Source organism: Homalodisca vitripennis, chromosome 5 (assembly GCF_021130785.1).
Source record: "Homalodisca vitripennis isolate AUS2020 chromosome 5, UT_GWSS_2.1, whole genome shotgun sequence".
NCBI classification, from domain to species: domain Eukaryota; kingdom Metazoa; phylum Arthropoda; class Insecta; order Hemiptera; family Cicadellidae; genus Homalodisca; species Homalodisca vitripennis.
This window is the reverse complement of record NC_060211.1, coordinates 144,011,066-144,083,154: the sequence shown is the minus strand read 5'-3', so window position 1 is coordinate 144,083,154 and position 72,089 is coordinate 144,011,066. Positions and strand designations below refer to the sequence as shown.

The following is a 72,089-nucleotide window of genomic DNA, read 5'->3' as shown; positions in this document are numbered from 1 at the left end:
CATGCAATCAAATGGACTCCCGCCCACTGCAACCGGTCAAAGCGGCACGGCTGGGCTGGCCGGTCATAGTGGGCGGAGAAAGGCCGGTCGGAGTGGCCCAGACATGCCTGGGCCAGGCCGGTCGCAGTCCTTTAGTCTGCTCGGCTATCGGATCTTCCACATTCTAGCACCGTGGCCTTATAATTAATATTGTGAAAAATAAAAAGTCACATACAATTTAAACTCTTGAAATTCCTTTTAAAAGAACCTTAAAATCTGTATAATTAGCATTTAACACTTTTTCAATGAATACGGATAATCTATACGTAGTTTTATTTAAAAAGTTCTGAGAATGTTCATGGTTTACTGCGCTTGTTCCTAATAATGTATGACCTATATTGCAAGAGAAAGAAAGTTGCGTTAAATAGCGTCCTGTTCATGACTATGCAATCATTCCAGGTTTTAAACACAACAATCATTTCTTGTTTTACCTAACATTGATCCACTTCCCACCTATTTGTGTTATACATATTCATTCTGAGCGTGTATTACTGAATCTGGGTTAGCGGCTCTGTTTAACGCGTTGTGGCGAAATACAGGGTTTCAATGAAGCGTTTTTGTGTCAGAACTGTACATTGAAGAACAGTCGTTATGTAAGATATTTTAAGCAGGCCCAAGTAGGAAAAACTAAAACCACATCACGCCACGGTAAACTCACAGTGTGGGACAGAAAGTTAGCTGTAAAATTCGCTGAGAGGGTGCATTAGTAATTAGATTTGCATAAAATCTTTGTTCAATTCTGCATTTTCCACACTAAGTAAACGAGATTATAGGCAACACCATAGTCATCGTAAGCATTCCTTAGATACGTGAGGAATGCTTAATGGGAAAATATCCTAAGCATGACACAGGTTCCAAATCTTTAAATTGTCGGTTGAGCTAATAGAATTATAAGTCCTATAAATAACTTTTCTGAAGTCATTATATTACTTATCTACCTTCAGGACAATTATTAATTCAATTATAATTGACAATATCTGATGGTTATTTTATTTGTCTATTTATAAATTTTCTACTTTTTACATTAATTACTTTATCCAATCAATTTTAATAATTGTCATTAGTCATACATGATTAACAAGTACTAACTCTAAAAATCTAGTTATCTTAGGCCATTTTACAAGTCGATCTAAAATATTATTTTAAATACGTACAATCCTTCGAGGATAACTATACTATTATATACAAATATGAAAGTGTCTGTATGTATGATCGTTTTTGTGTGTTACTCAATCAAGTAACAGCTACTGGGCCGATTGTATTTAAATTTTAAATAGACATTCTTATAGTCCCTGATTAACATATAGGCCTATTCCTATTTCGAAAATTCCTCTGGGGTATGCCCCACCGGTTTCGAAAACTCCATGTTTGAGGAAGATTGTAAAAAGGTTTGTTAATATTATAATGTGACAACACACTTATATCTTTAAAGGTACCATTCTAAATTTATTTGATGTTTATAGCGTTGAATTAGTACAGACTAGGCTTAAAAGTAACAACAGTTCTTATTAATACTATTTTAGTATTCTCTGCAATCACTGAATACCACAGAGGTTATCCAGATAATAAAATAGAAAGTTATAGTAACAACACATTCTTAAGTGTAAATTTTAGCTAACATTAAGAATGCAGTTCTTGGTCATTAGTGTAAAATCTTTGTTTTTCTAAGTAGATCTTTTAGAAAAATTAACTGTGGGATTAGATATTTCTTAGATCAGAACAAACTACAATGGCCATTGGTATACACTTTATACACTGAAATACAGGCTTCTCAGATCTGTGTACATGTATATATGCTGGATTGTTGCATTACATCATGAGTGGGTCAGCTAAAAAGAACTTTGACTTTAGGATTTATCATGAAGTATTGGAGAGAAATTCGAGTTATTTTGAAGCACTTGAAACTTTTCATTCTCGTACTAGAGGGCCAAAAGTCACCACTCTTAAAAATGAAATCTAAAATCAGAAGATCAAAAGATTGGAATATTTTTCAGCGAGTATCACCAAAATCAGGACTGTTTAGAATGACATTTAAAAGGAATATGTCTACGACGAGCCAGTTTTTTAGGAGTGAATTGCATGAGAAGCTGCGGGAAGGAGGAATGCCCTCCAGTGGACGCCGAGTGTAGATCTTCCAAAACCCAGCGGTGGGGTCTAAGACTAGCCTCCTGAACAAATTTTGAATCATCTACCCCTAATTATAACGGACGGTCTGAGATGGAGAACTTGCAGATGTTCAAATAAATATGTCTATCTCAACTTCTATTACAACTACGAAAACACCTTCAATTCTTATTAACACAATATTGTTTCTTAAAATTGTTTTAAATCGTATTCCGAAAATTCAAGACGTTGCATACACTATTATACCCGTGTTTGCTCTTAAACTGAGTCTATATTAAAGGATTATCCTGTCTGCAACTTAACACAAACATCCTCTGGCTGCTTACCCACGTAGACTGAGAAATGACGGAAAGTAACAAATTACCCGAAAGAGAGTGACTGACATCTGCAATGCTAATGGGGTTGCAACACGGAGAAGAAGGGCAGCAGCAGAGGTAGCGACGGAACTGCTCCTGACCCATATAACAAGAATGGTACAAGGCTGGTATCCCGCCACGTGACGTGTCCCGGAGTATATAGTCGTGTGGGTGGCTGCCTCCTCAGTCTGTACCTGTGTCATAGTGTGCTATCAACATGCGTGTCATGTGTATCAGTGTGGCGTCCGTGTGTCTTCTGGCACTTCTGCAGAGATTTGCCATAGGCGCTTCTGTTACCCGGGACTTGGAGGTTTGTCACATATTTTGTCAAAGTATACAAAACCATGAGAATAAAAAGGGGTATGTGACAACATGGTCATGCCTTTTCGACCTTGTTGGACCTCAATAAAATTGCAGAGTTTATAACGTTTTTTAATAGCATGTTATCAAAAGTTAACAATTCCACTCACACATACATACATCTACTATAAAAATAAAATAATAAGGCACCAATAAGCAACACATCTAGTATGTAAACGTATATATATATAATTAAATATTTATGGCAATAATTAATATTTAATAATTAATTCAATAAAGATATTTCAAAAGTAAACCGTATAAAGCTATAAATGATATAGAAATGAGCAAAAGCACTGTGTAGAATCATTTCAAATAACACCGAATTTTCTGTTTTGTATTTTGTTTTTAGTTACTTGATGCAATATTCCGTAAAGTTATAATGCAATTGATGTTCAATACTTCACATAAAATGTAATATTGTTTGGGTAGAACTTAACATTATAAGAAACTGAAATTCACCACCAAATATGAAATATTGGATATTGTTGTTTAATATTGTTTAGTATAATACAATTTTTAATACGAAACTTATGTCATTAGGAACTAATATACAATTAAGAATCATATTGTAAGTTATATCTTGATTACCATTCCAGATAGGAAATTGGAGATATGTTAGTGAAATGAACAAAGACTTCAAACGTTAGTGGATGGAACAAAGTATAACTTAAGCTAATACTTTAGGATGAATTGATTGAAAATATCCAAAAAATGTCAAAAATTCCTGCTCTCAAACTTGGTATTGTTTCTTGTAAACAAGGCTTTTCAAAGCACTTTATAAAATAATTATATTTGAGACACAAAAGAACATATTAGTTCAATACGTTATTCAGGGATATTTATGTTTCTATTTGATTAACAAAACTGTTAAATTTAATTCCAACACCTTTTTTATACAGGAAGAATGTTTACTTTTTAACTTACCACAAGTAGACGGAGTGAGTGCCTGACTGAAGGAAAGTCCTATACTTCAGACACTAAAACAGGAAACGGTAGTAGTGGTAATTTGTATGAACTATTAGCTTCGCGTCTTCCTCGACACCTGACATTGTTTGTAAACACAGAGGTCACTGGCCCCAGGCCTGTCACACACACGGTTCTGTAGTTCAGTAGTTAAACTAACAGCCTACGTTTAGTGCTCTATTGTCTCAATTAGTCATAAATCATCGGATGTGTTAATGTTGTCTGTAAAATATTTTTCTGCGAAGGACGCATAAAGTTCATGAAATATCAATTGATATTTTAGAACAATGGTCCTGTGGTAAGCTACGTGATTCATTCGGTTAAAAAATTTAGATACTGATTCCTTCTATGCATGAGAATAACCAAGTATGTAACCATTAAATAAAGAATAAAGAATCCAGTAAATGTACGGAAAAATTTTTCATATAATTATTGGAGTTTTAATACGTATTAATTTAAATGCATCGAAACATTTATATGTACCTAAGCTATATTTAATTGTTATACTTCACAGTATAAAGTTACTGTTAATTTACTCAAAAGGCATTCTGATATATAATAAAAACTTTAAGACTACTTTATATTATTAAACATTATTTGTAATAAATTTACTGTGTATATATATATATATATATATATATATATATATACACATAAATATATATACATATTAATGTAATGAAAGTAACTAAAACCCTTTTAAAAATGTTTTTATTACATACACGTGTTTCGGTTTTTAACCGAATTATTATGGAGACTGACCATAACTACACAGATATTGAAAAGAACATGGAAATTTTAGATATCGAAAGGAAAGGAGATAAATTAAACACAACAGAAGAATTAAATATCTATCAAAATTATAATAAAGATCCTCATAACATTTTAAATAGTAATCTGAAAAATAAGACAAATCCAATTTTTGAAAAAATTAAAATATTAAATACAGATTACTAATAAGAAAATTATAACTGTGTCATTTAAATTTAACATATGTTTAAAAGGTCCACATGTGTATATCTAATTGTTTATTATTTATTTTAGAGGTTAATGTACACTGATGATGATGGTTAAAAACCGAAACACGTGTATGTAATAAAAAGTTTTTTAAAAGGGTTTTAGTTACTTTCATTACATTAATATATATAGATAACCCTATAAGTGGAGTTAATAACATAATAATATATACATATATATATATATATATATATATATATCTAACTAGAATATTCTTTGTGAAAAATAGAAATGTTGTTTTAGAAATGAATAAGTTCGTTTTGTGATTTAGATACGATTTATCTCAAAAATTAGAAATGTGTTGGTCAAACAAAATTTGAAGGAAGTTTCGTAAATAAATAAATGCATGTAGTAATAAAAAAATTCAAATAATATTTTAATGAAGGCCGGAAGTGAATTAAACATAATTTGAAGTAGTTTTGAAAATCTGAAACTCTTCTAAGGAATTTAATGTATTTGTCACAACCACCCAAAATCGCTTTGAAACCAACAATTGCTGAGCTAAACGAAAAGTAAATGAGTGCACTGTGAATAAGAAAGACACACCTCACCTTTCATGCCCGCGTACATAGAAGCGTGTCTGCAGAACCAACGCCAGCGATGACATGCTCAACGGCTTCATGCCTGCAAGGATGTAATAAAAAGAATATAATCCGAACTGACAGGATTCTTTTGCAGAAATTCTACTACTTTACTGCAAAGCAGGACACCATGTAGCACATGTAGCAAGTATTGCTGAAAAAAATTAAAAAAACTTGATTATTTAAAATTACAAAGAGAATAGCCTTAATTCATTTGAAATCGACCAAGACAAGACATTTAATAGTCACATAATGTAAAAATAGTATTAGTAAAAATCCTGTCTTAAAGTTATTGAAGTTACCTTAAATGTTATTTTCTGTTCCAGCAGGACGTGCCGAGGGCAAGGAACTCAGCTTCAGAAAGCTTCAGCAATGATACTAAAACTTGCAATTGCGGTAGGTCAGCAATTTAACATATCAATTAGTTGTTGCAGCAAAGTTAAAATGTCACAAGATTCAACCAAGCAGTTTCTTTATATTATTCTAAACAGTCACTTTAAACACTTAGATGACAGGATGTTTAACAGAGAAATGTGAATATATAAATTTGTCACTAATTGTCTCAAACATATTGAGATTGAGATTATAAAATAAGAAGTAAAATTAAAGACAAGACAATAGAATAATTTTCACTATATACGCCAGAAAAGGTATTGTGTCATGCAATATGTGCCTAACCCCTTCACGTCTTGTGTGTGTACAGTGTGTGGCCAGTATGGTCGGGATATGCGGATCGTGGGAGGGACAGAGGCTGACGCACAAGAGTTCCCCTGGATTGTCCTACTCTCCAACAGGGGCAAGTTTTACTGTGGCGGGACTCTCATCACTGCCAAACATGTGTTGACAGCAGCCCACTGCACCCAACAGTGAGTAGAACCTGGAGTTGCATAAAGTGTTTGGAATTTTTATTGTTCAGACTGACTACACATATGTATACTTTTCACAAGCGATTGTTATAAACTCAGGAGTCATCACCTTTAATTTATTTTCTCTGGAAAGCAAAACTATGAAGTTATTCAATCCCCGAATCAAAAGTCAAAATGGCAGCATAAAATCCCGTCATAATCAGAAAATTTATATTTTAGTTGATATAACTCTGAGGTCAAACTCAGTTCCATTCATACTATTAATGAAAAAAATCCTATTTCAGTGTGAAATGAATCTCCCACAACAGCAAAAAAGGCACTATCTACTGTGGATGGAGTCATTAAGAGAGCTGATTTAGTTATTTTTAAGAAGTTCATACTCACTAAGAGACTAAATTTTGAGTCTATTAAGTAGTATGAACGTAATCTGGGTGAGAATAAATATTTTCGATTAATGTTACATTTTTGTAGATAATTATATCAATTTTATAAACATGACTCAACTGGAACATGTAAAATCTTTTTTAAATTAATAAATATTCTTATAAAAACCAATTTGAAATAAAATTTAATTAAATAATAATTATATAGTAACATATAATAAAGTTGAGTAATTAATTAAATACATTATTATCATTCATTAATTAGGTTAAGTAACAAACTATTAATTAAAAATTTGGGGAGGGTACGATAAGCGGACCCGGTTTTTTATATCGAAGAATGTAATCATCGATACCTAATATTCACATCTCAAATCCTAGACTATCAATCGATATAAAAGTATTTATAGTCCGCAATAACAAACATTATGTTTTAAATTAAAATGTGAATTTAATATTAACGGTGATCAAACAAATTATTATAAACGAAATTAGGAAAACTGAAGACGACCATATTTGCTCCTCTCACAGTTAGATTTGTTTCTTTCCCACAAATTTCACATAATGGGGTTTTCAGTACGAGTCCTATATGTTGAAGCCACGAAAAACATTTCTTATCATCTTTCAAAGCAATATCGTGTAGTTTACTAAAATTGACTGCCATTTTAAATAATCAAATGTTACTTATGTAAAATTTAAATATTACCCTACGTGTATTATTTGAAAGTGTTTACAGCTGTTGATATAGATTATTTAAGTTAATTGTTCAAAATAATTAATTAGTATCGATTGATTATATCAATGGTCATGATTAAGTAATATCGTTTGCCAATTTCGATATAAAAAACCGGGTCAGCTTATCGTACTACCCAAAAATTTTAATAATTTGGATAACATTTTTCTTAATGGGAATGACAGAAAATTGATATAAAAACAATTAAATAATGTCAATTATGATTTTGTTACGCCAGGTACTATATTTATTGTTTTAGTATCTTTAAATTAGTATTTTTAGTCTAAGTGCTAACAGTACTAGAAGAATTATAATTCTAAGAAATATTTTGTCTTATTTATTCAGTGAATACGCCAATGTACTTTACTATTATCTAGCTAAAATTCAATACAAACGGATAGTAACGTAATTTACAACTGAGTAATGGATTTAGGCTCGTAATGTACGAGTGTTAAGCGTACTGACCCAATATTCTGAAAGCACAGAATCCCAATATGTCCATGTGTTGCTGCACTAGACGATTGTTAAAACGTTTATTTATTGGAGTTTTATTTTTAAAGGAAAAGAAATACTTTTGTTACCGTTGTTCTAGAGTAAATTTATTTTTAAAATACACACTTTGGGTTTTACTTTAGTGGTATAATTTTGTTTGTATTGGATTTTTGGTCTTAATAAACACCAAACATAAAATTCAGATGCAAATACATATTTAAAGAAACTAAAAACAATTGGAAAACTAAAAAACATCGGTGTCAGAAATTTCTCCCTGCAAAGCGTCTAAATCGATTCAATTCATTCTTGAGTATAAAATAAATAACTGGTTTCCTTGCATATTTGCATCGATGAGTATACATCTTCCTCATATAGCTTAAGTGTACTCAAAGATGGACTCAGCTGTTGTTCCTGATCACTGATCGTGAGAAGATCTAAAAACGGCAGTATTCCAATAACTTAAAACAACTCTCTAATTTCCAGCTCATCATTTTAACTTGAGTTTTCCACATATTTACAGAATGTACGAGTTATAAATTGAAACTATTCCACTAAATAAGGCAAAATTAAAACATAATTTTTGAGTTAGAGTTTTGAAAGTATTAAAAAATATCGATGTCTTGAAAAATTAGCTATGCTATTTGATAAAATGGTATACAATTCGTTATTTAACGCTTTCCCCAAATGGATCTGTAACACCCTGGCACACTAGTTTCTACACATTCTGTCCCTCTCTAGATTTTAGTACAAATATCCCCGCATAGATTCTTAGTTGTTATGAAAACACACTTCATGTTCAAGGATCCGCAAAGAACACGTGACAGTGACGATCGGCGAACACAATCGTAACAACTCGACCGAGAAGCTGCAGACCCGGAAAGTTGTCCGTATGACACCCCACAAGGGGTTCACTATGCTCACCTTCGACAACGACATTGCCATCCTCGAGCTGGATTCTCCTGTGACCTTGTACAAGACCTCGGTACGAACCGCCTGTCTCCCCAACTCAGGTAATTTTCAGTTAAAAAACCAAACTGTTTCTGAAGGATTTTTCTTTTCAACATCATTTTTATCACTATATGACTCTATACCTACATTAAATTGAGTGACAAATAAGAATACTTTTAAGTCTATTGAATTCTTAAAACTAATGCTAGAAATTCAATACTGTATACTTGTTAATATAGCTGCACTTAGACTACCATTATACTCTGTGTGCAAAGTTCAGAACTAACTTTACATCTCTTAGGATGAATTGGATTGTGAAAGCTCTCTATATAAATGCTCGAGTAGTAAATAATAACTTTTGTTGAAGACGGAGTTTATATTGCTTATAGAGAACTAGGAATATTATCTTACGCTGTTGTACTTGCAGGATCGCTCGATCCAAGAACGAATCGCTCAATTAATTTGCAGTGGCCTCAGAATGCATTTGATAATTTATCTCATACTTGGCATAGAGTACATGTAAATTATTAACAGCGACTTAGAAAGTATATATTTATTATATCCTTAAAGACAGATGTGCATTAATACTACTTTAAGCCCATAAATTAAACCAGCCAACTAAATTGTACTTACATCCTTATTGCGTGAATATTTTATAACTCATGACACTTAAAGATCACCGATCGCAATTACGCAATTAGGCTATCGTAGGATCCTGGACATTTCGAATTGTAAGGGACTGTTATTGACTGATTTAGTGAATGTGTTCCATGGAATGGCTTTATTACAGATGACGAAGACTACACGGGCCGGAGTGCCACTGTAGCGGGCTGGGGAAGATTGGCTGAGAGGAAGAAGAAGACCTCAGAGCTTCTGCGCAAGGTTGAAGTTCCCATCCTGTCAGAATCCGAGTGCAAGAGTAAGGGCTACCCTGACAGCAAGATCACCGAAAACATGATCTGCGCTGGCTACACTGATGGCAAGAAAGACGCCTGTCAGGTAAATTGATCTGCTTGTACTACTTGATCAGCCTCAGGATTTCTTGATTATCATAAATTCTTAGAACCCTAAAAAATATGATATGTATGGAGTGGGGGTTGACATGATCGTCACTATTAGATTGAATTGAATATGATTCAGGATTGAAGAGATTACCTTTACCAGTTTAGAACAAATATTGAAATTGAATATTAAACATTAGTTTCTTTTTGAAATGCAGTTCCTTTTTAAACAAAGTTATATGAATTGTATGTATAAATAATATACGAATATGTTACAAACAAAGCATATCATATCACAGTATCTATATATATATAAATGCGAATGTTTGTTTGTATGTTCCGTTATAACTCTGGAACCAATGCACGAAACATCGTGAAATTTTGTACAGTGATTCTACACGTTCCTGGAAGTAACATAGGCATACTTTTAGAGAGGTGGCTGGTCCAGTTTAAATAGTTTATTTAATTAATTTTTTAATTATAAATAGTTGTTGATGTTGAAGTGTTTTTATATTGGATCCGACAGACTGCGCTACGACACGTAATACAAAGCAAACTGATACTTAACAGCTGTTAATACTTTCAGCTGAAGTTCATCAAAGAGGCAGAAACATTTGTTTACATTTAAAATGTAGAAAATTTTTATTATAAAGTGCTTGATCAGTAGTGTAATGCAGGTTGCATAGAAGACGTCATTGCCTAATTTTAAATTCAGATTGCACCAATGATCAATAAACTGTCTAATGCAATGAAAATATTATTAAACGCTATTATGAAAACAACCTCATTGTACAAATCCGTGAATGTTTGCACATAAGGTAATAGAATTTGGTTACATTGAAGGTAAATGAAAAGAGCCGAAAGAAGACACTTTATGATCGAAATTGGGTTTCTTTGATACATTTTCTTGAAGGCACACTCCTAAATAATACTGGAAATATCTTAGACAGAAAATTAATTTTAACAGACCAAATTTGATTCTTTATAACCTAATTAGTTTACCGAGATTCATCCATATACATTAATTGTTCTGAATAACTTATAAACACCTAGCAAAAACCACGAAAGATAGAGGCAGGAATATGGTACATACCTTCATAATGCGCCCAAGAAGCTCACGAAGGAACGTCTATCAATTATCTCAGCAATGTTTAGAATGTGATAGAAAAAGAATAAGTGAATATAGTGTACTGTTTTCAACGGGAAATTGCGTGCGATGCCGCGGGCAACTTTTGCAAAAAATTATTGAAATGCGCAGCGAAGCACGCCGGGTCCGCTAGTTTACTATAAAAATTTCTTAAATGAGGAAGTAATGGGATCAACTGAATAATAAGAATTTTTTGTAAAGTTGTTTTAATGTAATATTAATTAAGCTTACTATACTAAATACACATTTTCCTTTGAATTTCTTGAATGAAATAGCAGTTCAAAATGATAAACCTCTTCACTATGGATTTTGTTTTAAAAATTTCTATAAACTCTTTTTCGAAAAGCAAGTTATATTTGAAACAACTAAAAGTTACACGAAATATAACTTCCAGCATAAGCTCTTAAGCAGAAGATGCTACTATAGCACTAATGCCGTTGCTACTTGAGTTAATGACTAAGCTGCCAAATAGATAGATCCTGTTTAAGAACTCTTGATTTTGTTTCTTGAAAGATGAATTTCATTCCGAACTCACCACACGAAAGTCTTCATCATGAAACATAATTTAAGTAATCATGTACATAGTTATTTTTTAATGTAGGTTGTTTGTTATATAAACAATCCTAACAAATTTACCTACTCCAGAAACTCTGAATACATTCCTAAAATATAGAAAATTTAGTTTATGGTAAAACTACAAAGTTGACTCAGAGGTCGTAAAGTCGCGAGGTCTGTATATTGGAACCAACTTACTTAATTTTCTTATAAGAGTAATTTGTTATTTGTTACAGTAAGATCGATTTCATATTCTACTAATTAACTTTAATAGATTGTGGGATTATTTACTGTCATGATCGTAATGTTAAGTTTTTTAAAGTATATGATGAACTATATTTCAGTTTAGTCAATATATTAATTATGAATATGAGATGTATTGCAGAAATACTCAGAAACACTTAATGCAAATTGCAATGCTTGCCTAAATTTTACTGAAATCAACAAGGACTTGTTTTAACGTTTAATATATCCTTACGTAGTTTCTCTAAGCAATAAATTAATACTAACTAGTAGTGTTTTTAAAATAGAGTTCTGGAATATATCGGTATCTTAGTAATTGCCCAATCAATGGTCACAGGAAGTTGTCGGTCAGCCTCTGATAACATAGTTGATGATTGATTGGAATTTCCAGAGAAAGTCGCGCATTAGAACGGAAGTGAGGTAATTGGTTTGGTTTCGAGAAAAGAAATGCATCCTCGTGATTACTTCAGATACTTAGTAGAAGCTTCTCTCTGTGCGCACATTTCTAGCAATCAAAGACATTTGGATTATCTCGATTGACTTTTTATTCGACAGGTTACAATATATATATATATATATATATATATATATATATATATATATATATATATATATATATATATATATACGTGATATTATGCAAAATGTTACCTAAGTGTATTTAAACGTATTCAGTTGGCTGTGTATTAATAATACTTACGTGTTACAGGGAGACAGTGGCGGTCCTCTGCATGCTATGGACGCTAAGAACGTTACGGAAGTTATAGGTAAGTCTTTTATTTTCTTTTTCTTTTACTGCTTAGCTTGTATTTTTATATATCTACCTTAACGATTAATTTCAGTTATTCCACTGTCTTTCGGCGCCTGCCTTACTCTGGGGTTAAGTATGTCAAGCAGGAACTGTGTGGAATGGTCTCGCCCTTAGAAATACCAAGGTGGTGGTTGAGATCCGATATGATTTAGTATCCTTCTGAACTGAGAGATCATTTTATGAACGTTTGAAAATAATTACTCAAAAATATGAGTAAAAGTGATAAAATGATATTTCGTTTCGTCTATGTAAAATATTTAAAATTAATTGGTTAATCATCACGTAAAAGAGGACTGGTTCGCATCTTTCTTATCATCCAAGGGGTCCTGAATAGTTATCATCTTTGCTTATCATCTAAGAGATCCAAGTTCGGATCCCGGCGTGAGCATAGCATTTACAACGAAAGAAAAAGAATCTTTTATCTGAGCCTACTCCGAAATAATATGATAAATGGTCACTGGGTAGAATCTTAGATAATTCTCCATCCCCCCCCCCTCTGAAGGATACAACGTTTCCTACACGTTCACGTTTCGTGGGGAGTAGTTGTTATGACTAGTCTCTCGACCATCCGAAAGCTCTGAATGGTGTTGGATGACATGGAAAAAAACAGTATCATTGCTCCCCTGATACACCAGTGACCCCTGGAGTACGATATGTTCGTCATAGACTTACAAGACACCTGGTAAAAGTCCTTCTTTACTTTGATATTTTGCAGGAATCGTCTCCTGGGGCAGAGGCTGTGCGCGTCCTAACTTCCCCGGAATATACACGCGGGTAGCCAGGTACATCTCATGGATCGACGAGCGGCTGGGAGGAGAGTGCCGCTGTACTCGCAGACCCGGTAACCGCACCAGGACTCCCCGTGACGACTTGGAGGACGAATCTCAGGACTCCTTCAAGATCCTGTAGACATAAGTGGTCCGAGGTCCTCCGTCGTCTAGTCAATTCCTCGTCCGACCCACCTTGCTCATCCTGTGTTTTCATCTGTATTATATTCACATTCTGTACCGTTATTTGTAGTCGCAGTGTTGCACTAAGTAGCGAATTTGTGAAGTTTGAATATAGAATTGAAATTAATTCTTTACCGTAAGATCAACAACATTATATACATTTTTTAAGTAAACTTACCAGTAGTTATTTGATTATAGTTTTGACTTTTGTTTTCGTTACCATATATATTTAATTTTATAGTCGTAAAAGTGATAGCTTAAGAATCATGTAAATATTTTTAGATCTTAAAATCTACTTGAACATTACGCGTATCAAACCTGTATATATTAGAGCAAAACAATAGTTTTAGCGAAGATCTTTTATTCGTGAAAACATGGTTTTGTCATTACAGTACAGTTTTCTCTGTATATAAATGAGGAATTATAATTATCCACCGAATAATTTACATAGTAATTATTGTGATAATAGGATAGGAACGCAATTATATGCTGTAGTGGTTACACGTATACAGTGTTAACTAATGAGTACGTCCCATGTAAAAGTTGTGATTAGTATTGGGAGACTGCTGCAGACGGAATTCATTAACAGTAGAAAGTATCGATAGAATGTTGAATAATATTAATAGTTTGCTATTGTGCCATTGTTTTAGTGGTTTAAACTTAGATTTACTTTAACTAGTGTTTTAAGTGCATAGTTTTACAGCATTTTTATACTTTATAAAATTAAGGTTTTTTGTTTTTTAAATTTTAAACTTCACAAAACAGATTGATTTTGTTAAATGTACCTGGTTTTAATCAATAAAGTTTTCAGTTAGAATAAATAATATTATTTCATTTTACCTATTAAGGTTTTCTCAGATCCCTCCATGTGTCAGAATTAGCTCATTTTAAAATCCCAGAGCAATAATATAAGTTTCAAATTTTTTACTGGTACGCTTAAGTAGCATTTTACCTTTCCCATTATTTTACTACGATAGCATCATAAGCGTACTAAACATCGCCTACATATTTCATTGTTATGCAGTTTATGCAGTAATGCTTGTAAGAGACACCACCATGTTTGAAGGCTGTTATCTTTACAGTGAATAGAATCTTGTTTTTATCTTCCACTAACGTCATTTTAAAATGTAGCTTCATTTTATAACAAAATATACTGAAAATCGGTCAAAGAACTTAGAGTTTATTATTTTGTTAACAAAACATTGCCACTTCTCATGTTTACTATTCCCTTGGCTATTTTTCAAAAGTAGTGAAAAATACTGTTTGCCAAAGGTTTGTAAGATAAAAATATAGGCTAATTATATTAATTCCCATAAATTACACCGTACAATTGGTGGTTCATCGTTCAAGATGGATAAAACCGATTAAAAATATTTAAAATATGAAACGAGATAATTAAAGTAAAAAAAAAAAACTGGTTTATGCGATTACAAGTACGTCCCATTTCGGTTCTTTATATATGTACAGAAACATTAAAACTAATATAATATTAAAACTATCGTTTTATAATTTTGGTTTCTTTAAACTAATCTAATGTTATTAATTGATATTAAATTAATTTTTAAATTAGTATTGAATTATATTTTAAATAACACAAAAGTAACATTTGGAACAAAAATATAAAGTAATGATTGTATAAAGAATAAGAAAATACATTTTGACTTCGTGCATAGCTGTATCATTCAATACTTTAACCCGTAAAAACAATAATTGATGTCTATTTGTTTCAAAATTTGTATGTTAAAAAAGAAGTTTTTAGATATTAGAACGTATATTATTAACAGCAAACATCATCCTCAAAATCACTTAGTTCATTGCTTGAAAATATACTTATAATCACTGCACTCAGTATGTTATTCTTTTTAGTCTTTAGTTTGGCCTACAAAACAAATCCTAATTTATAAAGATAATCATATTCCTTAATTTTTTATAATCGTAAAAAAGGAAATTCTCTATTATAAATAAAGGAGTTCTGGATTTAAAAAATGTTCTATGCATTATTTGTTTAAAACAAGCAATAAGCAAAAAATATAATGTAAAAATCCTATATATATATATATATATATATATATATAATTTATATATATATATATATTTAAATAACACATATCGGCATAATTTTAATTTGATCGTAGATAACGATATTCTCACAGATATTTTTCCTCAAATAACCAATTCAGATTGTAACCGGGGTATATTACTAGGTTAAACCAAATGATTTAAATAGAAAACGCTTCAAATCCACTTTAAAATTGTTTTTGACCTCTCTGGCAATCGAACCCATGACATCTCGGTTATGGGCCGCAGCCTTACCACCGCACTACGATGAAGGTAATGCGTTGATGTAATATTAACTTCTACTGAATTGTTTAATGTTTGAAAATAAATAATTATTAGATATACCTTGAACCTATCACTGGACAAACGCAGAAGTTTGATCAAATGTTAAAAATAAAAATGACTTTCAAGTAACTGTTTATTTTTTATCGTTGCTAATTTACACTATTAAAGTCGATCGGTTGAATCAATGCGAAAATAAAATAAAAGGTCGATAAAGATGTGCACGTGACCTAAATCGGTCTTAAAGGTTTCTTTTGGTACGTGACTAGTGAATTGTGACAACTGTGATGCTACGCAACAAGTTCATGCTCAAAATAGTAAAAAACTTGAGAACTTAATCTTTTAGTCCCAGTTGTTAATGTAACATCAGAAAGAACTCTTTCATTATTGCATGTCTCTTTTCACAAGACGTAAATAAAAAACAAAATTGTCCATCTTTTAAATTATTATAGATACCACAGTACTTTAAAAGGAAAATCACTATTTTTAACATCAATATTGAAGAAAATACACTTTCTAGGTACAATTTACCCTCTTTAGGCATTTATTTCTTCGGCACCGGATAGGGATACAATGGACATTATACAATGGACAATGTGTTACAAAAACACTTAGCTTGGCAGACGTCTTTTCAATTGAGATATTTAGTATTTAAAATTAATTTTATTTTCAAAAATATATATGAAATGTCTAAATGGCAGACATTTTAAATATTTAAAAGCAAAATGTTCTTAAAACCTGTAGGTTTGACAAAATTCACAAGTGACAAAGATTTTGAACTTTTCGTTGAAAGTAGCAAATTTAATGCTACTTTTTGAATTCAGAAGTAGTTAGGCGGATTATAATTTAGTTTGAAGGAGGTTTCCTTATTAGCAAATTAAGACATAGTAATTAATATAATTAATAAACAACCAAAGTCTTTTAGTTTTGTAAAAATTTTAATAAATTATTAATACAAATAGTATTTTTAGTACTAAGTGGCGTCTTAATAGGACGAACACAATTACTTGCTGCAACTTCAACAGTTTATGAGTTGTGAATTTATGAGTAATCAACGCCAGTACACAGACAGAGTTTATACCCCACTTCGCTAAACGAGATAGTAGAACTACGTTGATGGAAATATGTTCTTTCCTCAGTTTTGTTCCCTAAGTTCTTCAATATTTAGGGTTAAATCATTTTTAAAATGTTGCAGACCACTTCAAAAATCACCCAACACATCAGTATGCTGCACGATAAATGCGACTACAATCGTACTTGACAAGCATAGCAACTCATCGCTAAGCATGGACCCTTATCAGAATATTGATAACGATGAGTACAAAGCACTATCCATCTTAACTATTACGATACCTCTATACTATACTATATTATAAGCCACCCAATATACCATTGCTGTTGATCCTGGTTAGGTATCATAATTATGAATTAGTAATCAGACAGAAATAACTAATGGAAACAAGTCAAAGACCAACACAATCTCGGAATTGGATGTAATTATCTTTATTCGTGGTTCAAAATAGTTTGGTCAAAAAGAACCAGTGAATGTCAAAATTAGTATGGTGAAGAATCTTCGTTATTTCATCTCAAATACTATGATTTGTGACATATACCTTGTGACTGTTGAGTTTTCATATACAATTGAGCAAGTATAATTCCTTTGGTTTTATTGGGTTTTTATCATAATGGTATGATAAGCAAGCGGTCTTCTGTTTATGACTGAGAACTTGAAAGAACTTCGAGATTCCTTCATTATTATACATATTATCTGTCACTCGTAATGATTTATACTGGCTCCTCTTAGAGAGCTGTCTTTAGTATTGAGCGCAATCCATACAAAATGTCATATGTAATCCTTCGTCGCAATTTTAAAAAAATATTGCAAAGCGAGATTAGCGATTGTAAGCGCTTTAGGGTTTAAGTCAAAGACTTTTTACTGCAGCTTAGCGACGGTGCCAGTTTTATAAAAATTTGTTGGAGAGAGTTATTCTCGTAAAAATAAACAGTTCATTGCTTGACGTGACGTCATAGATTGTAGTATAGCACGCCGCAGCCTCGTTTAGCCCGGACCACCCGCGCGCTCGTTCGCACGCGTAGGTTACGCTGTTTACTGGAGCGTTGATGACGAAGAGTACTTTCTTTTTGTGTTCTTTCAAAAGAATTTCTCTCTCCTTTCCAATCGTTCCGTATTATGTTCTTCTGTGTTTTCACTGGGATAATTTGAGTAAATATAACCTCTTAACCTGCTTAAAACAAGAGTTAGCATTTTTGCAGTTTTCTCTTTAACGGATCCAGAATTTCGGTAAAATAATTGCAAAACAAACGTAAAAGTTGTTTTTACAATAGGATATGTGTTTTGGGGGTTCAGGTGATAGATCTTTAAATATAGAGCCAATTTCGGTATTATCTCTTTTAATCAGAATTTAAATTAAATATGGTTAGCTTATGTATAATATGTTTATAACAATTATTCATATACTTATTTATTTATTTCAGGGTAAAGTTTTCATACAAATGACATGAAATAAATAAATGACAAATTTCACAGTTTTTATGTTATAAATGATGTTTATTTATCTGTAAGACCCAAAAAGTCATTGCTATTCCCTGTAGGGGGAAGCGGGTTTACCCCAGCTCCCCTAATAACTGTAACTCTCTGAAAGTGTAAACGTTTACTGAACATTGTTAATGTTGAGTTAATATCCAGTGCACCTACCTCTAAGTGTATCGTCTGAAATCCGACACTTTCACAGACCTGATTCCAGATTCCTGATATCTGTAGTTATGTTCGTCTGAAGAAAACCAAAAAAAGTCGGCGAAGAAGAAGCTCAATATGAACTCTTTGCATCGTTTTGACATCAGAGACACTTAGACTACAAAATACCGAGTATACTGTAAACTGAAATACATATACAATGTATATACTGTATACTACAAAACACAGTATCTATGTAAAGCGTCACCGACTTTTTTGGATGTATTCAGAGTCAGGTCTGTAGCAGTGTCGGATTCCAGACGCTGCACTAAAAAGGTAAACTGGAGCTGAACGCAACATTAACATTGAATCAACCATTCCCACCATAGCTAAGTTCTGTTTGCTTTTGTACAACAATTTTATATTGAAACGTACATTTATTTTATGCAATCTATTAGTCTTAAACACTTAAATACAACCGTACCTAAACATAAATTTAAGTGATAGAACTAAATTTGTTACCTAGTTACTAACGACATTAGTTACTTACGCCCAACTCTTAACAGCTGAGTAATCGCAATAGGCTCATCAGTCCAGCCTGACGCATTGTGATATAATTGAAAGCTCTAGTCTATAATTAATTGTAAGTTACTCTTCACTTATTCAGTCAGCGTCCCTCTTAGTATAAACACAATAATGCGAACGTGACAATAATCTGACGAAATTAAAATGATATATTAATTCAAATGTGTTTATAATCATCTCCTGCTTTGTTAATGTTTAAAAGTTAAAGTGAAACACTACTTAATATTCATAAGGTAATACTAAAAGCTGTAGTTAATAAGCCCATTATATATCATATGTACTTTTTTAATGAGTTAAATATATTTTCAATAGACAACTCTTCAATAAAGACTTGCTGTTCTACATTTACTCGCACAGACGAGAAAGGGAATTATGGAGGCAACTTACAGGTACCAAGAATCTTCAAAGCAATTAGTTTAACTAATTTATATTTTTTGGCCCATATAGTATATTGAGACATCCCAGCAGTGATACGGATCTTGCAAGTTTCAAGACCTCATCACCGCCTGGTTGTTGGGGGGGGGGGGGGGGTCTATTCGGACAAGGCTGACTCGCTGATGTGCTCATTCACTATACGTTTAATCGATGGGTAAATATATACCATAGGTTAGAGCTACTTTATGATTACTTAAAATAAATATACAATTTGTAACTGGACTAAAACTAAACTAACTGATGATACTTAATAGTTAATACATACGAGAATAACCGTAGTAGTAAGGAAAATGTATACGTTTTCAGTTTATTAATTTTAGTTAACCTAAATTATAATGTATATTTCAATATATTTTCAAAATATATTTACTGTTTCTTGATATTTGTTGATGGTTTGATTAAATATTTCTTATACTGTCTTTAGTAGTAATTGTATTAAATTTTTGTACTAAATTATTATTCTTTAATTATTCTTAAAAAATGTAAACTTTCATACTAAAACTAGCATCCGGTTATTGCTCATTCTTTGTTTGAAGGTTATTTTTGACGATGGAAGGATTGTGAAGGAAACAGGATTTGTTCCGGACATTTGCCATCGTTCAGTGAAACAAGAAATCAGTAACACTACGTTTCGAGATCTGTAATCTGATCCTCTTCTTCAGGTAAAGAACTAACCTAATACATAATTACAAACTAGGTTAAAATACTGGCTTTCCTACTATGAAAAGGAGTTTTTAGAGTTAACCCTATAGGCCATAAGGTTTTCAACCTTACATTTATGCAAAAAGGTTAAATGATTAATGTGTTTTGTTAACTTAAGATGCAAGCTCTCAAGGTCTTTGATTTGTTTACTGGTTCCGGGTCCGTACCGAGAATCAATTCTTTGTTTGAAGGTTATTTTTGACGATGGAAGGATTGTGAAGGAAACAGGATTTTTCCGGACATTTGCCATCGTTCAGTGAAACAAGAAATCAGTAACACTACGTTTCGAGATCTGCAATCTGATCTCTTCTTCAGGTAAAGAACATTGTGGGAATATTTTCATAATGAGATACATAGTAAATATATTTGTGTATTAAATTTTACTAGAAATAAATTATTTCTGATGTATCTTGTATACATTTTTAACATTATTGATACTTATTAGAGATGGAACTTTGGGGTATGCACAGCGAGTGTCACTAGTAACAACAATTGTAAAAGTAAATATGCTAGTTATCTCACATTGTACTTTATCGCATAAGAGATAAGGACTACTACATAATATGACGAAGGCTATGTACAATGTTACACACAACATTTTAAATCAATATTTAACCATTATTGAGGTTATTATCTACGTTTTCCAAAATATTCTGTATCCACACTTTACAAAGATGGAGGAAATGCACCCCTCCCCCATCGATGAAATATGAGAGTAAAGTTAATGCTCCCAAACTCAAAAACCAAAACCTTCGTTTTTCATAAATTACTTGTGTTTTGAGGTATGAACTACGTACTTTTTAATATAGTCTGGTATTCTCTACCAAACGGCTTCTTTGAGAGATATTTTCCTACCAGAAGATTAAAATTGGGATTTATTAAAGCAATAAATAGATGGTTAAAAAGCGGATAGTTTCATAAAAAATCCCTTGTATAACTTTTGTTATAATTGCCATGAATGCAAATCACTAATTTTGTTCATCTTTAACATGAATATTTATTTATTTTATTTCCTTTCAACGATCAAAAACCAATTTACATTTATAAACTTATGATGGATGATTAAATAATACTTAAAGAAAAGGGCCAAACCAAACATGCAACTGGACTCTAAATCAAATCTAGGCATAATTAACGTATAATTAATGTAATGGGGAAAAATACTGAAAATGAATAACAAGAGTAAAATACACATGTTGGTTTTATATTACAACAAGAGTATAGGTACCAACAGAGAAAAAAAACTATAAAAACAACAAATGCAAGCAATAAATGTAAATATATAACCAAGTCGTAATTACAAATGTGTAACAAAAGACAAGCAGAAACAATAACAGAGCAACAACACCAGTTGACACAAGAAGAATAATGGGGGAAAAAGTTATCAGACGATATGTAAGTCATGACAGGCTAGTCGTAACTCTCTCTTGAAGGCATCACAGCTCATATTAAAGAAGTCCAGATGTCTGGGGAGGTTGTTTCCCAGGCGTTGGAGACAACAGGTTATAGAAATAATAGAAATAATAATAGAAATAAGGTTACATAGATTATGGTAAAAAAGGTGATAAAACTAGAGGATTTCATAGCTTACTCATATGCATTGTCTCTTTTATCAGATTTAAGAAAAATTTACTAAACTTGGCGATTTAGTAATTATTCCAATAGTCGATTTTCATTATCCTGGAGGTGTTTGGGTGTCATCTAAAAATATTTTCCCTACATCGAGACGCGACGGTCCGACACGTATTTGAGATATTTTATTCTGCCCCGATCAGATCCTTGATACGTGGTTGACATGCGGTTCGTCTACCGACGACTGTAGACGGACTGTACCACGTGACGTCTGACATCGTGTATGTCATGTGTATGTTATAACCAATGTAGGGCCGGTAGCTCAGAGCCGTGTTATTGATGTGATATGGAGCCCACACTGGATGTAATGATAGGTTCTCTACTGTCCACTGCCCTGCCAATACCAGGGTAAAGTGACACCGGCGGCGGTGTAGGTGCGGGGTGGGGTTGATTGAAGTGGGACATCACGGTTAGCTGTCGGGCAGGTAGCTAATTAATTTATCTTCTACTTTCAGTCTGCTCCGATTGATCTGATGATGATCGGTTGTATGTTTCAATACACAGTGTTTTTATAAATGCTGCTGCCGAAGCAGGAAAGAAGCTGAAAGAATCTATCTGGGAAATATGGTGTGACTCTTCGGTAATTTAAGCAGTATGTAATTATTAGATAATCAGATTTTATGAAAAGTCAAACAATTCAATTCACATCCCAGAAGTGAATCCCTATTAAAAAAGATGTCCCAAGTAAATAGGCTATCAGGAATATATTCTCAAACAAAGTAATAATGGGAAAAAAGGTTAAACCTTTTTTTACTAGAATCCCAAGCAATTCTAATTTGTGATTATCAGTGGAAAACAATCCATCCCAGTTCTATCTTTACTACTTCCTAATAATACAATGTTTTATAAGTATGAGCTTATGTTTAATTTGGCTTAGCGAATCAAGGCCAATGAAGTAGGTTGGTTATACTACAACTAAAGTTTATCGACTACATTAAAACTTTTAAGAGTGATCTAAAAGCTTGAGATTAAGACTGAGGTGAACTGAGCACATTTGCAGTAATCTTGTTGAGTATCTGAAAAGCATTTGACAGAGTGCAGCATGAGGGCTTACACTGTTTAAGCTCAGTATGCTCTTTCTCAAGCATTTGTGCACCTCAGTCAGGCATTCCGCACTTTCTTTCTCCTTAATCTTACTATGCCAAGATAACAAAACCATTCAGTACAGTTCAGAAAAAAAGTATTAATGCATTTGTTCTCAGTTCTGTCCCTTGCAGAGCTTTTATCCAACATACATTATACATATCGTATATACCAGTGTTAAAAATTATCAAATACAGTTGAAAACGTGTTATAAGGAACATTTCTTCTCATTTCACCCTTTTCTCATGTTCAAGTTATGGTTCCCGTTAGCCCATTGCCATATCTTTATTTTTTTCAAAGAGGGATTTTAATTATAAAACTATGTAATGGCTATAAGGATAAAATAAAATGAGCTCCAAATGAAATAAAAATTCTTTAAAATAACTGTTTTTTATGAGAGAATAAATTATATGTTTACTTTAAGTTTCCGATGAATAATAGATCATTTCTGAGAACTTCAGTTGTGAATTCTACGGACACACAATATTCGCTTTGTGTAACTATAAATTGAAATTTTTAATGATGCACGTAATTGCGAGTAGTTCTAATAACACTGAATTAACACAGTATAATTAATATTTGTTAGATTTCTTTTCATACATTTCTAGGAAGTTTAGAACGTGAGAGTATAGAAGTTGAATACATAACAAGTTCACAATACACTAAAGATTAAAGTTGGGTAGAACCTACAACAAATGTACTTTGCTGTATCTCAGTGGCAGAGAAGAGGTGGAGCTGAATCAGCAGCAAGTTTAATAAACGTATTAACGCGCATTTATTATCCAGTTTTCTAAATTCATACATGATTTTTCCACTAAAATGACAAAATCAATTTATCACTGTTGGTTCCTTTTCACTTCAACAATAAAGATAGAGGAATATTTTTTGCTTTTCTTACAAAATTCAAATTTAAATTTGTTAATAAAATCATATATTTTGAGCAAAGGTAAGAAGATATTGTCCAATTATGGTTTACAACCCTTGGGTGCGTGCTGCATAAAAAAATCAGCCTATTCAATTTGTTCATTTTAGAACTTGACGCTTATTTCTACATTATCCCCATTTCTGACAACTTCACCGAACATTAACCCCAAAGTGTTGGGACTTTTCTCGGGAAAGCCTACAAGGCTTCGAGGTCATTTCTCAGATTATATAATTTTTTACACCACCCTCCCTTCTCATCCGCTGCACTATTGCTTTGTTTTTATTCGCCGTTCGTTTAGACAACCCCAACAAACAACTGTTTTGACTATTCAAGGTACATTTTTGCCCTTAAAGTGCTTTTTACTAGGATTATAATTACCACGGTGGATTATTTATAAATTTATGATTTTGTAATAAAAATTTCGTATGTGAATATGACATATGAGCAGCTTTTGAAGCTTTCATCTTACTTAATTCCATCATAAATGCGTGGGCATAAAACCAATCAGAAATTTATAATTTCTTCCAAATAATTTGCGGGAGAAGCTTTGTTTGGTATAACTCAGACAGTAGAAAGGTACAAGGGTATAAATTAGTGTGCTACTGTTGGCCACCAATTCGCCAATGTATTTTATATTCGTTTTGTGGAGATTGAAAATTCTTGAAAATATTTAAAAAATGTAAATACTAATGTAGGTGGACTAGTGAGGGAGTCAGCTGGTGTTACGTAGGCTCAGATAACACATTGAGTCACAGTTGGGTAATGTTGCACATGATAATAGACAATTACCCAACCGTAGCGGCAAGGTTGAACCTCATCAATCAAATTTCCATATGAGAAGCGAAGCGCAGGAAACAAAACACTGTTTGTAAACAAAAGACAAATTTTCAGGGTTGCCGGCAGGGCTAGGTCGTTTCTCCTAAACGTTTCCAAATTGACACAGATGGTGGCGGTTTCACTCTCTAGGAGAGAGAGCGAGAGTCTTCAGTCGGCGGTGGCGCTCCGGGCCGCGCGCTCTTCCGCTCACTTCACTTTCTCCCGGGATGTGGTTCTGGATCTGCCTGACGGCTGTCGTCACCCACGCGTCCCTCGGGAGCCCCTCCGCCCGCCAGATCCGGGATAATTCACCAAATAACTCGGTGAGTACACTTAACAGATTTAAGGGTTGCAGCATTTAATGGTATAAAATGAGTAGATAAACTGCAGACCTATTTCACTACTCCACAAATTTGCAAAAATTATTAACCGATAAATAACAACAGTTCTTATATTACATTATTATAACTACATGTATCTTTAACAATCAATTCTACATTTCGATTTGTAATTATGTTTACCACTTGTAGCAACTACATCATATAAAGTTAGTCGAGGTTTAAGTTCTGAAGAAACCACATGACCAGTATAGGGGCTTGATTGTTCGATTAAGTTAATTTTTGTTTTCAATACCTGAGCATGAAATATTTTAAGTAAGAAGCATAAACACTTTTGGAATTTTTATTTTCACGATAAATTTGAAGATGGATTCTTCGAATCCGAAATGTATATCGTAAAATTAAAAACTTGAAAAGTGTTAACAGGTTCATTCTTTTTACTAATATTAAACACTTTTCGAGGCTAAATTATTAAATATTGTAACATTTCTCTTACTATGCTGTTGAGTATCATGTTGAATTCTATATTCTGTGCATTTTCTACTCTTTATGTACTCAATACACGGCACAATGGAAATAAAAAGATTTTTTGTTAATATTTTAATCTGAAATTCATGGAACTTTCATTAGTAAGATTTTATTTTAAACTCGAGAAAGTTTTATTCTACCGTAAATAATATATTTAATAATCGATTCTGTACTTATATATATATATATATATATTTCAATAAACATTGAATCGCAAAAAGTATTTCAATAAACATTGAATCGCAAAAAGTATATACGGAAAGATAAACGATAGAAAGCTGCTGAACCTCTTTTTTAGATCCTATGAATAGCTAGTTACAAAAAATGTTACATTCAAGCTAGGGCTAACGGTTCGGCCAATATCGAGCCCAGAAGGTAAGTTTTTTAGTGAAATTTCCAACATAATCACGTTTTACGGCTAAACCATGGAAGATAGAGTAAAATGTCACTGGACCTTTTTTGTAGACCACATTGATCAATACTTTAAAACGCGTTATGCAGCCAAACCGTTGAGGATAGGGCAAATTGTTACTGAGCCTTTTTTGTAGATCACATTATTTGCTAAATCCTGTTGAAAATTTGTTTTGAGCAACGAGCAACCGTTTAGCCGCTATCAAGCCCTGAATGTAAATTTGTAGGCGAAAATTTCCAAATCTTTTCACTTAATCGCATTTTGCGGCCAAACTAATGGAGATAGAGTAAAAAGTCACTTGACCTTTTATGTAGATCACTTCATTTCCTATATCTAACCTGTGTTTTATTTTGCCCTCCGACCAATGGTTTCGCCGCTATCGACCTAAAAAAGAAACTTTTCACGTAAATATTACAACAAAATTGCACATAATCACGTTTTTCGGCCAAACCAATAGAGATAGGGCAAAAAGTCACTGGACCTTTTCTGTAGATCGCGCAATTTGCTAATTTGATGGGTCAATCAGATTTGAGCTACGACCAACGGTTCGGCCGCTATCGGGCTCGAAACATTATTTTTATCGAAAAAAAAATCTGGAATGTCAAATGTTCGAGCGTTTTGTCGCTTAACCATGGAAGATAGAGCAAAAAGTCACTGGACCTTTTTTGTAGTTCACTCCATTCCTGACTATGAATTTTTCGTCAGATCCGAGCTAGCTCTAACGGTTCGCCCGCTATCGGGCTTACAAAAAAGGCCTGCAAGGGTGAAAAATGCATGAATTTTCTCGAATTTTTTTGAGGGGTTTAAAAGTAAAAAAAGTCCGGTTTTCAGACTTTTCCTCCGGGTCATATTGTGAAAGGTACCTGCGTGCCAAATTTCAAGTTTCCAGCACTTCTAGGAGTATGTTAGAATTTGTATCTATATATCAGTGATATATAGTATCTAAATACAATCCTGGCGGAGCAAGTACTTTTTGCGATTCAATGTTTATTGAAATAAATTAAATTCGGCTATTGCCATTTATACAAATTTAATGAATGTATATATATATATATATATATATATATATATATATATATACATACATATAAGATGTATATTGTATTTAGATAATAATGTACTTCCCGGTATAGATGAAAATGACCAAGAAAATATGAGAAATAAAGGAAATTAAATTTTTCGGCTACAATGAATTTTTCGGTACGTTTTCTCAACAAACTCTAGATTTTTAACACAAACACACATATGAAAGTACAATCACTCGACCAAAGGAAGTACCAGGTTTTTTGAACGGACGTGTCGTGAAAGTGAAACCTGTAATTAGTAACCATTGACCAGTACTCTAGGCACGTGCCTTGTCACATTGCAGTACGACAGAGTGAAGAGAGTGGTCTTAGTGACCAAGCGATTACTCAATATTTGGCATGTCTTTTATTTTATTATTTTTATTTTGAATATATTGGTTTAAGAGAGCAGCTTACATGTTAAAATCTGAAAATCCTACACGATAATGAGACGTTCTAACTAAAATTGTGCAATATTCTGTCCTCAGACAGTCTCTTCGTCCCTGGGATAAATCTTGATAGAAAAGTCTTCAGACTTTGTAATTAGGATCCCCCAAAGCAGTAACCTATTGGTTTTGGGATCATATGGTCAAAATTAAAGGTAAAATGTTCTATATTGGTTACTTTGTTGGAACGAGAATGTCACAGAAAAAAATTGTTCAAACCAAGTAAAACAAACTCAGTTAAATGATATGATCATGCGGCATAGTATGTGATGAAGTTGCCTGGTTGCATTGGTCAGTAAAATTTAGATACGTTCCTTCGGATCATTGGATACTCCTTTATAATTTTTTTTACTGAATATTAAACCCATAATAAGCAAATAATGATGCATTGAATTATTCACAACGTTATAAAAGCGATATACATTACGAGTACTACTTTAGGCCTTGATTATGCCAAAGCGGCATGTACTACTACTAGATATAGCCCACAGTCGATTGTGTACATCAATAATAATACTGTCACCGCAGACAGGCTATGTCGGTACAAACAGACGTACACTTTGAAGCTACTCTCCCATGTGTGAGGAACATCCACAAAATTGACTGTCATAATTTCCTGGCGCAAGTCACCTCCAATTTTGATCGTATTACGTATGACCTACCTCCATCATTTCCAATCGATTTTACTTGTTTTGCACGTGTTTGACTATTGCAGCATGAGTTATTTTCGAGGTCAATCAGAAGTAATCCAACAGGAATGTCTTTGTTGATTAGTAATACATTGTCGGATACTCATGGCTTCACTTGAATTACTTTACTGTATAAATTAAAATAATTTGTAAGTTAAATGACAGTATTTGTATGGAGAATAGATATACAAGGTGAGGTGTCGAAATTCGAAGATATTTCAATCTCCATTCTCCTCTCATTCCCGAACCTAGACTTTATTCGGGGACCCTTACCTGCAGCTTGAAACATGTAAAAATAACCTAACGCCAGTGATAATCGATAGGAGAAAATGTCCATATTCAACCATAATATTGTTCGATATATTGATATTGTTAGTCAATATCTTTCGCTGATCCCATTTCCTTCCAGCGGAAAATACAGTTTCTTTATAATCTCAAGTACCTTTGGTAGAGTGGTCTTATTTTATTCAGCCCCCACCTCCCAATGGAAAAATGTTTGCCACCCTCAGCTCAAGGTTTGTGAATTGATAGACAAACCAGTTAAGTTACACCACCATTATTACGTGTATTTTCAGGCAACGCTGGAATTGGTAGACTAGAACTGGATGCTGCATCCCTTTCTAGGGATGGCGTTACACCGTCAGGCTTTGGATAATTATGAATGGATAAATCAATTTTGGGGGTAAAAGCCGGAACAAGGAGGGAGAGTCAGGAAGCTGGGATACTGTCTGTTAAATCAGGGCACACAATGTATTTTCTTGGAAGGTATTTAAATCTCAGCGTTAAAAATGTACGGCTCATGTCATATTTTAGTGTTTTATTTTTTCCTTATGTTTTATTGTAACAAGAAATACTTGTAAGGAAGGCAATTTTGTTAATATATTTAAAAATCTTATATATTTTTCCTTACAAGAAAAAGATGTGATTGAATGATTGTTATAACTAAAAATTATTTAAATTTTGGAAACATTTAGTGAAATACATCATACTGGAAATCTTGGGAACTGAACCAACATGTATTGTATTCTTTTAATGCTCTATTTTACATATAACTTTCAAACTAGTGACTTTATTATGTGCAAAATAAAAACAATTATTTTTAAGAATTTTAAAAGTTTAATTTTAAATTTTTTATCATTACAAAGGGAATATAGGTTTTAAAAACTATTTTTGTCTCGTAATTTTGCTTATAAGTTGTTAGCATTTATTGACGTTGAAATCTCAGTAAGTCAACGGAAAGGTTGAATTATTTCATCTATAAATAGATTGTTACAACAAGGCTATAGGAGATATACGTTGATTATTTTAGCAACAATCGTTTGACACACATTTGTCAATAGCGTTGAGAGGGAAACGAGTAAATATTGAAAGTGGACAGCTGGTAATACTTCGATACTTTCTTCAAGATTCAAAACAACACTTATAATATTGAACTTCCTTGAATGCCCTCCTGGACTTTAATCGTAGTTCGTTAGTTATCTAATCATACAAAAATTGTAAGTACACGTACACTCTGTACATGGTATGACATGGTATGTGTAATGATACCATCTCATAGCTCTAGGTCAAGGTGAGATAATACGGGAGTCGTGCAAGTGAAAGCAGACGACCTTCCCGGTGTGACACCACTTTCTCCCGCCTAACTGTGACGTCATTGTTGCTGTTCGACAAAGAATAGAACATCATTGGAACAATATCTTACGATTGATAGTATGCATCGAATAAAGTATATGGAATGAAACAACCAAATTACCTCTCAATTACCAGCCTATCTGTATGTGAGTTTATAATTAAAAACTTCATATGCGGTTCATGTCACAAAGTTGACATACAGAAACTATCCGTAAACTAGATTTTTGTTCTGTTAAAAATATTAAACGCTTTTGTTGAAAAATAACAGAATATTTGTAGCCATAAATTATAAAACAAATTACAAATAATTTCAAATATACATGAAATACTCACGTTCTACTGTGATAAGAAATGTATCATCGAATTAGAAAAGAATTGATTGAATCTTAATTTTTGGACACAATTAACAATACAAATTATTTATATTCAAGAGACATTATTTCATATAAGAACTAAGTTGTGTTTATCTTGGTCTATTTCCCACAAGATCCCAATCAGTAGCCACTAAGACTTTCAATTTATTGCCAACAATTTCTTATCCCCTCTCGCATTTTCACACTCATGTAGAACCAGTGAGTCCAATTGTCGTCTTCAGACATGAACCGATGGAAAAAGATCAAGAAAATACTAGTAGGAAATGTGTTTTATATCGTATTTATCTTTTAACTTACCAAATACAACACTTAATGTTACTTTTTCTGCACCATTCCTAGTTATGTTAATGTAATAATCCAATTAACTTAAAAATCACACATTATAATCTAAATTATCCTTTGAAAAATAAGAAAAAAGTTGCAAACTAACTGTACTTGTAAGGGTGGTCTTATAATTTGAGTAGGACAGGGATATATTACGACTACAAGGGAAAACGAAATACATTTAATAGTTGGACAGATTTTGTATTTAAGTTAGAAAGTAAATAATACAGTACTAACAATACGACTGAAAACATCCAATATGTTAAATATTCTTCCCTAGATCTCCATAAGGTTATATGACACCTATAAAGTTATATAGCCATTGAACGAGCACAAGGAAGGAATCTCCTAATGGTTACCTCCCATGAGGATGAGCAGTACTGGCTAAGTAGGCCAACACTTGTATAGGCTAGTTGTTCCTTCCTACATGTTATTTTACTGTTATTATCCTGGGGTACATCCAAGCCCGATTGTAACATTTTGTATCCAAGACCACCCAAATCTGAAAAGAATGCAACAATCCATCATGGATATGGTCGTGTAGGTAATTTACAAAATTGTCATTTAATGTTTGGTATTACTAGAAAACTAACTATTATCTCTTCTCATCTGTAAAAAACCAGGTGGATTTTCCTCCGCAATGAAGATGTGGGTGTATCAAATGTCATGTACTTCTGCGTTCTCTAAGATTTTTATTTCTGTCATTAGGGTAATTCTTGTCACCCTCTTTAATTTTCCAATCTTTAAAAGTGAGGCAATAATTTGTAAACAAGAGTAAGCGCTAAGCAGTTTAATCTGTCGCACATGTTTCGTGTTAATACAAGGTACATCTAGGTTGTATTACATATTACACATAAGTCTTGGAAATTTTAAAACAGACATTGATGAAAAGGGATTTCCATTCCTTAATAACCACGGAAACGACCTCAATTGTATTCAAGGCTACAGCAGCCTGTTGGCGGGAGATACTTCATCAATGGTCCTCTATCACCTGTCATTTCACGCTTTCTTATCCTTTCTAAGAAGCTACGAGAAAAAAAACTAAAAATCAATCTGGTACATGAAGTGTTGAACACAGAGAACGTCTCTAATTAAAATTTCAAGGTAAAATCCAGCTGAAAGGAATTATGTTTTTAGGCTACAGCGAATAATTAAATAAATGGATAGTTTAATACTTGTTTTCGAGACTAACAGACGTCCCCATATCCTATAAACGTAATTAGTAGCCCGATGAGTTATAATTCGGTTATTATATTATATATTTATATATTATATTACATTCTGAGTTATTATATTTTTACCTACCAGGAAAAACTTTAAGGAAAAATAACCAACGTACTTTATCAATACGAGTTCTCTTAGTAATCTAAAAGAGAATAAAATATCTGTGAGTGACAAATCACTCGGACAGAAACAAAAGCTTAGCTAGCGTTACGAGTTCCTGCTTCTATAAAACGCTTTTAATTACTATCCAAAAACTATATTGATATTAAAAATTTAGTGAAGTTCAATAAGTTTGATATAAACGCAAATGTAAGTCCTCTATTTCTGTATTCTAGGTAAGCAATCAAAGTCGATCCCGGAAACTAAGTTACAAAACGATACTGATCGACTAACAGGGCACCTGAGGGCATCCCTAGGAAGGAAAGGAAGGGAAGCGAGAGATGCGAGTGCTGGATAGAGGGATATTATATTTTCAGGAAGATATTTTGTTCGTCAGATCTCTTACAGACAGCCAGACCTTCGGTCCTATTTTGGTTCACCCTGACTAAAATTCTCTGTGAAAGGACGATAGAGTAGGCGAGCCAAATTAATGTAACAACTTCCTTCTGGATGCCCTTTAACTGTCGGAGGCTTCGGCCTCGGTTATTATTACAAATGATAAATAAGTAAACGTCAATACAAAAGACACGATTCTTCAATTTCGAACATCACAGAAAGTATTGTATCAGTGCCGTAAATATCCCTATTTCTAGGCGCCGAGGGCCATTGAGTGCACTACTGAGTTTTATTGAAATTTAAATAAGATTTTATACTAAGAAAGAAATCAGTTGTGAAGGGCGCCAATTGTGGCGAAGGTCAAAATGGCCTCCCATTTTGTATAGAAAGGGTAAAAAATATGAACCAACAATTTTTGTTTTAAATTATAATTTCTCTAGCTAGATACACTTAAAACCAACTGTCAGACAGATTAATAATAGTTATTCAATTGTCATACCTTAAGTTGCTGGTAGAAAACACTTGGGTGGTCCTGTTTTAATGGCATTTTTTATCTAGGTGTAACTTTGAATATTTCCAGCTTGTTCTCAATCATTATGATTTTCAATTTTATTTTCAATAACTGTTTTTGTTTGTTAAAAAACGAACCAAACCACGCTTCCATGAACATTTTTATTCAAGGTTAGTGTCTTATTTCCGACTGCCTTTGGAGAAATCAATTTTGAACTTTATATTGTAAACATTTGGGATCAAATAATCGTAATCGAAATAAATAAAAAAATTGAGTTCTTATTAGAGTAAAATTAATTATAAATTACACTTCTACTCGTTATTTTTAAAACGATTTTATTAATAAATTATTGAAATTACTTGTAAATATGATTGATTTCTATCGTTATTAACAAGATAACTAAAATAAAATAAGATAACTTTAGATTGTGTTATGTTATATATTTTAGATTAAAAGTATGGGCTTGTATTGGGAGGAGACTGAGGAAGTTTGAAATAAAACTAAATATTTAAGCAACGTAACCTTTGCAGATAGTTTAGCTAAATGATAATACTTTACTTAAATTTAATATTTGATAGATCTTTTAAAATCAAATATTATAGAGTTTTCTATACCATAAGCACAATTATAAATACAAAAATAGTAAATATCTTAAAGTAGGTCTATTATTGGCTGGGCGTTAGCAAAACCTATCATTTGAGTGAGTGGAAAAATTTCATTTTTATTTACCAATCGGTCTGTCTGAAGCTTTACATGAAGCTATATAAGCATCATCGAATTTGGTGATTGTCCATGTCACTCCGTGTTATTTACCTGATTAATGGCGAAAATATGTATACTGATTTTTATGGGTAACGATGATGGCAACGAGGAAATTTTAAATAAAGAAATTTGTAAACGAACTGAGCAATATCATATCATATTTATTTTCTTGACGTAGTATCAAATTTAGCCTAATTATTGAATAAGCTATAGGGTTTATATTTAACAACCGTGGTGTGGCGTACTTCTTCCATGATTATTGCAACGGCTTTTTGAAAGTGTAAATTTTTAACAATGTTGTATAATAACTAGTGCATTCCAAATGTAATTAAAAAAAATATTATATTACAAATAATAAATTTTAAGTTAAAATAATAGAGAAACTTTGGATACGATATTTATTCTAAAGAAACTCTTCAATGTTTTTATAACTAACAATATAATAATTAAATAACTAATTATGAGTGGTGAGTAAAATTTACTGGTTCTATAGAGCGATAAATTTAACCACTTAAAATACATAAATTTATTTAACTAACTATCTCCATAACTAATATTATTCATTTAACTAAGAATGATAAATAGCATAGGCATTTACTATTTCTAACGAAAATTACATTGTAATCTGTGTAAGTCAATGACAAATACAGTGAAATTGTTATTATAATAAATTAAATAAACACAAAAAATGCATATGAAATGTAAAGACTGTGTGTATAACCAATCTGTTTGTTAACTAATCCAGACCTGACTTGAGTACACCTGATTGCGGTAGACGGTCCGTTCCGCTGTTCCGTTCCGTCCCTGTTCCTAATTTTCAATGTCTCAAGAGTATCCTCCCAATTCCATGACGTGCGTTTTCCTGTAACCTATTAATCTCCATTGTTACGTGTAAAATATTCCATCAAGATTTGTACAAGAATTGTACGTGTGTTACCTAATCACGAAGCCGTTCATGCATAAGGATACAACATGGACCAATGGTCCACTCCACCACCGTCACAGGCAATAATATTAAACAAATTACAATCAGCTGTGGCTTAAAACTAAAACACATTGTTTACAACATAAACTAATCTTGCTATTTATTCAGTTTTTATTATCATGTATTTTTATACTAACTAATAAAAGGAAAGAAAACTTACAATACAGACAAAAATTATTATTATATAAAACCTTAGGTTGTGTTAAATATTGATTTACTTTTTATATCTAGAGTTTAATTTTGTTTTCAAAATTATTTGTTGTCGATCAAATAGTTCTATTTGTAGCGTTCCATCAGGTTTTTTATACATTTTAGAAATAATCTTTCAATATCACATTCTAAAGTGTTATCTAATGAGTTTAAAAGTCTGACAGATGTTACAAGAAATTAATTATTATAAATTAAAGTACCGCAAATCGGAATCTGTAACGTTATACTAGAAAAACGAGTCTTAAATGAAAATCACTCGTTTTAGAATACATATTAAACAAATATTCTGGTTTCTAATTTCTTAATATATTTTGATGCAAGCGTAATCATATTCCTCGTATTATACAGTATTCCAGTAAAACGTTGTTTTGACAACTCCGATTGATGAGAGAAATTCTTATTTATAGATTTCCAACAATGTTGAACTTTTAAGGAATGGCAAAGATTATTTGCTAGGGGCTGGCTTTGCGTAAACATTATTATTTATCCCCTTTCATACCAAATGGAGTTGGGTAAGTTTTCTCTTTTGGTCATTTTAGGGTATTGTGCTGTGAGGAATTCTTCCACCTCTTCAGCATCCAGTACCTCGATGCACGTCAAGACAACCTGGTATTTTACTGTTACCTCGACTATATTTTCGTCTAAACCTTTGTTTTTAAGGAATATCTCATTTATAAATAATTATTATAGACAGTTTGTAAACAAGGACTACGCGACACTACATTCAAAATGTCAAATATACCGGGTGAGTTTTTTAAAGTGATCCAATAGCTAACTTTTTTAATTACACGACTTAGCACCACACTTTAAATTTGGAACTTGCTCAATTTTAAGTTTCACTCAGGGATACACTTTCAAATTTTTTGAAAAAAGCCGCCATTTTCTAATATGGCAGCCAACTTTAAAATCTTTTATGAAACACCCTGTATTTTATATTGTTTTTAGATTCTACTCTACAAAATAAGACATTTTTGATTTTAAAAGTTTTTCTATATCTCTAATGGTTCAGGAGCTACGTGGACTGGAAGTTTTCGGATTTTATCGGAGTGATGATGAAAACTTTCAGTCCACGTAGCTCCTGAACCATTAGAGATATAGAAAAACTTTGAAAATAAAAATGTCTTATTTTGTAGAGTAGAATCTAAAAACAACATAAAATACAGGGTGTCCCATAAAATATTTTAAAGTTGGACGCCATATTGGATAAAATGATGAAAACTTCCAGTCCACGTAGCTCCTGAATCATTAGAGATATTGAAAAACTCTCAGAAACAAAAATGTCTTATTTTGTAGAGTAGAATTTAAAAACAACATAAAATACAGGGTGTTCCATAAAAGATTTTAAAGTTGGCTGCCATATTGGAAAATGGCGGCCTTTTTCAAAAAATTTGAAAGTGTATTCCTGAGTGAAACTTAAAATTGAGCAAGTTCCAAATTTAAAGTGTGGTGCTAAGTTGTGTAATTAAAAAGTTAGCTATTGGATCACTTTAAAAAACTCACCCGGTATATGTCTCATTTCATTAGGTACACTGGAATATGTCATAGGGGTGTACTCTGTTCACAAATTTATTCTGTTATTTTCTCGTCGCAACCATGATCTACGCATTGTAGAAATTTCCGCTAACACTCAGCCAAAACGCACCATCATCGAACTCGATGTCACTTATATAAAAATGAAGTTTTATTTCAAATGTATAGTTTAAGGTCAGCTTATTATCGAGGTATAGTACGGACAGACAGACAGACAGAAATTAAATGTTTCCAGCCCCTCCAGTGGATAGTCTTTGCTAACGCTTAGGCGATTTACAAGGCCTTATTCATGAACATAAACTAAATAATACGTAGTGCCAATCGGATATAATTAGCGGGTTTAATAAAGCATCTTGGTATCCATTGTATAAAACACTTGTAATAATAGTCTACATAATCCAAAATGTAACTTAAAGTTTACATTTAAGTTCCTGAATTAAGTAGTATACCTACGTAGAGTATCCCTTTTGAATATTCCGCAATAAGTTTCACTTTTTTAACATAAAATATTTTAGACATAGTTTTTTTGTTTATAATGAGATATAGCCTGGTGAGATAGAGCTAAATATTTCAAATTGATATTTAGGCTGAATAAGGTTGCAAGCAAGTATGTTAATGAATATGGCAGTAATAATATTGTTTTATGTAAAACCTTATTTCATAGGAACATTGGTATATCAGAGAGCTATGATAGTCAAAAATGTGACATTAAAAGCTGTACGTGATCTTTTCCATGGTAAATTCTTCTCTCATTCACCTCGGGTAAAACTTTTAGTTTCGTAAACCTTTATATTGGAATTTTCCATATAGATTTTTCTAGCATAGGCTATGTGTGCTGCCATTTATTTATTACTTTATACTTTTCCATGCATTTTGAGTGAAAATAACGAGAAAAATAAAGAGAGTATCGAGAGACTGGTTTCGGCACGGTGATGATACTATATAAATAATATGATTATATAGTTTACTAACGTAATTTATTAATCGTTAATTATCATAAACATACAAGTATACGCCCTTCACTGTGATATTATAAGTTATACTTCTATTTTATGGAATGAGGCTTTTTTATTAGTATTTTCTAGGTAAATTTCATTTCGTACAGTCATGAATGTGAGTAGAGTTTTAAATTACTATTATTATACATTATTTATAATCTGTTTTCATTAATAAACTAAATATATTTTTCACGCGCAACTAACTGAACCTACATTTTACACTGTTTGCCTACAGGAGGAACCTCGATCTCAGAGACTTCTGTTCGACGAACTGTTCTGGTTCGGCGGCTCTTCTAGCAGTCCAGATGATGACGAGAAGCCCGGCCTCGCTTCATGTTCCTGCCGTAAGGTTTACATTCATAACTACTAGCCTGTCTAGCATTATTTTTTTTTTCAGAGTGTCCCCACAATCATGAAACATTTTTATAAAATCTAGATTGCAAGAAATGTTTTTACTTTGGATTATGAATAAGTATGTTCGTTATTACTTGTGTTATCGCCTCTACTATTTGTGAGCGCCATTCTACTTGTACATAGGTAACTCTGAATAGGCAAATAAAAGTGAAAGCAATAATTGTCTGAAAGCCATCGTTGACGTTGCCTACCGATAGGAAATTTCAGAGTCCAGGCGTTTATTACTACGTGTCCGAGTTTCAAGTTAGGTACTACTTCGAGGGATAGTTTCTGTTTCAGCCAGCAGTGGGGCCAAACCATTTAACGTGTTCTGATCACTGGAAAGTACGGATCACAAATTAGTAATGATTAGCTTCGGTTTTGGTAGAAAAAGAAGAACATTTCTCGAGATAGTAACTAAACATCAAACCTAAGGAGAGTTCACTTCTGGCTGGTTGATACCTTCTAGTTGAACCTACATTGGGTACAGCAAAAACCGATGTGTCACTTATATCTGGGCAACCTTATGGACGTCCAGGACAGGCATATCGCCAACCGCAAATGTTGAGATATTGGGGTGTAAGGAAAGATCGATAGGTCTAGCCTATTGGGGGAGATGACTGTTGGAGATGGTGAGGCTCTTTAAGTGTTAAGGGCTGTTGCTAGCTTAGACATAAGGGCATTGCACTCCGTGCCTGCTTTGACTGGAAAGGCTGGTACAGAGCTGGCGTCCTCTTCTTTGAAGGAGACAGGATCTGCCTTCTTCCTTATGGATCTCCGGACATAAGATGGCCCCTAACTCCACCATTGCCCATCCGGAATATCATGTAATTCTGGAAGCAGCGCAAAGCTCCTATTAGGACCAAGTGCAATTTTTCAGCTTCTCACCCTAAGAGAACAACAACAAAAATCTAAATGTCAAGCTTCTGAGCTCGTTGGATCGATCACGTGACTTCCTCAACTCCTGTTCAGGTTGGACGAGATATAAATCCGCGTGGCGCGAATGACTAATGACCTTGTTATAGCTCTTACACAGTTAATACATAAACTACTGTTTACGTAATAGCTTATTTACTAAAGATAATCAAAGGTTACATCAAACGTGCTCCTTATTAGACCTCAAAATATCGCTCGTACAGAACATTTTTCGAATCGTGAGAACGTTTCGAAACTGACCCTAGCATTAATCTAGAAAAAAATAGACTGAATATTTTATATTAACAATCTACACCAAAACGTTTATGGTCGCAATCAATTGTGATAAGTATCTAAGATGCATATATGCAATGCTAACATGTTACATTTTTTACCTTCGTGTTTTAACTGTGTTTCATACATGAGTAACTTCTTAAAAACTATAATTTTTAGGACACTTCGAACCCTTAATTTTACAAAAATAGAAAACTGTCGGATTCGATCTATCATTATATTCAGGTGTGAAAATATCTAAATGCATAGGGATACGCATGCTTATTAATTGAAAACCTTAATACAAATACTGGATAGCAATACAAAATAGATCATTAATTCTTAGTTGTCAAACGTACTATTAAAGATTAAGAACTTATCAAATGATGTAAAGTTGAGAGGATAATCTTCATTGAAGGTATTAAGGGTAACATTACCTTTTAAACATCAATGCCTTGTGTTACAGAAATGTTTAAGCTCAAGTTCAAGCTGCTTGTATAATGTATAATCTTTGATTGTTGTTCTTAATACATCTTAGCGTTGTGTGCTGTCATATTTATAGTAGTTGTTTCCGTTGTTTGGGATTATAATATTTATGCCAACTACGTAATGTGAAAATAATTGATTTGCAATTAACATAAATAGCACACTAAAAATAATATCATTATCATTTATTTAATCTACATTAAAACTTGACAGAAATTTAAACCATTCTTTGCAGTGGTGTTTATTGTTATGTTAACCTAAAAATAATGTTAATAATAGTAATTCACAGAATCTATATATATAAAAATGAATGTTTGTATGTTTGTCCTTTATGGAATCGTGAACTATTGGACCGATCATGATGAAAATTTGTACGTATATGTATTTTTCCACGGAGAAGGTTTATAAGCTATGCCCATCCCTTTCCCGATTCAGGATTCCGCCCCACTGGTTACAGAAATACCCATAAGAAATGCATTGCAGCAAACATATGTTAACGTCTTTTCAAATTTTTAATCAGCTGTTCTTTGTAAACATATATTACACTTATAGTTTTAAAGCATAGAGTAAGCTTAAGAGAAACGACAAATTTTGTTTAAACTGTTTTTGCAATCACTGTTAAACATAGACTTTACTATCCAGATAATACAATTCAAATTTGACGTAAAAATTCACCTTTAACTGCAATATTTATTTAATATAAACCATGCTCATGCTTGATCAGAAGAGTAATGCAGATATCATAATTACTATCTTACGTTGGCTACAAATATAAAGAATGTTATAAAATCAACCTTAGTTGTTTTTTTTTGACAGAAGTATGGTTCTCAAAACTCCGTGTGTACATATTCTCTCGATCGAGACAACAAAGCAAGCTCAAATCGTGGCATCGGAGATATAACTAATTTAATCTAAAATTTATTATAGTAAAAAAAAAATTTACTAAGTAATATAAGGACTTCGGTTCTTAAGATTTGCGTGCGAAGCCGTGGGTAACAGCTAGATAGAGGCAGGAATATGGTACATACCTTCATAATACGCCCAAGAGGCTCACGATGGAACGACTATCAATTATCTCAGCAATGTTTAGAATGTGATAGAAAAAGAATAAGTGAATATAGTGTACTGTTTTCAACGGGAAATTGCGTGCGAAGCCGCGGGCAACTTTTGCAAAAAATTATTGAAATGCGCAGCAAAGCGCGCCGGGCCCGCTAGTTAGTTCATAATTTACATTATGTCTCAATATACAATATCTTTATTTTAGAATGTATGTATTTGGTATTTGTAATTTCATTGTCGAATAGTTACCCGAATTCCGTCGTGAATTAATAAAATTGAAAATAAAAAAAATGTCTCTTGTTAGATTTTTAATCTATATTTGGTAAAAGATCCATCGGAATGTTACAGCTTGTTTCAGAGTTCATTCATAACTATGAATTACATATAAAACTAAACCATTTTTGTCAACTCATTTTGTTTGCTGAGCTCAGGAATGTATTTTACAGGAACAACATATTTTACGTATTACATACATGATTAGTATTTTTGGAAGTCCGATTGCTCAATCGAATGAAAAGCGCACAACTGATAAGTATCAACTATGCAATTAAGATCGTGTTTTTTTTTTTTTTTTAATTTGGGACGTCGTAACCAAACAAAATATATAGTCCGGTACAATAAGGATGCAACCTCGGAATGAAAGATAATAAGCTAAAAATTTGCATACGTCTTTAATTTAATGGTATAAAACTTACCTCAAAAGTCTCATATAATCACGTGTACGCGACTTCAGATATTTAAGGTCAAAGGTCATGAAAATCATTTTTTTGCAAATATCTCGTTTCTCTTACGCTAAATGACTTTAAAGGTCGTTAGAGAAATTGTAGAACGGAAAATTCTCTTCAACTTTTGTCTGAACTAATTTTATGTACGTTCAACCCTTTTTGAGATATAGCGCAAAGAGTAAGGGGGCCGCTTACCTGTATATACGATAACGCGAGGTCAGCCAGTAGAATACAATAAACAAATGATTTATATTGTTAATTATTTACTTACTATTAATATTATTACTTAATACTATTATTTATTTGTTATTATTATTATCATTATTATTAAATTATTATTATTATTATTTATTATTTAATATAACCATATTTATAGATATTAATATAAATTATATATTCTCTAAATAATACTTATTTTTATTTTTACCAAATATACAATATTAAAAAGAAATACTTTTCGTCCATATTACTATATTACTATAAATATTATATCTCGAAATACAAATCTCTTGTACGATGTTTGCTGTTTCTGCGAAGCTGTAGCAGATGCTCCATTGTTATATATGACTGGTTTTTTGTGTGACTTTCTACACACCGTAACGAATGAGTTTGGAATTTCTATGTATAAGTACAGTAGTGGTGGTGAGATATTTTACTTTATGATAGGAATGGTAGGGTATTTCTCTGTGTTAGTATTTCTATACCGATAAAAATTTATTTTATCCGTTAGTTGAAAACGACATCTTAGCATTAACATACGTACAATTTTGAGTGTATCTTTTAATTGCAATGGCTTGATTGTTGTTTTTTCTGTAATAAATTAATATCAGAAAGTGCTTATGTGAGTGTTGTGCGTGGCTTACAAACAATAAAAACTGCAAGTATTGACAGAAATGACGGTCATATAATTTATATAAATACTTTGATTTCTGTGATGGTGCATGTTAATTGTCGAAATGTGTATATAAGTAAAAATTCAATTGCTGCATCGAAGCGACGTGCAGAAGACGATGAAACTCCAACTGCAGAAAGTCCACCTCGTAAAAAACGAGAATAGGTATTTGATTTTAAAACATCTTGCTTGTTTTGTGGTTAAGTAGCTGATGAAGTCGCAGAAAAAAAAAGAAAAGTAAACGCACCATCAGTAAAGTAAGTACTCTTGAGGCGACTTGTTAGGAAAATCAGTCAAATATCGTATACTTTTTGAACATGAATTGGTAGCTGCTGAGGCTAAATATCATGCTATTTGCTACTCTGGAAATCGGGATTTCGATGCACTTTAATTTGTGTGGGCAGAGTAATGTACAATCATGCCTCAACGCTTCATCAACTTCAGATGATTTTCAATGAAGGAAGTCAATATGCACCTGATATTCATGAATCTTTATATTCTGATACTTTAGTAAACGAGAATGATGATGATGAATCCGATATTGAACAGACAGAGGAAGAAGAAGAAGACTATGAACAAGAAGAAAATTAAAACAAAAATATTAATCAATCAATAATAAAAAAATATTTTATATTTGTAATTTTAATAAATTGATTATTGGACCATATAAATAAATATATAATTAAAATTCATTTGAAATATTTCTTTATATATTGTATGTTTGGTAAAAATAAAATAAGTATTATTTAAAGAATATATAATTTATAATTTAATATCTGTAATTATGGTATATTAAATAATAAATAATAATAATAATTTAATAATAATGATAATAATAACAATAATAATAGTATTAAGTAACAATAATAATAGTAAGTGAATATAATTAACAATATAACTCATTTATTTATTGTATTCTACTGGCTGACCTCGCATTATCGTATATACAGGTAAGCGGCCCCTTACTCTTTTGCGCTATATCTCAAAAAGGGTTGAACATACATAAAAACTAGTTCAGACAAAAAGTTGAAGAGAATTTTCCGTTCTACAATTTCTCTAACCACCTTCAAAGTCATTTAGCCTAAGGGAAACGAGATATTTGCAAAAAACTGATTTTCGTGACCTTTGACCTTAAATATCTGAAGTCGCGTACACGTGATTATATGAGACTTTTGAGGTAAGTTTTATACCATCAAAGTAAAGACGTATGTACCTTTTAGCTTATTATCTTTCATTCCGAGGTTGCATCTTTATTTTGTCTTATTTTACTGAGTTAATAGAAACTTAGTCTATTTACTTTTCAAAAACATTTTAAGATTTTCCTTCATTTTTAGTAATATGCTAAATAGGTTATGAACTATCGTTCAAAACCATTGAAATACATATATTTTGTTGAACAATATTTTTAGTTATACGTATAATTATTACTGAATAAGATGTGCGGTTAGTAAAAACGTAATTTTATTTTAATTATTTAGAATATATTTGTAATATTTTGTACGTTTGTAACTTGATAAAATATCAATCAAGTTCTGAACAATTGTTCACGCTTCTATTCGCTATGCTTGAATAGGATTACTTAAGTAGGATTACTATGTTAAAGGATTTCTCATGTTCTAAAGGATTTGAAATGAAGTGTCGCAATATTCTTTTCTCATTGTTTACAACATGCAGCGTACTTTAAAAACTTATCTTTAATAAGGGAAGCTCAAAACTGAATAAATTTGATTCAGAAACTCACTAAATGTCGTACTAAATCAATAAAACTAGGTAATCGTTACCAATCACACAAAATACAGTAAAACTATTTTATTATTTATCAAATATAGATCTTTAAGTTTATAAAACAAATGAGTCAGAATATAGTTTTGTTCACACTAAATTCAAGGTTTTTAAACTCATTTTTATGTGAGGTTGCCACAGAAAAGCATATTTTTTATTGCAAATTTAGAAGTTACTGAGGGACAAAGATTTCTAGAAGAATATTGTTTTCGGTTTTGTATTATATCTTATTTTGAGATAATTCGTAATTCTCCTAGAGCCTAAACAGCATACGATAATAGTAAGCGTCATTCATATTGTTTAAAATACCAGCAAACACCGGCTATGGCCAATTGTAATATAACGTGTATTTTCAGCAAGAAATGTTCTAACTAGATCTAAATGTGTGTATATTTCAAGTAGATCAAACCATTAGTCATTAAATATAGAAAATTAATCAGGAGTTATTACATGTAACAGATTTAAGTTCAACACGAATTAACACATTTGAAAATGGCTAATTCCTTATTAACAAGACTTATCTTTTGAAGATATGTTACGGTAAAAGAAAGATTCCCATCAATAACCTGGATTTATTTAAAACTAAACACAGTTATAAACGTTACATAAATATGTAGAAAATTCCGTACAGAGTAGCCTACCACGCAGGCGAATCAAAAGATTAGTAAAAACCACATTGCTTGTGCCAAGCTAAGGGAACGAGTTCATCTAGAATCATAAAGTAGGTTAATGGAATAAAACACAAAAAATAATATTTGACGCCAGGATTGCGATGTGGTTCGGACAGTGGACACGGGGCGCGCTGCACGTGCTGATTGGCTGGGGCTACTAAATATTCATAAAAGTGCATTGGGAAATATTGATCAGTAGGCCTGGAGGCAGACGGAATATCTGTCACGGCGAGGGAATAGGATAATTTTCTACCAGACATCAATCTAGAGCATTAATTTATTACATACAAATCACAATTTTTATCTTTATTACCAAGATACGTTTTGGTTAGATTGCTTAAACATTCGTGTTCATGTCGAAATCGTATGTCAAAACATTGTAGTAAACATAATTATTTGATTTGGTTATATTATCTACATAACGCCTTTTATCTTATCGCAGCGAGTGAATCTGGTAATTACTTGGAAGCTTATTGGAAACATGATTCATTTATGTCTCAAACTGTTGAATTATTAACCAAACCCCTTAATTAACCAAAATTATGTTCAAATGAACAGGGAAGTTTTTTTATCACTCAAAAATCAAAGACACTGGATATTTAGGTACACACTTTAAGGAAGATATGAAATACATTGGTATAATGCTGAGACTACTGTGATTTTCTCCATTCTTCTGGGCAAAACCGAAACAACAATTTACCTTCCTTTTACTTTCTCGGCTCTTACTCTCTGATCCACGTTTAAAACAACCAATCAAGAAATTTCTACTATTCTTTATCAAACGCATAGGTCTGTACGTGGATGGGTTATCTTACCGTTACCAACGTGAATGACATATTACGTACCTTCCCCAAACAATGGCTGTACATGTTAGGATGCAGCTACAGGTAAGCATAGTCTGTCGCTTCTTGTGTTTTTTGGTAGCAGGAGTGAGGAGGACTTCCGTTTTGAAAAACTTACTTTGAATATGTCGTTCACTTCATGATGACTGAGTAGAACTCCCTTTATGAAAATGTCATGTCGGCTCTCTCGTCAATAGTTAAATATTGCCCACCAAATTATTGGCAGGATGGAGAGTAATCCACTAGCTTTCGTAATTGATATATATATATATATATATATATATTTGGGTGAAATGTACGTTTACAGGATGAACTAGTCGAAAATTCTATTCATAAGAGAGGTATTCTTGTACGGGCTAGCCGACCGAGCACAAAGTAAGCTCAAGACGACTCAATAATGCAGCCCTAAGAACCATGCGAGAGATGATTGGTTTGTGCTTAATTGTTTGCTCTTAATTCCTTCTAGTTATTAATTACTTAATCCAGATGATAGCACTCTTAAAGTTCCAGCTTAGTCTCAAACCTCATGTCACGTCTTGGGGTTCATGAGCTTTTTCCTCCAGTCAAAAATTAATTCCTTGCCAGAGATAAAGGCATCTCATCCAGTGACCGAATCTGTAACAATAATATTAAATGATTTATTGCGTTAACAATTTTTAACATAGTATATAAACTCTTTCCCAAATAATGTCGTCTTCAGGTGAGTTTTAGATGCCTTAAGCACTGGATCACTTTTAATAGAATTTGGAAACTTCTTTGAAAAATTGAACTATTGTCTGTGTTTAGCCAACGTTTGTGTGCGTTCATGAGCTTTTTCCTCCAGTCAAAAATTAATTCCTTGCCAGAGATAAAGGCATCTCATCTGGACCGAATCTGTAACAATAATATTAAATGATTTATTGCGTTAACAATTTTTAACATAGTTATATAAACTCTTTCCCAAATAATGTCGTCTTCAGGTGAGTTTTAGATGCCTTAAGCACTGGATCACTTTTAATAGAATATGGAAACTTCTTTGAAAAATTGAACTATTGTCTGTGTAAGCCAACGTTTGTATGGCTACCGTACTGTGGGCACCAGTTTTTGAAGTTCTCTCCCTGCACCTAGTAGCATAATTGCTTATTACTAACCTATATGATATTGCATTCCGACTTGAAAAAGAGACGTGTCTCTAAAATATAGAGGCAGTGTACAAAATTTAAAAAATGTAATGCTGGCCTCTACGGTTCTTTCCCTGCTGTAGTTTTGTAAGTATTTGAACTGCTTTTTTGAAGAATCTCTATTTCATTACGGGTGCTTTATTTGTAAAATAGCTGCGAATGGGAGCTGCAGCAATGTAGTAATATTAAAATATCGTAGGTAAAAAGCAAATACATTGTAGATAAAGGTCATTCATGTAAATAAAAGACGTTTGACTTTCAGAATTATGGTATGGCACATGTTAACAGACCAGTTTCAGATGATTTTGGTGTTTTCCATAGAAGTTAGAAAATGTGGACAAACGAACGGAACTAGACTATCGGATTGCACTGTACCTGTGGTTGTTGTTGGCGGTGAACAAACGCCGAGGAGACACGCGCCAGTCCTGTGTTTGCGTTATGTTGACGCGGTATTATCACTTTGAAGCTACCCGGTGAAGCTTGCATGATGTAGTCCGGTGGTAGCCCAGTTATAGCTGCAGCTGTAGCTGTATCCACACTGGCTAATACATCTGTACAAGCACATCATTTGTCCGTGTATTTACACTTCAACAAACAGCGGCCTTCCCTTTGAACAGGCTTTTCTGAAAACTATCAATGTCCGCCACTGTAAGTTCTGTGTAAATATTTAAATGTTTTGTTTTTTTGACTCATATACATTGATATGAGTCCTGTGTGAATCTAAACAAGCATAGATTTAGCCTATGATTAATAATATAATGTAGTACTCAATTGAGTACCGGTTGTAGTAAACGATCTTGAGTTTACAGAGCTACTCGTTTTTACAACCTCATTTTGATAGTGCAAAAAATTGCTATAATTATTACATATCGTATATAAATAAAAAGGCTTTTAAACTTCTCCTTTATAATCTTAAACGTTGTCAGTGCAAAATATTGCTATAATTTTTACATATATGAATAAAAATGTTTTTGAACTTCTCTTTTATAATCTTAAACGTTGTCACCACTGATAAAATATTGACATTATCATGCTGTTATTAATACTCCATTCGCACAGTATTTCAGTAGCTAATATACTAGCTCAGTCGAATTGTTTTATAAGTAAATGAAGAACAAAATCGACACGTGAAAACTTCAATAGTGACCTTTATCTTGAACATTTAAAATTCTTTGGTACTTTTCTCATTTCTAAACTTAAATTGAGTTTCAGTATAAACTACTATATTTAATATTTTGTTTTTAAATGTATTGAAATACTTTATCTGGAGTAATTAACAGAACTTTTGTTTTTATTTCTTCCTAAAGCTATTTCACCAGTAGAGCTTTATCAGAGTTGGTGATATTCCACTTTCTAGGAACACTTTGTTAGCTTGACACATAGAAATTCAAAACCAAATTAAGTAGATCTTAAAGTAATCATAATTTTTTCACATCATAATTTTTGGTCAAAATCTTCAAATTTTTGACGTAACTTTAGGAATATGAGTGATTCATTGCTCTCCCTCAGTTTTGTATATAATTACAATAAATTTGGTTATGCAAAATTTTACAAAGATTGTTTCACTTTATTTTGATAGCTTAAGCCATCCGAAATAGAAACTAAAATGAAGTTTAGATTTGGTAGCCAGCTAATGAGCAAAAAGTAAATGTTGAATTATGCAGTAGTTCCGGAATTAATTTGACTGAAAAACTATTATTCAGTGTTATGAATCAGACAATATGCTAAATATTCTTCTTTGTTTGTATGCTAATCCTAAAATGTATTGAATAGTCAACACAATATTTGAGTAGTTTGTACACTAAAATTGCTGTAATACATTTTTACTTATTATGTTTTTTAAAATACAGTTTTTGCATTATTGCTGGTACTTTTCTTGGAATTTCTTGGAAGCAAGATGCACAAGATACATATACGGTAGGTTTTGCAAGCTTGTAATTCAACTGCAGAAATCAAATTTCTTCAGTGATTCTTTGTAGCTATAGATGATTTGAAATGTTCTTTAAGGCTAGTAATATAATTTGGGGATGCCATTTCAAAATTTAGTTAAATGAAGAAAACTGTCTGATAAACTATGAATAACTGTCTTCAAGACTTTTTTTGGTTTTCAATACACCTTTATTAAGAAATACACTCAGATCTAGAAAATCACTATTACGTAAAATAATCTCCAAAGATATTTTAAACAGCAATGTGTGCTTATTGATTCCAAAACTTCTCTATTTTTCATAAATATCATGGAGATTTCTTCAAAAAACCAGTTAATAAAGGTGCTTTAAAGGATTTTTAAAGTTTGGCCACGACATAAAAATATCGTAAGAATGATTATTATAATTTAATTTACTAGAATTTGTTGTAAGTGATACCGGTTGTCAGCAATGTTGAAATATATTTATCCCTAATTTGCATATAATAGTAATACAGCTAATTATTGGGGCGAAATCACTTTTTCACATTGAAGAGGATGGTAATCAGAGGGAAGCAAATCTAAAGAGGAAGGAAAATTTGATCAGAGTTGAAACAGGTTACTGCCAACTTTTTGGTTAAAAAAAAATTAAGGATGTATGTTTTTGTGATGGAAATGCTTTTTTCAGACGGGTCATTGACATTTTCACAAATATTCTTTTAACTAGTTTAATAACGATGCATAGTATAAAACTGTAGTGATTTTTTTGTCTGTTCCAATAGTCTAAGATAATTGTTTCGTTTTTGTATGTACTCGTACTCCACAAGCCATCGCATGGACTATTTTGTGTTTTATATGAGGTATTGAATGTCATTTAGGTCCAATTGGAATAGCTGCAAATCATCCTTAGAGTGAATTACATTAAATGAATTTTTGAACAATTCTGTTTTGTTACGTTTCTTCACCTGCATGATTCGATTGAGTGGTAGACCCACACTAATAATCCAGTATAGCACAAAACTTGCAATGAAGTTCTCTAAGTAAAATCCAATATCTGCATACCTAACACAAGTATCCGGTACAATAGTTAGATATTATGCTTTCATTCCATGGAGGAACAAAACCGATTTACCTAAGAAATTACATGAAAGCAGTATTGGTGCCATACTTTGGCCGCGATCCAGCCAGACATATTCTGGCTGCGACAGCGCGCCTGCAATATTTGCGCTGTAATAGCTGTACATGTGTGTTTATGCGCAGTCTATGTAAGTGTTGCAGGAGTTTCATCGTTGTCATTCTGTTTTCTCGTGATACAGTATTCTGGATTAGCGACATAAAACGAGAATGACAACATGTCTTCTTTATTTAGCTCTATATTTAGAGATAAGAACTTATAAAATTGAAGTGTGTCAAGAAATAATCATTAAACACCCTATCTTTCCACAAATGTTTATATCGTTATATCGTATTATTAAAAAAAGTACCATTTTCGTAGAGAGTTCATTTTGTATTATTAGTATTTTTGAAGTTAATTACGATTTGAATTAATTGATACCAACAAACAAAAAATAATGAAATAGAATACTCTTGGAGCAGCAATTGGAACAAAATTTAAAACAGTAGTAAATGTTGTTAAACAATACTTTGTCAATAACGCAGTGTAGCGGGTACAAAGGTTATAGTACGATAACAGATTAAGCAACGTTGAACGTGGCTGCTGCTTGGATGAATGACAGCTGAGCGTCTTTGCAAGCAGCCCGCCTGTCCAGCTGTAGGTGGTTCGGAAGTCACCTTTTAAACCGGTTGCCCCCAGGTGTGTTAGAGAGGGCTTCTCAACCCTAACTTTACCTGGTAAAAATTAAAAATTTTTTATGTACTTTTTTACGCATATAGTTTATTTTTTGTCAAAAATTATGGTTGCCTGTAAAGTCGGTTTTACGGGCGAAGATTTTACGTGACAACGTCTTTTTCTCGGTAGAATATTTATTGATATGAATATTATTAAATTGCACAATAGGAACAAGGAATTGAATGAAAATAAGAATTGCACAAATTTTAACCATAGAAATATATTTTGTTTACTAAAAACATTGTACATAATTTGAAATTAATTAAAATTTGTTATTGTAAATGGTAAAGTTGATTAAAACATTTCCTAAAATTGGAATTTGAAATTCTTGCTAAACACAGTTAAATTCTAACTCCGCGCGTGGTGATTGGTCGGTTTAGTTCGTTTGTTTGGTCGCACTGTTATGACAGGTTAGAGGTTATAATTTGTTATTTTAAATGTTTGACTAGCAATACGCGCTGTTTCTTCTCAATCGACTGAATTACGATTGATTGCAGAGTGATTTAAACTAATAATTTACTTAACACTATCAACATTTGTCAATAGTATACATAACCTATAAACTCAGTTTCTCAACTTTTGTGTCAATCTAACAATTAATCAATCAATCATAGTTTACGATAATGAAATATCAGTGAACAATTATTTACCTTTATTGTTGTAGTTGTTGTAAATGACGAATCTAAGCACTCCACATTTTCACGAATAAACATAGTTATCTGCTTTATCCCGTGCGGCGGACCCACAGTTATCTGCTTTATCCCGTGCGGGATCTCGTGCGGCGGACCCACTGGACGGGCATCGTAACGTTACCGGGCGTTACACTTTTTCATGAGAGACTCCGAGCCGCAACCTAATTTAAGGACGTTGTCACGTCAAAAATAAGCAATTTGAAAAAGTATATTGTTTTGGTATTTTTTTACTACTAGTTAAAAATTAATTACACGAATTTAAGTGAAATAATATAACTGTATAAAAATACGAGAACACTTCAATCTCCACGTGGTCTCAACTATGTGTAACCCTACACCTCACCCTTTCCGTTACTATCATTACAGAAAAAATTACTGTGATATCTAAAAGTAGGGAGAAAATTACTTGTTATTAAATAGAATATAGGCGAAGTTACATTGTCGCTTCCAACAGATAGCTAGATTAGAGTTGTAACAGTGATTCACCGTAATGTACATTTATCAGTAGCTTATTTTACTCTATTTTCTTTTCCTAACTGCATGATCGAACCGCTGTATAGGGTAGTCAATTTTGTTTTTCTTTTCACTTATATTGCCAGTTAAATTGGAAAAGGTGTGTTGTACTGTTATGAATAAAAATGCATTGAATCACATATCTATTAGATTTATGTTTGCTTTATTTGATTTTGATATATTTCTTGGTTAAATATCACAGTTATTGCTGCCCAAGGATAAAACATGTAGGTTTTCACTCCATTTTTTGCAATTGACACTGGTTTTCTCAAAAACTACTTCACTTACAGTTCTGGAACCTATTTTATTAAATTTTTCATGTCAAAATCCATAAGAAACGATTGAAGTTTCCTCTTAGTCTATCTTAAAATAATTTCAGAAAGACCTTGATTTACATGGTAAGCTGTAATCAGAACGAAGTCTTTCGCTAACCGTAACTCGCTAACGACCCCGTTATTGATTTCCTGACCCATGTTATTATACACTTTTTTATTAGTTTTACATGTTTATATAAAAATGAGCTCCCGCAGTTTCTGCATGTATTATTGAATCACTCTGTATATATTCTTTTATATATAGTATATATTCTTAATCAGAGTTAATCAAGAAATGTTTTCTGTGTGTCCGATCACAGAATTAATAATATGTAAAATATATATACTTACTGCAAATATGACCACTCATATATACTTACTGCGCAGTTTTTGTTTACACTTGAATCTTATTTCTCGGGTGCTTAGGATATAAGTAAAGGATTGTAACAGACATCCACCTTAAAACAATAAGTAAAATGGTGACCTGAGTCGCAGATGGTTCAGGGATTTTGTCTGACTCCTTGTGGACCTTTCCAGTTCCCCCAAAGGGATTATCCGGTCAATAATTGGTGCAGATGAGTGCGTTACTATCACCAGTAAGCACGTGTGATACTTTGGTATTTCTTTCTATTGTGGTTTAAAAATTAAAAAAGAGGTTCCAGAATTAATTGTCACCTGTATTAAAATTCCTTAAAAAAACTATCATTCATATATTAAAAAATTTAAAACATTTGAGATAGCTGTAAATTGATCATATACACAGAATAAATACACTATTACTAATGATTTACTTCTTTCTAGTGTGGTCTAAGTAAACTATTCTCAGCCTTGGCTTCTTTAAGGAAGTTCTCAAATCTAACTAAACACTAAATTCTAATATTTTCACACACACACACACACACACACACACACACACACACACACACACACACACACACACACACACACACACACACACACACACACACACACACACACACACACACACACACACACACACACACACACACACACACACACACACACACACGCACACACACGCACACACACGCACACACACACACACACACACACACACGCGCGGGCGCGCGCACACACACACACACACACATATATACACACACCTATTTTACCTATTATTTAATGTATATAGATGTTACTTTTAAATATGAATAGCACATTACTGAACTCAAACTCAAACTAAGTGTTTTCAAGCTTAAATTTATTAGTAACCTCAAATTTTACAAGAATCTATAAATAAAAAAAATATTCCTTCTCTCACAATGTCACATGTCACTAATCTCTGGAAGGTCTTTTGGCGGTTTGCCTAACGAGACCCCATACTAGTTCTTGGAGTATGGGTTGACTCTGCGGAAGCCACTGGAAATAAACGGTCGGCAAACCCAAAAGTTAATCTTTTCCCCGCCTAATTAACTTGAACCACATTAAATTGGAACAGATATTCCTTCCAAAGATAACAATATATGTCTACGGGTGGAAAATGCCAATAATTTTATGCCGCTTTATAAGAATCATGCGTTAGATTAAATTGATCAAGATTAAATTGCGCCGGAATAAGAGTCTGAAAAACTTTATTGTTTCAGGATCGAAGATTTTTTAATTATTGTGAAAAATGTTTAATCAAAAAATTGCTCTGGAGTTCTAGGAAGGATAAGATGAGACAGTGTGTGTTGTCTGTAGTCTTTGAGTACGGAAGTTTTTGCTCAGGAAGAGGTAACAAGAATCAAGGGAATGTCTTACACCACATAATTATCGTATAGTATCTGGATGCGTTTCAGTTCTATCTTAAAAAAGTTAAACATTGTTATGTACGGCTAAAATCAAGAGGACTGCCAGTACAGCCAAGTCATATAATACAAAAATGAATTGCAGTAGTGCCGCACTGGTATTAGAAATTAGTTTATTACGACATCTGTAGATGAGTAACTATTACATCATCAGTTCCGCAAAACGTCGCGTCGTTATAAAAGATAGATTTAAAAAACGAACGATTATTACGGATAAAACTAGTTGTACCAGTGGAATAATCACAGAAGTAGGTTAACTGATTACAAAGAGAAAATATTTGCGGTGTGTTTTACCCGACACGGCTCGCGTTGATTGGCCTACTAAATATTCATAAACCTACAGAGTGCTGTAATAGCGAGCGTGAGTCGCGGGCCACGTTACTGATAGAGTGAGGCTTTATATGAGTGCAAGCACTGCGAGTATCTATGGCTAATATATTGTTTCCAATCCAATACTGGCTGTCTAACAATAAATCATTTATATAATTGCAAAACAAATCTCATTAGCTTATTTTATAAATTAGTGTTGATATATTGCAGTAATATTGTTAATTGTTTTTTCAAAAATCAAGTGTAAAATATTAAAAAAACTTTTTTATTCTTATTTGAATATTAGAGCTAAATAAAAGGTTAAAAGTAAAAGGTAAAAATGTTCAAAATCATGCCTAATGAAGAATTGTAACATATTAAAAAAAGCTATAAAAATTGTAAGTGGTTAAATTTTGGCCATTGAGACATGTTGCGCAGCAAAGTAACTCTTAATTTTTTGTATCAGCCAAAAATAAGAAAAAATATATTTTATCTTCCAGTTATTCACAAAAAAATTATGGATGCTGTAAAGTCGGTTTTACGGGCGAAGATTTTACGTGACAACGTCTTTTTCTCGGTAGAATATTTATTGATATGAATATTATTAAATTGCACAATAGGAACAAGGAATTGAATAAAAATAAGAATTGCACAAATTTTAACTATAGAAATATATTTTGTTTACTAAAACATTGTACATAATTTGAAATTAATTAAAATTTGTTATTGTAAATGGTAAAGTTGAATAAAACATTTAATAAAGTTGGAATTTGAAATTCTTGCTAAACACAGTTAAATTCTAACTCCGCGCGTGGTGATTGGTCGGTTTAGTTCGTTTGTTTTGGTCGCACTGTTATGACAGGTTAGAGGTTATAATTTGTTATTTTAAATGTTTGACTAGCAATACGCGCTGTTTCTTCTCAATCGACTGAATTACGATTGATTGCAGAGTGATTTAAACTAATAATTTACTTAACACTATCAACATTTGTCAATAGTATGACATAACCTATAAACTCAGTTTCTCAACTTTTGTGTCAATCTAACAATTAATCAATCAATCATAGTTTACGATAATGAAATATCAGTGTACAATTATTTACCTTTATTGTTGTAGTTGTTGTAAATGACGAATCTAAGCACTCCACATTTTCACGAATAAACATAGTTATCTGCCTTATTATCCCGTGCGGCGGACCCACAGTTATCTGATTTATCCCGTGCGGATCCCGTGCGGCGGACCCACTGGACGGGCATCGTAACGTTACCGGGCGTTACACTTTTTCATGAGTGACTCCGAGCCGCAACCTAATTTAAGACGTTGTCACGTCAAAAAAGTTATTTTGCATGAAAACAGAAAATTTCTCTGGAAAATTATTGACTTTCAGAAATTGATTCTTAGAAAAAAGTTGCTTTATCGTCAATTAAAGTCAATTTGTCGATTTTCGCACTTATTTTCAATGAAAAATTGCTCAAACCCGAGAAGCGGTGGTATCAACCACCAGGGAAAAAGCAACCCCCGGCACAGGGTATACTTTGAAATAGAGGACAAGTAGAACACAAATCTAAATTTCTATGACGATTGTTGCTGTATGGGATAATACACGGGAAAATGGTAATTTATTGGACTGATATCGGTAAGAGTACAAATATTTCAAAATTATTTTTAAGGCCAATTTCCTGAGACTCCATAACATGTCAATGTTAAGATAAATAATCGTGGAAAAGTACTGGTAGATCGTGCAGTGTTGTCAACAATGTGAGTATTTTTCCCTCTGAAAGAGTTAGAGCAGACCTATGTCTGTTGTGTGCAAGATTAAAGTGATTGGAGAGAGAGGGGCGTCTGCTCACTACTTCAAGATTGCCCAGGGGATATCACACCCAGTCTTGTGCTTTTATTGATTCAAATCTAATGCAATCGATATAATTAAACGCGCTGCGGCGGGAACAGTATAAACAGGTAAGTGGGGTAGATGCAATAATTAGGTCCAGGTTGAAAATAACATTTTCACTGTGGTATGTGGCAAATAAAGATAATAAATAATGTTATATACAACAATGTAGTTTTAAAACTTTAAAATTCTGACATGTTATGGACATGCAGGCGCCCCTGTAGGGACGTAGTCTCCCTAAAGCACCTTAGAAAAATAATAAAATATTCTTATAAGAGTATAATTTATTTAACAATAATGTAATATTGAATCTTATTTTACATCCTTTAAATTTTTATTTTATGATTTAAAACACATAAATAGAGAAATCCGATTCAGCGTCAAGGTAGACATAGCGTGGCAAACAAGTTCGCATGACGCATTATGAAACAATTATTGTATAACATTTATTATGATTTCTTAATAAACTTATACTCTGATGTTATACACGATTATACGGAATATAGAATCGTATTTTTCATTATTGCAATGTAACGCCCTTTCATCTCTAAGAAAGACGTTTTTTTCATTTAATTTAATTTTCATTATTAACAAACTAAATGTGGTAGTTAAGTTATCTGTCGAAACATAGTAGACAGAAACGGAATTACATGGGCTTTTGTAGTAGATGTAAAGTGCAACGTATGAGGTCTATATAACTTTTGTTTTATAAATCAATTTTCTCACTTTTTGGCATTTTTATCGACATTTTCGAAACATGTTACTTTAAACTTTACACCATAGTATTAAAGTGAAATTAACTCCCCTCCCCAACACGATTTGGGTCCTCTATATCCAAATTTTAGATACACTAATGGTGTAACCTAATTTTTAATGAGGTACCAAGTCATCCTTTACCTTACCTATGCTGCCATTTTCGAACGGCACCCAACCACCAGAACTCTCAAAACTCCAGTGTCCAAAACAACCTTTCTGATCTTAAAACAATCGTTAGACGAGTAAAAAATACGAATATTTCAAAGACTGTCGGAAGAAAAAGTTTAAGATCTGGCAAAATGTTTACTTAATCTTTGAGCTAACCCTGTGAAATATTTGCGACAATTCGCCTGTTTCGAATGGTTCATCTCTTCAGCTTAAGGAGTTGTTTGTGTAGAGCAGCAGATTTCCGCTGGAACACACAAACCTTACGACAGAATGTGGATGGTAAGAATATAACATTACCTTTTATTTTGTACAGCTTTTTGCCATATCTCACATTTTGTCTTCCTACGGTCCTTTTGGATGTTTGTTGAAATACAGTATCAGTTGTATGTCACCAGTAAATTTCCAAATTCTATGGCTACCTACTTTTCCGTGGTGATGAGTTCCGAAAAGAACAAAAGCAGGATCAGGCGAAAACTAGTTCTAAATTTGTTTCTCATTTTGCTTCAACAAATACGTGCTCGTGAAAAGGTTTCAGTCAAACAGAGATCGGTTCCCCTTTTGGGATCCGTAACTCCTTGTCGACCAAAACGCGTTCACGTGTGTCAGTGTAAGCTTTATCTTTGAGCTCACGCTCTGAATATTACCGATGATTTGTCATTTTGACTTCGGTTCGTCTCTTCAGCTATGGAGTTGTTTTTGAAGAAGCAGTAGATTTCAGCTGCAACACATACACACCTTGGGACAGGATGTGGGTGGTAAGAAAGTACATGTAGCCTTCAGTCAATGAGATAAAGAGCCTAAAATCGCCATTTTAAGCCAAATAGTCGGTCTTCATAAGGTTGGCTGATGCTGATTTAAATTGTTTTATGTGCCTGACGGATGTTTTTTTTATGTTTTCGAAGCTAACCAAATATATAATTACAAAACTTTATTTATTATTATTTATAACGGTTACATTACTCCCCTAGTTTCACCACCTCATAGTTTCAGTAGCGCGCCTGATGATAGATCTCTTTTTAAAGAGAGATTTCTCCACTAATTACACAAAAAGACAAGAATCTGTATCAGTCAATTGAGTGGCTAACTGCTACTATATTTTCGTGTTATAGAAGTAGTGTCCATGGTGCATATTTGAAACCCTGTTTTGTATATTCAGCCACATCGATTGTTAACTCTACGAGAGGTACAGTAAAGGTTACAGGTTAGATTGGTAAGAAGAAAGTATGATCTTCGTCACACATGACAGCATATCCTTATTCACTTTCCTGATCGCTAAATTATTTTTATTCTACTTCAAAACCGGATTATGGCCTCTCCTGTGCAGTAAAAGAATTCTGATATGTAATCTTTAAGCCGGGGCTTAAGTAAATGTATTATATACTGTATTTTAATTTGTCATTACTATTTTAACTTACTGTACTATAATTCATTAAACAAAGTACGCATTATAGTAAAGTTGATTTCTTAATATAATTTGAATCGCGATCCAAATAGGTTGTACGTGCAAAATATACACATTTTTATCTTTTAGTAGGAGTAAGAGTAAAAATTTATAAAGAGAAGACAGTTTATGTATAAAAAAACTGCAATTTTTCGTGGCCACAAACAACTGATGTCCTGAACAAAACTTCGGAGCCCAAGAACAAGTGAGACTCTGAAGCACCCTTAGAACCTATATTACTTCCTTTAAATTTAATCAAGAATATTACTCCAACTGGTGAAGTTGTTGCAGCCTGTCCCTACTAACGTTGAGTAAGTACATTACAAGTGTGAACTGATCGGCTAGTGCGAGACATGGGTTTCCATTTGCTGATTACTCCAGAGACTGCCTACATTATCACCAGCCTGTTGTCTAGTTCACACCTAATTATTGTTATTATGGAAAATGTGTAACCATCAATAAGGACCCTCACAGCCTTACTAAAATAGATTCATTGTCCGTACGTTTTGTGGTAACTCTCAATAAAAAGGTTCTAGTGGCGTAGCGTAGGGGGGGGGGGTCCAGGGGATCCGGACCCCCCCCCCCGAAATTTTAAGACATTTTTAAAAAATTAAAGCATGGAGCAGGAGAAAAAAGGAGAGTTTATCATTACTCTTGTCTACAAACATTAAATTGATTAATTTATTTGACCGTTTTTTAACGTGACCGTTGTTAAAAATATAATTGTCCTTTCGTTTAAATCATAAAGTATCAAATCGTACTTTGGGGCTCGGCCTTTCGGATGGTGTAGTGTAATCACGGTATTTCTATAGGCGCGATCACGTGAAGTCGCAAAGTAAAATGAACCGTAACACGGCGAAAAGTTTAAATTAGCGACCAGTTCGTTCAAATTCGTCTTGAGGGCGTAAAATGACTGCTTAGAATTTAAGTTTACGACGTTGATTTTAGGTGTCATTAAACTGTAGACGTGTATATAATTATCGAAAAAAAAAAAAACATAAAAAATCACTATTGGTCAGAAAATGCACTTGAAAAACCCTACTGATTAGAACTTTAACTAATTGGACTTCAGTCATTGAGGTAAATGTGGTGTTTTCGACTGAGTTAGGACGACGATTTTTGTTATCATTAAACTGTACAATGTCCCTATATAATTATTGAGAAAAAAATTCACTGCCGGTCGGTAAAATACCGAAGAAAAGCTATCTACAGATTCAAGTTTTGAACGATTTAGGATTTCACTGGTTGAGTGGTTGAGGTAAAAGTGGTACTTATAATTATGTTAGGACGTTTTATTTCAGGTATCAATTCAACGTCGACTAATACATATATAATTATCGAGAAACAAAACAATAAAATCACTCCCGGTCGGAAAATACCGAGGAAAAGCTCTACTGATTCAGATTTTGACGATTTTGGATTTCACTGGTTGAGTGGTTGAGATAAAAAGTGGTACTTAGAATTATGTTAGAACATTGATTTTAGGTATCAATTGAACGCCGACTAATACCTATATAATTATCGAAGAAAAGTTGAAAAAAATCACTTCCGGTCGGATAATACACCGGAAAAACTCTACTGATAAGAAGTTCCGACTACTTTGGATTTTCACTGACTGAGGTATTATTTCATTTTCCTTAGTATATTCCGATCGGAAGTGATATTTTTATTTTTTTTCCTCGGGTAATTATATATTTATTAGTCGGCGTTGAATTAATACTTTACCTAAAATCAATGTCCTAACATAATTATAAGTACCACTTTACCTCAACCACTCAACCAGTGAAATCCAAAATCGTCAAAACTTGAATCTGTAGATAGCTTTTGTTCTGTATTTACCGACAGAAAGAGATTTTTTTTCTCGATAATTATATAGGTAGTCGAGTACAGTTTTAATGATAACAAAAATCGTCGTCCTAATTCAATGAAAAATACTGTACCACGTTTACCTCAATAAGTGAAGTTCGAAGTAGTTGAAGTTCTAATCATTAGAGTTTTTCAGGTAGTATTTTATTTCCGACCGACCGAAAGTGATTTTTTTTAATGTTTTTCCGATAATTATATACTCGTTTACAGTGTAATGATACAAAAAATCGTCATTATAACTCATTTCACAAATACCTCAATCAGTGTAAAATACAAAGTAGCCGAACTTCTAATCAGTAGAGTTTTTCCCGGTTGCATTTTCCGACCGTTAGTTTGATCTGTACCCGAGCAACACTCGAAAATTGCCCTTCTTTTCTAAAGGGTTTTCGGGCCGTCAGTGGCCCAATGTCCCCGCAGGGGTATTTCATTTTCTCCACAGAATATAGTTGCGTCAACTATACGCTTGAGTCGAAGCTCTGTTTTATTATTTTTCTTTCTTATCCACTGAATCCAACATCACTTTGGTGCCTTCTATTCGGCCAGAATCGAACTTTCGTAAAGTTTCTGTAGGTATACAAGAAAAATTTGTGGTACTAGAGTTGCTGTGAGAGTTGAATTTGCCTATTCACATCTTTCCACTTTCTATAAGGCGTAGTTACTAAAGCTCCATATTTTTTGTATTTACCTTTTACCAGTGAACTCATTGGCAAATAACGCACAAAACGTCCCCCGGATCCCCCGGTTTTCGGGCCCAAATTTTCGGGTCATAGAGGTATGTTTTAAAGGTCATAGAGACTTGAAATTTGGTACATGGGTTCTTCTTGTTCCGAAGATGGTCGCTATTGATTTTGGGATTAAAAGATACAAATACAGTCGATCTGGGTGTCTGTCCGTCTATGCAATTACTCTTGAGAGAGAGGTCTTAGTAACATGAAACGGTACATGGGTTCTTCTTGTTGTAAAGATGGTCGCTATTGATTTTGGGTTTTAAAAGATACAAATACAGTCGATCTGGGTGTGTCTGTCCGTCTATGCAATTACTCTTGAGAGAGAGGTCTTAGTAACATGAAACTTGGTACATGGGTTCTTGTTGTTCTAAATATGGTCGCTATTGATTTTGGGATTAAAAGATACAAATACAGTCGATCTGGGTGTCTGTCCGTCTATGCAATTACTCTTGATAGAGAGGTCTTACTAACATGAAACTTGGTACATGGGTTCTTGTTGTTCTAAAGATGGTCGCTATTGATTTTGGGATTAAAAGATACAAATACAGTCGATCTGTGTGTCTGTCCGTCTATGCGATTACTCTTGATAGAGAGGTTTTAGTGACATGAAACTTGGTACATGGGTTCTTGTTCTAAAGATGGTCGCTATTGATTTTGGGATTAAAAGATACAAATACAGTCGATCTGTGTGTCTGTCCGTCTATGCAATTACTCTTGATAGAGAGGTCTTAGTGAACATGAAACTTGGTAAGTTACATGGGTTCTTGTTGTTCTAAAGATGGTCGCTATTGATTTTGGGATTAAAAGATAAACATACAGTCGATCTGGGTGTCTGTCCGTCTATGCAAATTATTCTTGATAGAGAGGTCTTAGTAACATGAAACTTGGTACATGGGTTCTTGTTGTTGTAAAGATGGTCGCTATTGATTTTGGGATTAAAAGATACAAATACAGTCGATCTGTGTGTCTGTCCGTCTATGCAATTATTCTTGAGAGAGAGGTCTTAGTAACATGAAACTTGGTACATGGGTTCTTCTTGTTCTAAAGATGGTCGCTATTGATTTTGGGATTAAAAGATACAAATACAGTCGATCTGTGTGTCTGTCCGTCTATGCAATTACTCTTGAGAGAGAGAGGTCTTAGTAACATGAAACTTGGTACATGGGTTCTTCTTGTTCTAAAGATGGTGGTCGCTATTGATTTTGGGATTAAAAGATACAAATACAGTCGATCTGTGTGTCTGTCCGTCTATGCAATTACTCTTGATAGAGAGGTCTTAGTAACATGAAACTTGGTACATGGGTTCTTCTTGTTCTAAAGATGGTCGCTATTGATTTTGGGATTAAAAGATACAAATACAGTCGATCTGTGTGTCTGTCCGTCTATGCAATTACTCTTGATAGAGAGGTCTTAGTAACATGAAACTTGGTACATGGGTTCTTGTTGTTCTAAAGATGGTCGCTATTGATTTTGGGATTAAAAGATACAAATACAGTCGATCTGGGTGTCTGTCCGTCTATGCGATTACTCTTGATAGAGAGGTTTTAGTGACATGAAACTTGGTACATGGGTTCTTCTTGTTCTAAAGATGGTCGCTATTGATTTTGGGATTAAAAGATACAAATACAGTCGATCTGTGTGTCTGTCCGTCTATGCAATTACTCTTGATAGAGAGGTTTTAGTGACATGAAACTTGGTAAGTTACATGGGTTCTTCTTGTTCTAAAGATGGTCGCTATTGATTTTGGGATTAAAAGATACAAATACAGTCGATCTGTGTGTCTGTCCGTCTATGCAATTACTCTTGATAGAGAGGTCTTAGTAACATGAAACTTGGTACATGGGTTCTTCTTGTTCTAAAGATGGTCGCTATTGATTTTGGGATTAAAAGATACAAATACAGTCGATCTGTGTGTCTGTCCGTCTATGCAATTACTCTTGATAGAGAGGTCTTAGTGACATGAAACTTGGTACATGGGTTCTTCTTGTTCTAAAGATGGTCGCTATTGATTTTGGGATTAAAAGATACAAATACAGTCGATCTGTGTGTCTGTCCGTCTATGCAATTACTCTTGATAGAGAGGTCTTAGTAACATGAAACTTGGTACATGGGTTCTTCTTGTTCTAAAGATGGTCGCTATTGATTTTGGGATTAAAAGATACAAATACAGTCGATCTGTGTGTCTGTCCGTCTATGCAATTACTCTTGATAGAGAGGTCTTAGTAACATGAAACTTGGTACATGGGTTCTTCTTGTTCTAAAGATGGTCGCTATTGATTTTGGGATTAAAAGATACAAATACAGTCGATCTGTGTGTCTGTCCGTCTATGCGATTACTCTTGATAGAGAGGTCTTAGTGACATGAAACTTGGTACATGGGTTCTTCTTGTTCTAAAGATGGTCGCTATTGATTTTGGGATTAAAAGATACAAATACAGTCGACCTGTGTGTCTGTCCGTCTATGCGATTACTCTTGATAGAGAGGTCTTAGTGACATGAAACTTGGTACATGGGTTCTTGTTCTAAAGATGGTCGCTATTGATTTTGGGATTAAAAGATACAAATACAGTCGATCTGGGTGTCTGTCCGTCTATGCAATTACTCTTGATAGAGAGGTCTTAGTAACATGAAACTTGGTACATGGGTTCTTCTTGTTCTAAAGATGGTCGCTATTGATTTTGGGATTAAAAGATACAAATACAGTCGATCTGGGTGTCTGTCCGTCTATGCAATTACTCTTGATAGAGAGGTCTTAGTAACATGAAACTTGGTACATGGGTTCTTCTTGTTCTAAAGATGGTCGCTATTGATTTTGGGATTAAAAGATACAAATACAGTCGACCTGTGTGTCTGTCCGTCTATGCAATTACTCTTGATAGAGAGGTCTTAGTGACATGAAACTTGGTACATGGGTTCTTCTTGTTATAAAGATGGTCGCTATTGATTTTGGGATCATAATATACAAATACAGTACATCTGTGTATATGACCGTCTTTGCCTTTACTCTTGTTAAAGAGGTCATATTGACATGAAAATCGGTACATACGATTCTCTTCGTCCAAGAAAGAACCCTATTGATTTGATAACAAATGATCGAAGGGCAGTCCGTCTGTTTGTCTATGTGATAATGCTCGATAGGAAAGTCATACAGACTGGAAAATTGATATAGTTTCCTCTTCATCTAAGTAAGACTTTGGTGAAAAGGTTAATGTAAGTTCGACCGTCTATCTGTGTGATAGCTCATTCTTTCTATTCACGAGTCCTTTGATAATCCGTTATATTGGTTTATTATTCAACAAATTATCGAAATATGTAATTAAATGTAGCCTGTAAGAGTACATTATTTTAATGTGTAACAAAAGAACATGATGGAGAACACAAACGTGATAAAAACACCTGCGGGAAAAGTGTTATGCCAAAGGACTTTACAGTTTTACGCGCTTTTGTAACACAGCGTCATTCCAAATAACATATGCTCAAAATTAAAACTGTAGAGATGTTTTCTTTAAAATCACAGTCGGCGATTAAACCCATTTCGTCCAAATTCGAATCAATCGCTCTCCTATCACGAATGCTGTAAGTGTTACAAGGGGCAGGAGGCGTTTAGATATGCAGTGTCCGTTACCGTGCACCAGAGACTGCGACTTACGTAATACAAATTTGACTAAACACATTACACATAACGTAGCTATGGTGGGAAGGCTTGATTCGATTTGAATGTTGAGTGTTTAGCTTCGTTCACCTTCCTCTCAGTGCAGCGTATGAAATCTGACGCTAACGCAGATTTGATTCCTGAAATCTGTGCTCCTGATGAGACAATGAGAATACCTCTTCACCTAGATTACACTATATTTTGTAGTCCAGACGTCTTTGATGTCCGTTTTGAGCATTACAAAATGGCAGTTCATTGAAATTAATTAAAAATTAAGGCAAAACATGAACATCCTTCATTACTTACGTTTTTGGATCTCTTCGGACGAAGATGACTCCAGATACCAGGAGTCAAGTCTGCGACAGCGTCAGATTTCAGACGATGCACTGAGATGAAGGTGAACTGAAGATAAACTCAAAATTCACATTATACAGGTCAATTTCATCCGATTTGGGAATATTAGCGCTAAACATAGTGAATACAAGGAACGATCTTAAATAATAAAAATTAAAAGATACATTATTAAGCAGCTTTGCTGAATTACATTATCTTGTTATAGTATAATGGGAGATACAACTAACTAAAGACATTAGATTGAGCATAGGCGAGCGAAAATCCAGGTCAGAACTGTTTCACCAATGAGGAGTGGGGAAGAAATACATGTAATTCACTACCGAGAGTCGTGCTTCACTATTTCACCAATTTCATTTACGTAAATTATTTAAGTATACTAAGAATCTGTACAATCCAAAAATGGTAGTTCATTTGAAAAATAATAATAACTTGCTGTACAGGGCGTTTCAAAAAGGACTTTACAACCTTGAAAATTCATATAAAATTTATTAAACAAGGTACAGAGCTGGTTTTGGCGTTGTTTTAAAGGAAAACAGTTCAAGTTTTGACTCGCGTAGTCCGCTAGTGCCTAATCGCACCGCACAAGCGCTAGTGACAGTTACGTTAAACATGGCTGCCTTCACTGGACCGGAGCGTGCTAGTTGTGTGTTTTGGTTTGAAGAATCGAAGTCTGCGACAACAGTTCAGCGTAATTTTCGTACCAAGTACGCTAAAGATCCTCCTAGTAGGCCTACAATTTATGAGTGGCATAGTTGTTTTGTAGAAACAGGGTGCTCAGTGAAACATAAAAAATCCTCAGGTCATCCAAGCACATCTGACGAAGTCGTTGAGCAAGTGAGACAATGTTTTGTAAATAGCCCTACGAAATCGACCCGGCGTGCATCTCGTGAGCTGCAAGTACCACATACGACGGTTTGGCGTGTGTTAAGAAAACGTTTGCACTTGAAACCACACCGATATTCGCTTTTACAAGCAATTAAAGACACTGATAAGATTGCCCGTAGGAACTTCTATGTGGATATGTTAAATCGAGTGGATGATGATGAACATTTCTTGGACAACATAATCTTTTCTGACGAGTCCACTTTTCACTTAAGTGGCAGGGTAAACACACATAACTGTAGGATTTGGGGGCAGCGAAAATCCACATGAAACATTACAACATGTTCGTGATAGCCCTAAAGTGAACGTTGTATGTGCGTTGGGCAAGAGGAAAATGTACAGCTCCTTTTTTTCCAAGAGAGAACCATCAATGGGATAGTGTACCTTGATATGTTGCAACAATTTTTAATACCTTCTTAAGGACTTGGCATCCTGCCAATACGCTTCCTTACATAAGTCATAACTTTATTACAACTTTAAAGCTTTATTATATTATTGGTGTATGGAATGCATTTCGTTAGATATATCTAGATAAGTAATGAGAGGAGAAGATCAGGGGTAAAGGGTGTGCATGGTAAAAGGTAAAGTTATACATAACGTACAAATATATGCTAAAACATTAAAAGTTAGAGGCTGTAGACTTTTTTTTGGATTTTTTAGTGAATTTTTACATTATGAGAAAACTTGCCTAGCTATGGAGAGCTGTAACCTCGGTATCTACTAGGCTGAAAATATGTTAAATGTTTGACTAGTGAATTTGGAAGTACATTTAATTCTCTATAATGATGCGTACTTTTGAGTTATAAGCAACAGTCATTAATTACTTTGAACTCCAAATTTGAAAAATGCAAGTTCTGCATAAAACAAGCAGTGCTTGTAATTCTTGAACATAAATCTCTACCTGGTACTTTTTTAGTACCGTACGTTTCATCATTGATTTCGTTTAATACCGCTAAACTAAACTTATGCTGTTACTGTTTATAAATAAATCAAATTCACAGAGATATTCTTCTTTTCTCAGCTATCCAATATTACTCACAAAACATGGTATCAATTAATTACTTGATCCAAATCCAAAACTATTGTATGACAGAAATAGTTACTGATCTATATATCAGATTGTGATACTGTATATGGACAACAATGTGTTATGAGCAAACTTCATTAATTATTACCTGATCGGCAAGCGGCAATTGAATGCTACAAGTTCCCCACATCATTAAGGCAGTGTTTATAACTCATCACTTAAACAGACGTAGTAGCTTTACTATAGTTGTCTTGTATCTAAAATATCTGTTTATTTCAGAACCTGTGAAATTAATATGGCAACTATCTTTTAAACATTGTTATTATCTCTTACCCATTGCAAGCACCACTTCAAATTTGGCCAGGAAACATTAGCTGAACGCAATGAAACAACATTGTCAAAGATTCTAGAACAACTTGATTATTACAACAATATTTTTAACATGTGAGAAAGTAAACCTCTTCAGGTACACACAAGATCTTAAAAATTACTCTTACATGCGATCAATGAATCTTCGCTCCTTCAAGGATAAGGATATGAAGAGTGAAGTGAACGCAGATTTTTAACTGTAAGCGTATGTCAAATTGCAAATAAATAATCCTGATTAACCCATAATAAAATGTAAGCAAATTGAAATTGTAACAAACTTAGTGCAATTTCATTTAAACATTTCTATAGCAAACCATACTTTAAAAATACCTCCAATCCCATTTTATATGTGTTGTACCAAAAATATACAAAACAAAGTTAAATAAAGAAAAAAAAAATTGTAATTGTATGTGAAAATGGTACTTCCATTCAACTCAAATAAAGGACAAATTGGACACTTAAAACATAAAAAAATGGTATTGTTATGAATTCATAATTAGTTTGCTAATTGCGTGTAAAAGTTATATTAAGAGCCGAATTTACTAATGGTCATTTTGATTGTGGGCTCATAAGGATAATGTTAAGCCTTATGCACTTTACGCCCTTAATTTTGGGCAATGTCTCATGTTTAAGATATTACTAATGTGCATCAAAAAATTGTATTATCTTTCATTACCTTATCTATTTTGGGTTTTCAATACTTTTATAGGTTATCCAGAAAAAAATCTTAAACTTTTTGCAATTCATAGTTTAAATATTCAAAAAGTATAAATTTTTCAAAAAATTAAAAAATGTGGATGTGATAAATCTCTTTAAAATGCAACACCTGTCATAATGCTACTATCAAAAATAAGGGGGTAAAGGTGCTTGAGTTTTAACATTAATTTATTGTTCTTATGAACAGCCAGTTCTTTCACTTCAGCCAACTTTTAATATTCTTAGTTGACTGAAACTTGGAAGTATTCAAGAATATGCTAGAACACCAGCAATTTGCACTCTGTAGACAATGTGAGGCACAAAGAGCTCAAGTTTGAAGTAATCTGTCCTGGTGGTTACGTGAGGTTCTCTCTGTACTGCACCACGCGCGGTTGTGCGGGAGGAAAGGGGTGGTTATGGTAGATGTGACAAGACCGCAAGGAACTTCCCCACTTGTGCGAGAGACGTGCGTTTGTTTGCCTCTCATCTAACTTCTTCAATAGACCAGATTGGTTGTGGTGTAATTCCATCATGCTACTACATTTACAAAGGAATAAGTTTTACTGTTTTTAATCTTGAACTAAGATAGCTACTATAGTAGTTATAGAGTAGCTATTTTTGATAATTATATATTCTTTTATAAGGAAGCTACATACAAATGCAATACAATTGTTTTACAACTACTAAAGGAAATGCTAATTTAATGTAACAAAAGAAAATGACAATTGAACAGAACAATGAGAAACAGAAAATATTAGAGGCAAATATTAAAATTTATGAAATCTGAACTAGATTTTTTATGTACAATATTTACTGGTACTTACATTACATAATCATTCCGAGAAGTAAATTTAATATTTATTTACTGCATCTGTCAAAACAGTCACTGAAGAAGTGATACGTATGGGCACTCCATACAACATACATGGTTTCATATTCATATTCAGAATTTTTATGAAACATTATTTTCCCTGTAATGATTTATGACTATACACATGTATATTGCATATAATATAAATGTGATAAAAAACTGGGTCTATCTATTTTGTTACAAATGGCAGACTGGAAAGCAAGGGGAGATCCACTCTTGATTTTCGGTGGAAGCCACCTTGGTTTTAGTTTCCTATTATCTTTACAAGTGAATTGCATTTCGATACAACAAAAAATACAAAGTTTAGACAGAAATTTACTCAAACTCAGTTTTGTTCATTATATAAAAACTTCTTTTCAAAATATTGGAGGAAATTAATGTCATTTAATTATTAATTGCAGTTCACACCCCTCCAGAGTGGGGGCATGAGTCTAATGTCCCCTCTGATTTAGTAAAATATAATATCCTGTGAAATAATATTCTAAGTTATTCTTTAGCTACTTATGATGAAACACTCTTGTAGAAATCAGCATTAAACTATATATAGAAGATAATGAAAACAATAAAATTAAAAAGTTATAAGTTGCAAAATAAATATAATAAAATATATAAATTATAATTTCATGTGTGATTTATGAGTGGTATAATTTTTTAAAATTTCGTCTCACCTATGGTATACAGTCACCAGAGTTGTCCTGTATCCATTTTTATCCTTCTACCAGCAGAATAAATATTGCTTTAATGTTGTTTCTACAGTTTGGTACCAATATTGTCTTAGACAACTGCAGCAGTTAAACATTAGAATACAGAATAATTTTATATTAATTAGCTCCCAATATAGTCAGAACTAGCAACTACCATACATAAAAGCGTGTACATTCCACCGCTTAATTCTGATATTTTTTACAAGTTTTTCAACGAAATAAAGACAATCAATATCTTACTAAGTGTTTGCATAGCTTTTAATTTATTACAACAGAAAACAAATAATTATGATACCAACAATTGATTAAATATTATTAAACTATTAAAAATTAAATGAGTGAATGATCTGTTATCATTTAAAATGTATATTCTCGAAGAGCAATCTGAATCAACCATTATAATTTTATATTAATTTTTTTCAAAATCTTAAATGATCTATTAATTAGATATAGTCTAAACCTTATTAGAGATAAAGGTATAACAGTATGCATTAACTTGATACTCTGGGTACAATTTTTAGTTATTTTTTAAGTACTAAAGACAAAACAAAAAATAAAAAATAGAAAGTTTAGTAACCAAAATGTGTATTATCTGTATGGTACTGATATTTTAATATGTTTCTGATAATATATTGTCTATAATTATAAATGATTAGAATAGTACAGAATATGTCTATACAAATATTACAAAACATAAATTTAAAATATAGATACTGAGATACAGATAAAAACCCATTTTGATGTATTAAATTATTAGTTCAAACACAAATCAATGAATATTTTATGTAACATGGTAAAACAAGCAATATTACTATTAATTACAATGTACGAATTTTGCTACCTAGATAATGTTTGGTTAAATTAACGAAATTGTTTTATTTCAAAAACAAAGTTACTCTAAGTGAGTAACTTTGGACTTTCCAAGTGAGAAGCATTTCTTCTTTTTCAGAGGTTTCTTTTGTGAAATATGCAAACAGGTATTGAAACAAAAATACCACCTAAGTCTTATAATCACTTTATTTGTCTATAAGCCACAGTCGTGTGAACAATTTGTATCAAAACAATAAAAAATTGTAAATACAGACAAGTGCAAGGTACGTTGTAGTTTAAAATATGGATTAGTTTACAACATTAGTAACACAACAAATTAAATAATTTATGCCATCAATACAACAACAATATTAACCCTCTTTGATAATTTTACTTCCTGAGCATTTCAAATACAGTATGTAAATAAATAAATATAGAGGAATATTTTTTATTTAGAAGTTTGTAAAAATAAAGTATAAAAAGGGAAATAGACAGTACTTTAAAAATGTATACATTTTCATTATATACAATCCTGAGAGTCATCAAGCAGCCAATTTTATGTAATTTCTAGGAACTATATCATTTATTATAATGAAAAGAACCATATCAATTTAACAAAAAAAGTTGTAAAGGTCCAAAAATATAATAAAAATTATATATTGCCATTTATACAAATTTAATCAATAATGTATATAATATATACAAGCAGAAAGAAACTAGAATTACTACTGATATCAGGAAAATTCACCATGTGTGTACATGAGAGAAAGAGAGAGAGTGTGCACATATTCATCATAGGACATCCAACACAAACTAGATAGAGGGTTAAATAATAAAGTACTAAAATAGACAAACATATAAGTTATCACATAGTGTACAAAAATTTAAGATAATACTAAAAAATAAATTAGAATATAATAACAAAAAGACATTATGAAAGTAATATTACATCGATAGTTATCAATATCAGAATCATCAACTGTCAATGTTCCAAACCTATGTACCTGTATAATACTACAAAATATATTTATTTTGTTACAAACTACAATCTTAAACAGTTCATTAATATTTTATTACTGAATAAATAATTTTAATTATTAATTTGTTTCCAATTTAAAACATGCAAATAATCAAAATAATTGTTTTATAGTTGATTTTTTAGTTTACAATCAAATACTATAGTTAGCAACTTGAATATTTAATACATGAAAGCATGAGTTATAACATCATAGATACAGATTTCATTTACATATGAAATCATTCTAATTCTATTCATTCTAATAAAATTCAAGGTGCTTAAATCACAGCTTATATGTTAACATTTAGTTCTGTTTTGTAATAGTATAATTATAATAAAAACAGTAGCCATTCATTGCATATCAAAGTTTTCGTACCTAAATTGAAAGTCCAAAATATAACAGTATTCAACTAAGGCACTATTTCCTTATAAATCTGACAGTGATATTTCTTCAACCAATTCAAAAAGATTCTTAATTATACTTTGAGGTTAATGAGGTAATCAGTGAAAACAGGAATTCGTTTACAGAAGGCACTAATGGGGTAATATTTAAATAAAAATATATTATTTAAATGTATAATGTAACAGGAAGACAAATTCATAACAAGCCTTGTTGGAATCAAGCGAGTTTTCGGGTATTTTGGATGAAAACAATAGTATAAAATACATACAAAGTTTTACACCTCTGTTACATCTTGCTTGTTACGAATACATCATAATTGACTGGATCCTACATAGCACTACTGTTTCCTAGTGGTTAGTAGTAGTACTATAACAATGTCATTGTAAGGTTTTGAAACATATTGTAAAAGATCTGTTTTCACTAAATTGCTACAGTATAATTGTTATCTAAACTAAAAATGCATATAAATAGTGATGCATTAAATACTTATTTTTAAAATAAGGCAGCAGGCCTCTGCCATGACTATAACAGCCGTCTATGATGTAATGCACTTAAGAGC

The 72,089-nt window shown here is 32.8% G+C and overlaps 3 protein-coding genes across 3 annotated transcripts in view; 2 read left to right on the top strand and 1 right to left on the bottom strand.

The window, feature by feature from the left end:
* Positions 1 to 2,683: 2,683 nt before the first annotated feature.
* On the top strand, positions 2,684 to 14,367 carry LOC124363944 (trypsin-like). The gene is made up of 7 exons (XM_046819215.1): positions 2,684 to 2,829; positions 5,770 to 5,839; positions 6,147 to 6,309; positions 8,716 to 8,924; positions 9,653 to 9,861; positions 12,518 to 12,575; positions 13,335 to 14,367. The coding sequence occupies exons 1-7, from the start codon at positions 2,737 to 2,739 to the stop codon at positions 13,526 to 13,528; spliced, it is 996 nt and encodes a 331-aa protein (XP_046675171.1). The 5' UTR covers positions 2,684 to 2,736; the 3' UTR covers positions 13,529 to 14,367.
* Positions 14,368 to 22,244: 7,877 nt separating this feature from the next.
* LOC124363646 lies at positions 22,245 to 38,528 on the top strand. The gene is made up of 4 exons (XM_046818907.1): positions 22,245 to 22,306; positions 24,910 to 25,105; positions 37,540 to 37,653; positions 38,364 to 38,528. The coding sequence occupies exons 1-4, from the start codon at positions 22,245 to 22,247 to the stop codon at positions 38,526 to 38,528; spliced, it is 537 nt and encodes a 178-aa protein (XP_046674863.1).
* Positions 38,529 to 70,298: 31,770 nt separating this feature from the next.
* The window catches only part of LOC124362964, a 16,756-nt gene continuing 14,965 nt past the window's right edge, over positions 70,299 to 72,089 (bottom strand). The window contains exon 6 of the mRNA XM_046817878.1: positions 70,299 to 72,089. This exon is cut by the window's right edge and continues 3,225 nt beyond it. The gene's annotated coding sequence lies outside the window, so the exon portion shown is untranslated.

Bases quoted from the DNA above. Each gene is read 5' to 3' on its own strand.
- LOC124363944 (XM_046819215.1), top strand. From the start codon at position 2,737: ATGCGTGTCATGTGTATCAGTGTGGCGTCCGTGTGTCTTCTGGCACTT. The intron at 8,925-9,652 runs GTAATTTTCAGT...GCTTTATTACAG, and splicing joins CGCCTGTCTCCCCAACTCAG to ATGACGAAGACTACACGGGC. The intron at 12,576-13,334 runs GTAAGTCTTTTA...GATATTTTGCAG, and splicing joins GAACGTTACGGAAGTTATAG to GAATCGTCTCCTGGGGCAGA.
- LOC124363646 (XM_046818907.1), top strand. From the start codon at position 22,245: ATGGAGCCCACACTGGATGTAATGATAGGTTCTCTACTGTCCACTGCC. The intron at 22,307-24,909 runs GTAAAGTGACAC...AAATTGACACAG, and splicing joins ACTGCCCTGCCAATACCAGG to ATGGTGGCGGTTTCACTCTC. The intron at 25,106-37,539 runs GTGAGTACACTT...GTTTGCCTACAG, and splicing joins ATAATTCACCAAATAACTCG to GAGGAACCTCGATCTCAGAG.